Source organism: Bufo bufo, chromosome 3, assembly GCF_905171765.1.
Source record: "Bufo bufo chromosome 3, aBufBuf1.1, whole genome shotgun sequence".
NCBI lineage: Eukaryota > Metazoa > Chordata > Amphibia > Anura > Bufonidae > Bufo > Bufo bufo.
This window is the reverse complement of record NC_053391.1, coordinates 441,120,771-441,192,859: the sequence shown is the minus strand read 5'-3', so window position 1 is coordinate 441,192,859 and position 72,089 is coordinate 441,120,771. Positions and strand designations below refer to the sequence as shown.

General features: G+C 43.9%; 1 protein-coding gene and 1 long non-coding RNA gene across 2 annotated transcripts; one reads left to right on the top strand and one right to left on the bottom strand.

Moving 5' to 3' along the window:
- The first annotated feature begins 27,395 nt into the window (after window positions 1–27,395).
- On the top strand, window positions 27,396–38,979 carry LOC120995686. Its single transcript, XR_005777647.1, has 3 exons — window positions 27,396–27,408; window positions 37,190–37,193; window positions 38,862–38,979. It is a non-coding gene; the product is annotated as an uncharacterized LOC120995686 (long non-coding RNA).
- Window positions 36,265–58,560, bottom strand: CHST10 (carbohydrate sulfotransferase 10). Its single transcript, XM_040425051.1, has 6 exons — window positions 58,446–58,560; window positions 49,727–49,862; window positions 47,145–47,236; window positions 43,161–43,392; window positions 41,648–41,753; window positions 36,265–38,641 (listed from the first exon to the last, which is right to left on the bottom strand). The coding sequence occupies exons 2-6, from the start codon at window positions 49,824–49,826 to the stop codon at window positions 38,101–38,103; spliced, it is 1,071 nt and encodes a 356-aa protein (XP_040280985.1). The 5' UTR covers window positions 49,827–49,862; window positions 58,446–58,560; the 3' UTR covers window positions 36,265–38,100.
- Window positions 58,561–72,089: the final 13,529 nt, after the last annotated feature.

Genomic DNA, 72,089 nt, shown 5'->3' with positions numbered 1-72,089 from the left:
GTCTCTGCTACAAGTAGCAGATGCTGTAGCAGTCAGTTCAGTTTGCTACATGATGGAGCAGTTTTTTCCTCAGCCATAGCAACCTGATGAACATCAGAAAACAGACATGCACCGCCTGAAGAACTAGGTTCAGTCGTACCTGGACTGTTCTCTGGCACATACCCTGACTCCTGATCCCATGGACTTCTGGGGAGGCATATTGGAACAGTGGCAGGAACTAGCCTAATTCACTATCGCTATCCTTTTTGTCTAGCCTCCTGTCATCTCATAAAGAGTTTTTAGCATGGCAGGCGGCCTCTTAACACCTAAGCAGGCAAAATTGTTTTGCACAAGTGTACAAAACATTACTAATGTCAAAATAATCACCATTACTAATGTCAAAATTAATCAGACACATAGATCCATAATGATATCTAATGACAATGAATAGATGTGCCATTATTGATAGTGGTAATTTATCGCTAGCCAATCATGCAACTGCCTGTTCATTGTGTTCCGTACTGTACTGCAGCTGCTGCTACTCCCTCTGGTGCCACTACTACTACCCCTAAACAGCTGCACATCACTTGCCTTGTCTGTGAAGTTTTGCACTTCACTGTGCGGTTCCGAAAAAAGGGAGAATGTTTTGGCGCTTGCTCAGAACAAGCCATTGCTTTTTCCGATACTACTGTGTGTGTGTATAAAACCCCATTAAGAGACAATTTTTAGAACATTTTAAATTTTAAAAAGCATAACAAATGTGATGGTGCAGTGTATTTTTAAACACGCTTTTTGTTAACACTGTCAAGCATGTGTGCAATATATGTCAGTGTCACATTATTTACTATTGCTGCCATTGTGTTAAAGAGCTAAAGGGGGGTATGAGGCTGAAGTAGAGAAAAAAAACGGAAAAAAAGGAAGACAGACAAGACAGAACAATATGAGTCCTAGAAGACCTCAGTGTGATATAATTTTTATGCCAATTGGAGCACTTTAGAATTTTATTTTTGGAACAGTTTGGTTGAATCAGGTCTGATACATGTTTCAAGTAGTTCACTCATCTTTAGCTGGAATAGAAGGAGAAATAGAAAGCCGAGTGGCTCAGTGGTTAGCATTGGTGTCTATGCTCTGGGGTCCTATGTGAGACTCCAATCAAGGACAACATCTCTATAAAGTTTGTATATTCTCCCTGCGTTTGCAAAGGTTTCTTCCAGGTACTCCAGAACTGATATGATAGAGAACTTAGATTGTGAGCTTCAGTGGAGAAAGCAAGCAATGAAAATGTCTGTAAAGCCCTATGGAATATGTCAGCACTATATAGGGGAGTTATATAATGAAAGCCTTAGGCTGGGTTCACACTTGAGCGTTTTACAGCGCGTTCAAACGCGCTGTAAAACGCTCAACACATGAAAACCAATGCTTCCCTATGGCCCTGGTTCTCACTTGAGCGTTTTACAGCGCTGAAAAACGCGCTGTAAAACGCCCTACGCTCAAACAAGTACTTGAGCTTCTTTGGGGCGTTTTGACGCGCGTTTGTGGCCATAGGACATTGCAGTCAATCACACAAACGCGCGTTTACTATTGCAAAAAACGCTCGTCAAAAACGCGCATCAAAAACGCGCATATCAAAGACGCTCAGGTCTGAACCCAGCCTTAGGGCCCTCTCACACGAGCGAGTTTTCCGCGCGGGTGCAATGCATGACGTGAATGCATAGCACCCACACTGAATCCTGATCCATTCATTTCAATGGGTCCGTGTACATGAGCGTTTTTTTGTACGCATCAGTTCTGTGTTGCGTAAAAAACGCAGCATGTTCTATATTCTGCGTTTTTCACGCCCCTGCACTTCCTGAAGCTCCATTGTTCCACTGAAGGAAAAAGCACCCCTGGCCCTAAAGAACTGAATGGGGCTTCAGTGAAAAACGCATTGCATCCGGAAGCAAGTGAGGGTGAAATGCATTTTTCACTGATGGTTGCTAAGAGATGTTGTTTGCAAACCTTCCGTTTTTTTATCACGTGCGTAAAAAATGGGTCAAAACGCATTGCACCCGCGCGGAAACAACTAAATGCAATTGCAGACAAAACTGACTAAACTTGCTTGCAAAATGGTGCGAATTTCACTGAACGCACCCTGAACGCATCCGGACTTAATCCGTCACGCTCGTGTGAAAGAGGCCTCTTCTTCCTGTTGATCCAGAAAAAAAAAAAATAACTTGCATCAAAACTTGCTACAAAAAGCTTTGTGTCACCACCATTAGAATATTATTTCTACCCTAAATACTGTAAATCGATTTTATTCTGTTTTACAAATAGAGATTTAAAAATGAACAGACCAGTTCCCAATCTTATTTAATTTTTTCAGCTTCCTCTTATCTTGAAGGGTGAAAAATACTTCTCCTCAGCATTCTGGATAGCAATGAAGGGGCATGAGTCAGGGGTATGTCTTTGGGTCACTCAAGCGATATCTCCCTTTACACCCCTCAAAAAAGTATGGTATATTTGATGTAATGTTTTATATGAGACACCAGTTTACATCTAGGTCTGATCCACATACAGTGAGGAACAGAAGTATTTGAAGACTCTACGATTTTGCAAGTTCTCCCACTTATAAATCATGGAGGGGTCTGAAATTCCTGAAAAAATTCTGGAAATCACATTGTATGATTTTTAAAGAATTTATTTGTCTTGAACTGCTAAACATATTTGAACACCTGAGAAACAGCAAGAATTCTGGCTCTCAAAGACCTGTTACTGTGTCTTTCAAAAGTCCACCTCTACTCCACTCATTAATCTAACTTAGTAGCAACTGTCTGAGCTCTTTAAAGACACCTGTCCACTCCACAGTCAGTCTGACGCCAACTACTACCATGGGCAAGACCAAAGAGCTGTCAAAAGACACCAGAGACAAAATTGTGGACCTCCACAAGGCTGGAAAGGGCTACGGGGCAATTGCCAAGCAGCTTGGTGAAAATAGATCAACTGTTGGAGCAATAGTTAGAAAATGGAAGAGGATAAAGACAACTGTCGGTCTCCCTCGGACTGGGGCTCCATGCAAGATCTCACCTCGTGGGGAATCGCTGATGATAAGAAAGGTGAGGAATCAGCCCAGAACTACAAGGGAGGAGCTGGTCATTGACATGAAGAGAGCTGGGACTACAGTTTCAAAGGTCACTGTCGGTAGAACACTATGCCGTCATGGTTTCAAATCATGCATTGCACAGTAGATTCCCCTGCTCAAATCATCACATGTCCAGGCCAGTCTGAAGTTTGCCAATGACCATCTGGATGATCCAGAGGAGGCATGGGAGAAAGTCATGTGGTCAGATGAGACCAAAGTAGAACTTTTTGGTCTGAACTTCACTCGTCGTGTTTGGAGGAAAAAGAAGGATGAGTTGCATCCCAAGAACACCATCCCTACTGTGAAGCATGGGGGTGGTAACATCATGCTTTGGGGGTGCTTTTCTGCGAAGGGGACAGGATGACTGCACTGTATTAAGGAGAGGATGAATGGGGCCATTTATTGTAAGATTTTGAGCAACAACCTCAGTCAAAGCATTGGAGATGGGTCCTGGCTGGGTCTTCCAACATGACGACCTGAAGCACACAGCCAGGATAACCAAGGAGTGGCTCTGTAACAAGCATATCAAGGTTCTGGAGTGTCCTAGCCAGTCTCCAGACCTTAATCCAATAGAATATCTTTTGAGGGAGTTGAAACTCTGTGTTGCTCAGCGACAGCCCCGAAACCTGACAGATCTAGAGGAGATCTGTGTAGAGGAGTGGGCCAAAATCCCTGTTGCAGTGTGTGCAAACCTGGTCAAGAACTACAGGAAACGTTTGACCTCTGTAATTGCAAACAAAGGCTTCTGTACCAAATATTAACACTGATTTTATCAGGTGTTCAAATACTTATGTTCAGCAGTGCAAGAAAAATAAATTCTTTAAAAATCATACAATGTGATTTCCTTTTTTTTATTTTTTATTCTGTCTCTCAAAGTGGGAATGCACCTACAATGTGAATTTCAGACCCCTCCATGATTTATAAGTGGGAGAACTTGCAAAATCGCAGAGTGTTCAAATACTTCTGTTGCTCACTGTATATATAAAAACTAGCAGAATGGCCCAGCTTCGCACAGGTATATTTTATCTATTTCATTTAATGTTTGTGTGTATTGTTAAAAGATATCGACAGTATACCCCATAACAGTAACATTCACAGCGCCTGCCCATTTAACGGTGACCTCCACAGCGGCCGCCCCTTTATTAGTGACCTCCACAGTACTCCCTCTCCTTAATAGTGATTTCCACAATAACCTGCCCCCTTAACAGTGACCTTCACAGTCCTCCGTCCCCTTAACAGTAACCTCAACAGCGGCCGGCCCTTTATTTGTGACTTCCACAGTACCCAGTCTCATTAACAGTGATTTCCACAATAACCCGCCCTTTTAACAGTGATTTCCACAGAGCTCCTTTCGCTTAAAATGTGTCCTGCACAACACCCCTCCCCTTAACAGTGACTTCTACAGCACCATGCCCCTTAACACTGACCTCAATAGCAGACCGTCCCTTTAACTGTGACTTCCACCATTCCCTGCGCCCTTAACAGAGACCTCCACAGCGCCTGCCCCTTTAACAGTGACTGCCAGAGTACCCCGCACCCTTAACAGTGACCTCCACAGTACACGGCTACCTTAAAAGTGACCCCCCACAGCAGCTGCCCCTTTAATAGTGAACTCCCCAGCATCCCGCCCCTTTATCAGGGACCTCCACAGTACCCCATCTCCTTAAAAGTGATTTCCACAACACCCTGCCTTCTTAACAGTGACTTCCACAGAGCTCTGTTCGCTTAACAGTGTCATACACAGTGCCCTGCCCCTTTAAAGCTGACCTACAGCAGTGAAGAAAAATGGCTGGGTTGTTATGGAAACCTGGTGTAAAACTGTGTGCATGTCGAGACTAAGGGTCTGCGAGCTACTATTGGCCGATAAGGGTCCATTCACACGTCCGCATTTTTTCACCGCATCCGATCCGTTTTTTTTTTGCAGATTGGATGCGGAACCATTCATTTCAATGGATCCGCAAAAAAAGCGGACAGCACACCGTGTGCTGTCCGCATCCGTATGGCCGTTCCGCAGCTCCGCATAAAAATAGATCAGGTCCTATTCTAGTCTGCAAAATGCGCTCCATTGTCTCATTGATTTCTATGGTTCTGCAAAAAAAACTGATGGCACACGGATGCTATCCGTATGTCACCCGTTTTTGCGGATCCGTTGTTATAGTTCCGGTCACATGACATAATTCCCTGTGCAGTTCAGCTCCGGAGAGCCAGCTACATCAAGTCTTTAAAGACTAGAGTAATCACAATGCCTCTACACGATGTAGAAAAGTTGATTACTCTAGTGGAAGAGAGACCCGAATTATGGGACACGCGGTCAAGCCGTTATCATGACCGTCTGAAGAAGGATGCGGCCTGGGAGGAGGTGACCAAAGAGTTGTATGAAGGACAGTGGACATCAGCATCCACAAAGCAGCGTCAAAAATTCGGTTGGTACCTGCTTGTTTGTTGGTGTCAAAACGTAAAAAAAAAATAAAAATGAATAAAAATGTTTAATGTATTCTGATCTCCCTATTGCTTCCTTTGCTTTTTGGAATTAGTTAACCACCACAAAACCGTTAATTCCCTTGTTATGACCACCCTGTAAACCAGCAGTGGTGGTGTGCATAAGCTGCTGTTTTTTCCATTTATGTGCAATAAAAGCCACCGCTGGTGGATTGCAGACTGGTCGTAACCATGGGAACGAGCATTTAATAATTACAGTACATTAGTAAGTGTTGGTCCTTGTTTTTTTTAATGAGAAAAGCTTTTTAACCCCTTAAAAAAAACAGTATATACATGGCATTATGCATCTGCACGTGTATGGAGCAGGCCTTTGCAGCAGGGCCGCTCCATACACGGCAGGTGCTGGCTATTTCATAATAGCCTGTAAAAATAATAAAAATTATACCGGTATAAATATAGCCACCTTAATTCACAAAAAGTGTAATAACCAGCGAAAAAAAAAAAATCATACACATCCCAAAATAGTACCAATCCAACCGTCACCTCATCCCGCAAATAATATGACCCTGCCTAAGATAATAGGTAAAAAAATAAAAAAATATATAACTCTCAAGACAATGGAGACAATAAAATATGAGCATTTAGACTTCAAAAATGCTATCAATGTGTTCTAGTGAATTTTTTTTTTTTTAAGTGGACATATTAGGTATCGCTGCGTCCGTATCGACCGGCTCAATAAAATATCACATGACCTAACTCCTCACATGAATAGTGTAAAAAAAATTTGCAAAAAATGGTGTAAAAAATTTTTTTTTTTCTCACCTTACTTCACAAAAACTGTAATAACCAGCGAAAAAAAAAAAATAATCATACGCATCCCAAAATAGTACCAATCCAACAGTCACCTCATCCTGCAAATAATATGACCCTACTTAAGACAATCAGCCAACAAAAAAAAAAAAAAATTATGTCTTTCAAAATGTGGAGACACTAAAATCTAGCTGAATGGTGGGGGTGCCATGCACCATGCACACATGGCGTCTCCGGTCTCTCTTTCTGCTAGTTGTTGATATAGCAACAGCAAACTGCTAGAGACAGGAGATCTTCATACAACTGATTGTCAGGGATGCCGGGTGACAGATACACGCCAATCTGATAATGATGACCTTTGCAGAGGATAGGTCATCAATACAAAAAACTCAGAGAACCCCTTTAACCTCTTTGCTACCAGTGCCATACATGTACAGCGCTAGAGCAAAGTGCAAACATGGCGCCTGCTTATGCCAATTAAAATAAACTCCAACACATCTCTGTAGATCTAACTATACAAAGGTTATTGGTGTAAGAATATGGGAATTACATATTTTATATAAATTATTATTTTAAAAATATTAGTTTATTATATTTTACTAACAAATTTTAATTATACATATGTGGTATTATTATTTAAGTCCTCAAACAGATATGTGAACCGAAAATTAAATAAAGTTAAGGAAGATAGAGCAGAAAAAATTTCACCATCAAATAAAAATATGTATGGTATACTAATAGATTAATCTATTTTTATTTTTAGTAAAGATAATCAAGACCAGATGGCAAAGCTGCAGAGACCAATTTAGGCGTGAGCTGAATGAGAAATCAAGAAGTGGTGATGCACCTCTATCCAAAAAGCCATACCTTTATACTCAGCAGCTCCAATTCCTAAAAGTTATTATGGATATGCGTCCGTAAGTAACTATAGTAAATTTTTGTAAAATAACATTTATTGATCTAAATCTTACACCAACAATTGGAGAAGGTAACGGTAAGTCAGTGTGTCAGGCTTCTAGCTGCCAATCAATCACTGTGCCATAATTTATATTACAAGTGATTAATCAAGCTCCCAGTCCATGGGTTATCCAACCTCTGAAATGCCATCCCATATGTCAGGTTCCCTCACACAGATAGTACTTGTCTCGCTCCCAGGCACCCCCATCACTTCAGAATCCCGTGGCCTGCTATTGGTATATTCATTGCAAGGCAAGTAGTATCTGTCAGATTTGTTTCGGGCATATGGAGGGGCATATCAGGGTTTATATAAACACTTAATTATAAATGTTTTTCTATAGAAGAACAAAATTTGGCATAGCTGTGCACTCAATTATTTTCCAAACTTCAATAGAAATGAATTTGAAAATGCTCCGCAGAAGCACATCCACAACTCAATTTCTATGGTGCAGATAAAATTAGACGAGCCACCACTTAGACTTTTGTGGAACTATCATTAACGACTTGCATATTAGTTGCAAACTCATTGAGGGCTCATGCACACGAAATTCTGCAGCCCATGCTACGGCACGAATACGACGGGTACGCAATATACACAGGCACCGGCCGTGTGCAGCCCGCATCAAAGATCGCAGACCCATTCACTTGAATAGGTCCGCCATCACGAAAATGCGGTGCAGAATGGAGGTACGGAACCCCACTGAAGCACTACAGCACTGCAAAAATGTAGTGCATGCACAACTTTTTAGCATAACTGATTACGGACCAATTCAAGTAGAATGGTTCAAGGACGGAGGTTTTCTTTTACAGGCAATTGCCTGCTCACTAGCAGAGAATACCACTGCAATTACAAGCAGCAATATTCTCCGCAGTATGAGGAGGAGTGATCGCTAATGGTAATGCTTATCCCCATATAAATTTATTTTAATCCTGCTGCATATTGATTTTATTTTTATTCTTCTATCTATTTCAAGGACTGTTGACAATCTGATGGATGAGGAAGAGGCACAACCTGGGGCTTCTGACAATCCTGAAATACCTATTGAAACATCGATGTCACAGCCTCAAACTTCAAACAACGAAGAAGCAAGACCATCTACGCAGGTGGAAGTTTCTACATCACCGCATGTAAACCCACGCAGTGCTAGACCAAAGAAGAGCCAAAGTCAGCCTGCTTCTGTGTCAATTACACGGGAAATAATAGATGCTCAGGTCCTGGAGTACTTGAATAAAACCAGAGATGAAACTCCAGAAGACGGCATGATGAAGAGCCTTGGAAATTTTTTAACCCGGGTTCCACGAGAACGTCAACCCCGTTGTATGTGTTCAATGAACTTATTGTTGGAGTTATACATGGGTGAAAATGACCCCTCAGAAGTGCACGAATATCTGGAGCAGGCACGGTCTCGGCTTATCCAGAAAACAAATTTGAGCCAAGCAACCTCCATGTCTTCTAACTGTCCTCCTCCAACTAATTATCAATATCAAAATCCACCTCCAACTCGACATGGGCAAGAATATTTTGCTCATGATCCGAGGCCTAATTATTCTGCCCAACGGCCACATCAACATGAGCAAGTTGATGTTCGCCCACCATCTAATCCACCTACTGGATCCTTCTCTCGGGATCTTTAATTATAGTAAAATAAAGTTTAGGTTTAAAAGTTTACTTGTTGTAAATATGAAAAGCTCTTGATGGTATTTAAAAAAATAATTGCTGTAAAAATAAATATTTTGTTATTTAAAAATCTTGATTTTTTTATGGCGTATAGAGGAACTAGAGATATGAAAGGTATAGGAGAATCAGCTGATGTACAGAGTAATGAAAGTGCAACGCCTCAACCTTGGTTGAAAGAAAGACCAGGGAAGGGCGAGTACCGGAAGCACTCGTAGCGCTTCACTCCCAGCACCTAATGCATACTAGTGAGCGCTTCCATAATGTAAGCGCTCACTAGGATTCACTTTATAAAACTCCCGGCAATTTTTCCACCACTTTATTTGGAAAAAGTGTGTCTTATAAAATGAATAATGCTGTATATATATATATATATATATATATATATATATATATATATATATATATATATATATATATATATATATACACACAGTATATACACACTGTATATACACACTGTATATACACCTGTATACAGCATCAGCCCTCCTAGGCGCACACAAACCAGAAGTGGAGATCTAAGTATAAATCGTCTGGGGATGTAGGCTTGCTCTGATCCTCAGAAGTGTGTAATGTAAGAGAAAATATTACAGCCAGCAAGTTAATAAAAATGGCCGTCCCATTCATTTCAATGGTACGGATCGTTCCTATACACTTGTATAGGAGTGATCCGTCCCATTGAAATGAATGGGACGGTTAGGTGTAATTACACCTGCTTACCGCTGCGGATGCAAGGGCAGGAAGGTAAACAGTGAAGAGGAGGCAGCGCTGGCACGGCGCGCGCCTCCTCTTCAAACAGCTGATCGGTGGGGGTGCCGGGTGTCCGAACCCTCCGATCTGATATTGATGACCTATCCTGAGGATAGGTCATCAATAAATATATACTTCGGACAACCCCTTTAACCACCTCAGCCCCTATAGCTTAAACACCCTGAAAGACCAGGCCACTTTTTACACTTCTGACCTACACTACTTTCACCGTTTATTGCTCGGTCATGCAACTTACCACCCAAATGAATTTTACCTCCTTTTCTTCTCACTAATAGAGCTTTCATTTGGTGGTATTTCATTGCTGCTGACATTTTTACTTTTTTTGTTATTAATCGAAATTTAACGATTTTTTTGCAAAAAAATGACATTTTTCACTTTCAGTTGTAAAATTTTGCAAAAAAAAAACGACATCCATATATAAATTTTGCTCTAAATTTATTGTTCTACATGTCTTTGATAAAAAAAAAATGTTTGGGAAAAAAAAAAAAATGGTTTGGGTAAAAGTTATAGAGTTTACAAACTATGGTACAGAAATGTGAATTTCCGCTTTTTGAAGCAGCTCTGACTTTCTGAGCACCTGTCATGTTTCCTGAGGTTCTACAATGGCCAGACAGTACAAACACCCCACAAATGACCCCATTTCGGAAAGTAGACACCCTAAGGTATTCGCTGATGGGCATAGTGAGTTCATAGAACTTTTTATTTTTTGTCACAAGTTAGCGGAAAATGATGATTTTTTTTTTTCTTACAAAGTCTCATATTCCACTAACTTGTGACAAAAAATAAAAAGTTCTATGAACTCACTATGCCCATCAGCGAATACCTTGGGGTGTCTTCTTTTCAAAATGGGGTCACTTGTGGGGTAGTTATACTGCCCTGGCATTCTAGGGGCCCAAATGTGTGGTAAGGAGTTTGAAATCAAATTCTGTAATAAATGGCCGGTGAAATCCGAAAGGTGCTCTTTGGAATATGGGCCCCTTTGCCCACCTAGGCTGCAAAAAAGTGTCACACATCTGGTATCTCTGTATTCAGGAGAAGTTGAGGAATGTGTTTTGGGGTGTCATTTTACATATACCCATGCTGGGTGAGATAAATATCTTGGTCAAATGCCAACTTTGTATAAGAAAATGAGAAAAGTTGTCTTTTGCCAAGATATTTCTCTCACCCAGCATGGGTATATGTAAAATGACACCCCAAAACACATTCCCCAACTTCTCCTGAATACGGAGATACCACATGTGTGACACTTTTTTGCAGCCTAGGTGGGCAAAGGGGCCCAAATTCCTTTTAGGAGGGCATTTTTAGACATTTGGATACCAGACTTCTTCTCACGCTTTGGGGCCCCTAAAATGCCAGGGCAGTATAAATACCCCACATGTGACCCCATTTTGGAAAGAAGACACCCCAAGGTATTCAATGATTGGGCATGGCGAGTTCATAGAAACAAAAAATTTTTGGCACAAGTTAGCGGAAATTGATTTTTTGGATTTTTTTCTCACAAAGTCTCCCTTTCCGCTAACTTGGGACAAAAATTTCAATCTTTCATGGACTCAATATGCCCCTCAGCAAATACCTTGGGGTGTCTTCTTTCCAAAATGGGGTCATTTGTGGGGTGTTTGTACTGCCCTGGCATTTGAGGGTCTCCGCAATCATTACATGTATGCCCAGCATTAGGAGTTTCTGCTATTCTCCTTATATTGAGCATACGGGTAATGAGATTTTTTTTTTCCGTTCAGCCTCTGGGCTGAAAGAAAAAAATGAACGGCACAGATTTCTTCATTCGCATCGATCAATGTGGATGAAAAAATCTCTGCCAAAAAAAGAAAAAGGAGGAGAAAGGCGTCTGCCAGGACATAGGAGTTCCGCCCAACATCGATACCCACTTAGCTCGTATGCCCTGGCAAACCAGATTTCTCCATTCACATCAATCGATGTGGATGAATAAATCCTTGCCGGGATTTTTTTTTTTATATATACAAAGTGTTTGCCAAAGTATATGAACACCGCCACCTCCTCAGCTCATATGCCTCGGCAAACGTATCTTTTACTGCAGAGGAGAAATTTTGTCTTGCAGCGCCGCATACACCGACTTGCGTGTAATGCTTCTGTCAGAATGCACATCAGTGCTGCAGCTAGTCGATCGGTTGGTCCACCTGGAAGGTAAAAAAAACAAAACAAAAAAGAAAAAACCAGGCCGCAACGCAATAAATTTATTAACTGTTGAACAGAACATATTAACTTTTTTTAACTTTTTTACTTACCGGTAATTTTTTTTTTGTTTCGTTTTTTTTACCTTTATAGAACAAACCTCTCCTTCCCCATGGGACAATGTGCAAAGCGCAAATCGACCAAAGATGTGGCGAAGTACGTTATGCACTTTATCCCAGGTGAAAGGAGAGGTTTGCAGAAGCTGTGAGTAAAAGGGCCCTAATAGCCCTGTGTGCCTGTCCTGTGAGATGCAATCCCTATGCCAAGTGTACCTGTGTGTGGTACTTCCGGAAACACTCACCAAAGCATAGGGCAGGGTGGTCAGGACAGTCAGGACAGAAATAGCGGGTGTCACGCCTTATTCCACTCCTGCTACAGACACGACATTTTTTTCGGGGTGGCGGTTGGGTTGAGGTACCAGCAACGACACTAGACGGCTAACTACACTGGTGGATGGGGCCACGGAACCTCCTGGATACAGGAGGTTCTCGATGATCTCTTCCTGGAATTTGAGGAAGGATCCTGTTCTCCCAGCCTTACTGTAGAGAACAAAACTATTATATGCAGCCAATTGAATTAAATATACAGACACCTTCTTATACCAGCGTCTGGTGCGTCGGGAAACTAAATAGGGAGCCAACATCTGGTCATTGAAGTCCACCCCTCCCATGAGCGCATTATAGTCGTGGACTGAGAGGGGCTTTTCAATGACACGGTTTGCCCTTTCAATTTGGATTGTCGTGTCTGCGTGAATGGAGGAGAGCATGTAAATGTCACGCTTGTCTCTCCATTTCACCGCGAGCAGTTCTTCATTACACAAGGCAGCCCTCTCCCCCCTTGCAAGACGGGTGGTAACGAGCCGTTGGGGGAAGCCCACAGGCGCAAATCCGTTCTAGAAACAAATGCCTAAAGAGGGCCACACTTGTGTAAAAATTGTCCACATAAAGATGGTACCCCTTGCCAAATAAGGGTGACACCAAGTCCCAGACTGTCTTCCCACTGCTCCCCAGGTAGTCAGGGCAACCGACCGGCTCCAGGGTCTGATCTTTTCCCTCATAGATCCGAAATTTGTGGGTATAGCCTGTGGCCCTTTCACAGAGCTTATACAATTTGACCCCATACCGGGCACGCTTGCTTGGGATGTATTGTTTGAAGCCAAGGTGCCCGGTAAAATGTATTAGGGACTCGTCTACGCAGATGTTTTGCTCGGGGGTATACAAATCTGCAAATTTCTGGTTGAAATGGTCTATGAGGGGCCGAATTTTGTGGAGCCGGTCAAAAGCTGGGTGGCCTCTGGGACGGGAGGTGGTGTTGTCGCTAAAGTGCAGGAAGCGCAGGATGGTCTCAAATCGTGTCCTGGACATAGCAGCAGAGAACATGGGCATGTGATGAATTGGGTTCGTGGACCAATATGACCGCAATTCATGCTTTTTAGTTAGACCCATGTTGAGGAGAAGGCCCAGAAAAATTTTAAGTTCGGAAACTTGGACTGGTTTCCACCGGAAAGACTGGGCATAAGAGCTTCCTGGGTTGGCGGATATAAATTGTGTGTCATACCGATTTGTTTCTGCCACGACTAAGTCCAAGAGCTCTGCAGTCAAGAACAGCTCAAAAAATCCCAGGGCCGAACCGATATGAGCCGTCTCAACCCGAACTCCAGACTGGGCGGTGAAAGGGGGAACTAATGGTGCGGCTGAAGTTGGTGACTGCCAATCAGGGTTTGCCAGCACCTCAGGGATTCTAGTGGCTCTACAGGCCTGTCTGCGCGGTGGCTGCGACGGGGTAACTACTGCACGTGCCACCGTACCAGCTTCAACTGCCCTTCTGGTGCTCGCCACGTCACCATGTTGTACGGCAGTGCTGGTACTAGGTCCAGGAAGGGCTGCGCTGCTGGTGTATGCCTCACCACGTGATCCGGCAGCGACAGCCCCACTCTGCTGCTCTTGAAACGGATCCTGCACAACCTGTGGTCTAGCGACACGGGGCCGGGTACGCCTGGTTCTATCAGGGACCTCCACCTCCTCGTCCGAACTTTGGGTCAGAGAGCCACTGCTTTCTACAGGTTCATATTCTGACCCGCTAGATTCGTCAGATGAGGGTTCCCATTCCTCATCCGACTGGGTCAGAATCCTGTAGGCCTCTTCAGAAGAATACCCCGTTTGCCATTTGGACTACTAAATTTAGGGGTATTCCCTGAGACTACCCAAGAAAAAAAGCAAACCTGTCTTACAAAGGGGAGGCTAGCGAAGTACCGGAGGCCGCTGCGGTTGATAAAAAATATCAAAACTGATTTTTTTATCGCCGCAGTGCGTGTAAAGTGATTGTGCAGTGATCAAAAAACAAAATTTTTTTTGTCACTGCGGCGGGGCAGGTGTGGGTGAACGCACGTGTGGGCGACCGATCAGGCCTGATCGAGCAAACACTGCGTTTTGGGTGGAGGGCGAACTAAAGTGACACTAATACTATTATAGATCTGACCGTGATCAGTTTTGATCACTTACAGATACTATAAAAGTACAAATGCTGATTAGCGATACGCTATCAGCGAATCAGTGACTGCGGTGCGGTGGGCTGGGCGCTAACTGACGCTAAACTACCTAACCAAGGGGCCTAAACTATCCTAAAACCTAACAGCCAATACTAGTGAAAAAAAAAAGTGACAGTTTACACTGATCACTTTTTGTCTTTCACTAAGTGATTGACAGGGGGCGATCAAGGGGTTAATTTGGATGATGGGGGTGATGGAGGGTGATCTGGGGCTAAGGGTAGTGTTTGGTGGGTACTCTCAGTGAAGTCTGCTCCTCTGCTGGATCCAACCGACGAAAAGGACCAGCAGAGGAGCAGAGAAGCCATATAACAGATGATATTTACTAATATGATCTGTTATCTGGCTTCTAATTTGATTTTTTGAAAATCGCCAGCCTGCCAGCCAATGATCGTGGCTGGCAGGCTGGTGACGAAATACTTCTTTAACTTTTGCCGGCCCGCGATGCGCATGCGCGGGCCGGCAATGCCCGAAATCTCGCGTCTCGCGAGAGGACGCACCGGCGCGTCCACCCAGAACAACAGGACCGCCGCAAAGACGCAATCCTGCGTACGGCGGTCCTGAGGAGGTTAAAGGGGCAGGGCACTGTGGAGGTCATGGTTAAAGGGGTGGGTGCTGTGGAGGTCACGGTTAAAGGGGTGGGATGCTGTGGAGGTTAATGTTAGGGGGGCAAGGGACTGTAGAGGTCACTATTAAAAGGGGCAGCCGCTGTGGGGGTTACTGCTAAGGCAGCAGGGTACTGTGGTAGTGGTAAAGGGGCGGGAGCTCTGGAGGTCTCTGTTAAGGGGGTAGAGAACGGTGGAGGTCACAGTTAAGGGGACGGTCTGCTATGGAGGTCATAGATCAGTGTTAAGGGGGCAAGGTGTTGTGATGATCACATTTTTAAGGAAATGGAGCTCTGTGGAGGTCACTGTTAAGGGGACGAGTTATTGTGGAAATCACTATTAAGGAGACAGGGTACTGTGGGAGTTACTAATAAAGGGCGGCCGGTGTGGAGGTCACTGATAAAGGGGTGGACACTGTGGAGTCACTGTTAAGGGGGCAGACAGCTGTGGAAGCCACTATTAAAAGGGGCAGCTGCTGTGAAGGTCATTGTTAAGGCAACGGGGTACTATGGAGGTCACTGTTAAGGGAGCAGGGTACTGTGGAGGTCACTGTGATGGAGAACACTGTGGATATCTTTTAACCTCACACACAAACATTAAATGAAATACATGAAATATACCCGTGCGAAGCCAGGTCCTTCTGCTAGTACTGTATACAGTAGGGTAACTCTTTATGTACACACAAAATTTGATCACTATAGCAGGTGCACACACCTGAAAAGCAATAAAATGCTATCCAGATATATAGCTTACAGTGCTCATTGGCTGTTATGAAGTAGACACAGATTTTCTAGTTAATCAGATAAGCGCAAAAAAAGTACAGTAAACTCACATTTAAAAAAGCACAAAATATGGTACATTAAAGGGGTTGTCCAAGTAATTTTTTGGTTCTTTATAGGTTTCTAACTAAGTAAATGTCATGGGCTTTCAATTCACTGCCCTCATCTCCAGTGGCCCTGTTCTCCTATTTAGCTGAGCGTCACATGACCTGTGATGTCAGCTTCTTTCCCTGCAATGATGATGTTCTGTGCACAAGCCTGGGGCTGGCTGTGAAGAAATATCTGCAGAGCATTGCACAAGAATATGTAGGAAGAAGATCCTGTGTGTATTAGCAATGTCATTGTACTGTACAGCTGGGACTTGTAGTCCTACACATACAACAGGAGTATCCCAGTAGTCAGACTGCAGGCAGGGCAGCAATTTTATTCACTTCCTTTGCAGAGCAGGGAAGGGGGAAAGGCAATCTTTGTTGACACCCACAAATTTTTATGAGGAAAACCCAAGAGACTGTTGTTACACGCAACTCTACAACTACATCTCAACAAAGGGCGAGAACAGAACTAGGGAAATGAGGAAATAGATATTTTTTTGCTTAACCCCTTAAGGACCTAGGACGTACCGGTACGCCCTATTTCCCGAGTCCTTAAGGACCTAGGACGTACCGGTACGCCCTATTTCCCGAGTCCTTAAGGACCGAGGACGTACCGGTACGTCCTGACTTAAAATCGGAACTCCGGCGCCGCAGGGGTTAATCGGAACGGGATTTCGGCTGAAATCATTCAGCCGGCATCCCGTAACAATGCAGGGGGGGGTCATTTGACCCCCCCGTATCGGCGATCGCAGAAAACCGCAGGTCAATTCAGACCTGCGGTTTTCTGCGTTTCCGGTCCATTCGGGTGTCCTGTGACCCGATGAACCGGAAAAAGACTGCGATCGGTGGCGTAATTATACACCACCTATCGCAGTCCGAGGATTTGGAGAGGCGGTGCTGGCCCTGGTGCTGAATGCCGCTGTCCAGGGTGCTGATTGGTGCAGGGGAGAGAGGCGCGAGATTCAAACTTCCTGCGCTCCTCTCTCCCCTCCTCTTCCTGTCCAGCACCCTGACCGTGCAGCACCGTCCAGAACGAGCTCCTGTGTCCCCCTAATCGGCATCCATCACCCTCCTGCACCCATCGCCACCCAGGTAGGTTAGGGTCAGTGAGGGAGAGGCACCGTTAGGCAGGGAAAGAAGGGAAAAGTAAGTTAGAAAAAAAAAAAAAAAAGTACTTTTATTCCAAACTTCCAAACTTCCATCTAACCCTAACCCAGACCCCTCCTGCCACTTGCCCCCCCACCCCCCCCCCACCAGCCACTTCCCCCCCCCCCCCCCACCTGCCTCCCCCCCCCACCCACCCCCCACCAGCACCCCCCACCCCCCACTCACCACCACTTTTTTTTTTCTGCGTGCGCTGACTGGCCGGCACTTTTTAGCGTCCGTCCACTGTTAGCGCATCGCCCGCCCCACCACCCCACCGACCGCTGATCAGCGTTGTACCGCTGATCAGCAAGTTTTAACTTTTTTTTTTTCTAACACTTGCCCATTTTTTTGCCTGGTCTTTTTAGTACGCGAACACCCGTTGCCCCCACACACACGCACATATAATAAAGTTTGCCACACACGCACACCTACACGCACACACACCCATGGCCCACCGGATGTTCTCGGCCGAGGAGGCATACGCCCAGATTGCCTCCGACTCTGAGAGCCCCAGTGAGGATGAGGATGACCCCACATTCCTTTTGTCATCCGCATCCTCCTCATCATCATCTGATGACGATGAGCCACCAAGGCGGCGGAGACGCCGCCAGGCGGAGCCAGGGGCCCCACATGCTAGGGATCCTGTGGCCCACCCTAGTACGAGCCGCCCTGGGGTTCGTACTGGTTTCCCGGCCCACCAAATAAGTCCACCGGAGCCCCCTGCCGATGAACTTAGCTGGTGTCCCCCAGTGGACTTTGAGCCTGAGATTCCGGATTTTGCTGGCAATCCTGGAATCCAGATTCCCACAGTGGGGTTTACTGAAATAGACTATTTTAGTTTTTTTTTCAGTAACTCACTGGTGAATCTGATGGTGGAGCAGACGAATCTGTACGCCCAACAGTTCGTCGCTCAAAACCCAGGCTCAGTTTTGGCTAGACCCGGTGGCTGGACGCCGGTCAGTGCAGCCGAAATGAGGACATTTTGGGGCCTCGTGCTGCATATGGGTCTAGTCCAAAAACCCAGTGTCAGGCAATACTGGAGTGGGGACATACTCTACCAGACCCCACTGTACAGTATGGTCATGACACGTCACCGGTTTGAGGCCATCCGGAAATGTCTGCATTATTCCGATAATGCAGCATGTCCCCCCCGAAGTGATCCTGCCTATGACCGGCTGTATAAGATACGGCCGGTCATCGATCACTTTGGGGCCACATTTCAGCAGGCCTACGTACCTGGAAGGGAGGTCGCGGTTGATGAGTCTCTCGTTGCGTTCAAGGGGAGACTCAGTTTCCGCCAATACATTCCCACAAAGCGGGCGAGGTATGGCGTGAAGCTATACAAAATTTGTGAGAGTGCCTCAGGGTACACTTACAAATTTCGTGTGTACGAGGGGCGAGATTCCCGTATTGAACCCCCAGAATGTCCCCCCACTCTGGGTGTTAGCGGGAAACTCGTGTGGGACCTTATGTACCCACTGCTGGATAATGGTTACCACTTGTACGTGGATAACTTTTAGGCCTCTTTCACACTTGCGTTGTCCGGATCCGGCGTGTACTCCACTTGCCGGAATTACACTCCGGATCCGGAAAAACGCAAGTGTACTGAAAGCATTTGAAGACGGAACCGTCTTCCAAATGCTTTCAGTGTTACTATGGCACCCAGGACGCTATTAAAGTCCTGGTTGCCATAGTAGGAGCGGGGAGCGGGGGAGCGGTATACTTACAGTCCGTGCGGCTCCCGGGGCGCTCCAGAATGACGTCAGAGCGCCCCATGCGCATGGATGACGTGATCCATGCGATCACGTGATCCATGCGCTTGGGGCGCCCTGACGTCACTCTGGAGCGCCCGGGGAGCCGCACGGACGGTAAGTACACTGCTCCCCCGCTCCCCGCTACACTTACCATGGCTGTCAGGACTTTAGCGTCCCGGCAGCCATGGTAACCACTCTGAAAAAGCTAAATGTCGGCTCCGGCAATGCGCCGAAACGACGTTTAGCTTAAGGCCGGATCCGGATCAATGCCTTCCAATGGGCATTAATTCCGGATCCGGCCTTGCGGCAAGTGTTCCGGATTTTTGGCCGGAGCAAAAAGCGCAGCATGCTGCGGTATTTTCTCCGGCCAACAAACGTTCCGTACCGGAACTGAAGACATCCTGATGCATCCTGAACGGATTACTCTCCATTCAGAATGCATTAGGATAATCCTGATCAGGATTCTTCCGGCATAGAGCCCCGACGACGGAACTCTATGCCGGAAGACAATAACGCAGGTGTGAAAGAGCCCTTATACCAGCATTCCCTTGTTCAGGTCCCTTGCCGCCAGATCCACGTTCGCTTGTGGGACCGTGCGGAAAAATCAACGCGGCCTCCCTGCCTACCCCCTCCAGGTACCTATCCCCAGGGGTGAGACCCGTGCCCTTACCAGTGGAAACCTGTTGCTGGTCAGGTATAAGGACAAGAGGGATGTCCTTATGCTGTCCACAATCCACGGTAACGGCACCACCCCTGTCCCTGTGCGAGGTACCGCGGCAACGGTCCTCAAGCCCGATTGTATCGTCGACTACAATCGGTATATGGGAGGAGTTGATCTCTCTGATCAAGTCCTCACGCCATATAACGCCATGCGCAAAACCCGGGCATGGTACAAAAAAGTTGCGGTCTACTTGGTACAGGTTGCCATGTACAACTCTTTTGTACTATCCCGAAGCGCTGGCAGCACAGGGACATTCCTCCAGTTCTATGAGGCAGTCCTCAAAGACCTGATCTTTTCGGACCAGGAAAGAGCAGGCCGGAGTACCTCGGGAATTGGAGGCGCCCGGATCGTCCCTGGCCAACACTTTCCAGGTGTGGTCCCCCATACTGGAAAGAAGGGACGAACCCAAAAAAAGTGCAGAGTGTGTCACAAGAGGGGGATACGGAAGGACACCACTACTCAATGTGACACTTGCCCCGATCATCCGGGCCTCTGCATTATCAATTGCTTCAGGGAGTATCACACTTCCATGGAGTACTAAATTTTTATAATCCTCAACAGTCCACTAGAGAACATAAAACACTATGGCTCTCAGACTTTGGAGACACGGAAACAATTTTTCTTTCCCCAAAAAATATTAGTTTTAGAGCAGGCATCCTCAAACTGCGGCCCTCCAGATGTTGTAAAACTATAACTCCCAGCATGCCCAGACAACCTACAGCCATCAGCAGGGCATGGTGGGAATTGTAGTTTTACAATATCTGGAGGGCCGCAGTTTTAGGATGCCTGCTTAGTGTCTCCAAAGTCTGAGAGCCATACATATTGGGCATCGTCGCGTGCGTAAAAGTCGTCGCTATAAAAATAACTTTTGACCAAACGCCTCGGATGAACGGTGTTAAAAATATAAAATAAAAACTGTGCCAAAACACCAATTTTTGGGCAAAATTTCAATTTGAATCCATTTTGCCGGTAATAAAGCAAGGGTTAACAGCCAAACAAAACTAAATATTTATTGCCCCGATTCTGTAGTTTGCAGAAACACCCCATATGTGGTCGTAAATGGCTATATAGCCGCACGGCAGGGCATAGAACGAAGGGAACTCCATATGGTTTCTGGAAGGCAGATTTTGATGGACAGTTTTTTTTTTGACACCATGTCCCATTAGAAGCCCCCCCTGATGTAGCCTAGACTAGAAACTCCAAAAAAGTGACCCCATCTAAGAAACTACACCCCTCAAGGTATTCAAAAGTTACTTTACAAACTATGTTAACCCTTTAGGTGTTCCACAAAACCAAATAGTGAATGTAGAAACAATTTTAGAATTACATTTTTTTGTTACATTGCCTCAAAAAAGACTAATATAGAGCAACCAAAAATCAAATTTACCCCAAAAATAGTCCCAAAACAACAACCACCTTATCCCGTAGTTTCCTAGATGGGGTCACTTTTATGGAGTTTCTACTCTAGGGGTGCATCAGGGGGCTTGAAAGGGTACATGGTGTCAATAAACCAGTCCAGCAAAATCTGCCTTCCAAAAATGACGTTCCCCTTCTTCTATGTCCTGCCGTTTAGCCAAATAGTAGTTTACGACCACATATGGGGTGTTTTTGCAAACTACAGAATCAGGGCAACCCATTTTGAGTGTTGTTTGGCAGTTAACCCTTGTTTTACTCCTGGAAAAAATTGATTATATTGGAAAATTTTCCAAAAAATAGAAATTTCAAAATTGTTTCTCCATCTGCCATTAACTCTTGTGGAACACCTAAAGGGTTAACAAAGTTTGTAAACCCAGTTTTGAATACCTTGAGGGGTGTACTTTCTTAGATGGAGTCACTTTTTTGAAATTTCTATTCTAGGGGTGCAACAGGGGGCTTCAAATGGGACATGGTATAAACAAAACCAGTCCTGCCAAATCTGCCTTCCAAAACCCATATGGTGTTCCCCTCCTTCTATGTGCTACCGTTCGGCCAAACAGTAGTTTACGACCACATATGGGGTGTTTTTGCAAACTACAGAATCAGGGCAACCCATTTTGAGTGTTGTTTGGCAGTTAACCCTTGTTTTACTCCTGGAAAAAATTGATTATATTGGAAAATTTTCCAAAAAATAGAAATTTCAAAATTGTTTCTCCATCTGCCATTAACTCTTGTGGAACACCTAAAGGGTTAACAAAGTTTGTAAACCCAGTTTTGAATACCTTGAGGGGTGTACTTTCTTAGATGGAGTCACTTTTTTGAAATTTCTATTCTAGGGGTGCAACAGGGGGCTTCAAATGGGACATGGTATAAACAAAACCAGTCCTGCCAAATCTGCCTTCCAAAACCCATATGGTGTTCCCCTCCTTCTATGTGCTACCGTTCGGCCAAACAGTAGTTTACGACCACATATGGGGTGTTTTTGCAAACTACAGAATCAGGGCAACCCATTTTGAGTGTTGTTTGGCAGTTAACCCTTGTTTTACTCCTGGAAAAAATTGATTATATTGGAAAATTTTCCAAAAAATAGAAATTTCAAAATTGTTTCTCCATCTGCCATTAACTCTTGTGGAACACCTAAAGGGTTAACAAAGTTTGTAAACCCAGTTTTGAATACCTTGAGGGGTGTACTTTCTTAGATGGAGTCACTTTTTTGAAATTTCTATTCTAGGGGTGCAACAGGGGGCTTCAAATGGGACATGGTATAAACAAAACCAGTCCTGCCAAATCTGCCTTCCAAAACCCATATGGTGTTCCCCTCCTTCTATGTGCTACCGTTCGGCCAAACAGTAGTTTACGACCACATATGGGGTGTTTTTGCAAACTACAGAATCAGGGCAACCCATTTTGAGTGTTGTTTGGCAGTTAACCCTTGTTTTACTCCTGGAAAAAATTGATTATATTGGAAAATTTTCCAAAAAATAGAAATTTCAAAATTGTTTCTCCATCTGCCATTAACTCTTGTGGAACACCTAAAGGGTTAACAAAGTTTGTAAACCCAGTTTTGAATACCTTGAGGGGTGTACTTTCTTAGATGGAGTCACTTTTTTGAAATTTCTATTCTAGGGGTGCAACAGGGGGCTTCAAATGGGACATGGTATAAACAAAACCAGTCCTGCCAAATCTGCCTTCCAAAACCCATATGGTGTTCCCCTCCTTCTATGTGCTACCGTTCGGCCAAACAGTAGTTTACGACCACATATGGGGTGTTTTTGCAAACTACAGAATCAGGGCAACCCATTTTGAGTGTTGTTTGGCAGTTAACCCTTGTTTTACTCCTGGAAAAAATTGATTATATTGGAAAATTTTCCAAAAAATAGAAATTTCAAAATTGTTTCTCCATCTGCCATTAACTCTTGTGGAACACCTAAAGGGTTAACAAAGTTTGTAAACCCAGTTTTGAATACCTTGAGGGGTGTACTTTCTTAGATGGAGTCACTTTTTTGAAATTTCTATTCTAGGGGTGCAACAGGGGGCTTCAAATGGGACATGGTATAAACAAAACCAGTCCTGCCAAATCTGCCTTCCAAAACCCATATGGTGTTCCCCTCCTTCTATGTGCTACCGTTCGGCCAAACAGTAGTTTACGACCACATATGGGGTGTTTTTGCAAACTACAGAATCAGGGCAACCCATTTTGAGTGTTGTTTGGCAGTTAACCCTTGTTTTACTCCTGGAAAAAATTGATTATATTGGAAAATTTTCCAAAAAATAGAAATTTAAAAATTGTTTCTCCATCTGCCATTAACTCTTGTGGAACACCTAAAGGGTTAACAAAGTTTGTAAACCCAGTTTTGAATACCTTGAGGGGTGTACTTTCTTAGATGGAGTCACTTTTTTGAAATTTCTATTCTAGGGGTGCAACAGGGGGCTTCAAATGGGACATGGTATAAACAAAACCAGTCCTGCCAAATCTGCCTTCCAAAACCCATATGGTGTTCCCCTCCTTCTATGTGCTACCGTTCGGCCAAACAGTAGTTTACGACCACATATGGGGTGTTTTTGCAAACTACAGAATCAGGGCAACCCATTTTGAGTGTTGTTTGGCAGTTAACCCTTGTTTTACTCCTGGAAAAAATTGATTATATTGGAAAATTTTCCAAAAAATAGAAATTTCAAAATTGTTTCTCCATCTGCCATTAACTCTTGTGGAACACCTAAAGGGTTAACAAAGTTTGTAAACCCAGTTTTGAATACCTTGAGGGGTGTACTTTCTTAGATGGAGTCACTTTTTTGAAATTTCTATTCTAGGGGTGCAACAGGGGGCTTCAAATGGGACATGGTATAAACAAAACCAGTCCTGCCAAATCTGCCTTCCAAAACCCATATGGTGTTCCCCTCCTTCTATGTGCTACCGTTCGGCCAAACAGTAGTTTACGACCACATATGGGGTGTTTTTGCAAACTACAGAATCAGGGCAACCCATTTTGAGTGTTGTTTGGCAGTTAACCCTTGTTTTACTCCTGGAAAAAATTGATTATATTGGAAAATTTTCCAAAAAATAGAAATTTCAAAATTGTTTCTCCATCTGCCATTAACTCTTGTGGAACACCTAAAGGGTTAACAAAGTTTGTAAACCCAGTTTTGAATACCTTGAGGGGTGTACTTTCTTAGATGGAGTCACTTTTTTGAAATTTCTATTCTAGGGGTGCAACAGGGGGCTTCAAATGGGACATGGTATAAACAAAACCAGTCCTGCCAAATCTGCCTTCCAAAACCCATATGGTGTTCCCCTCCTTCTATGTGCTACCGTTCGGCCAAACAGTAGTTTACGACCACATATGGGGTGTTTTTGCAAACTACAGAATCAGGGCAACCCATTTTGAGTGTTGTTTGGCAGTTAACCCTTGTTTTACTCCTGGAAAAAATTGATTATATTGGAAAATTTTCCAAAAAATATAAATTTCAAAATTGTTTCTCCATCTGCCATTAACTCTTGTGGAACACCTAAAGGGTTAACAAAGTTTGAAAAAACAGTTTTGAATACCTTGAGGGGTGTAGTTTCTAGAATGGGGTCATTTTTGGGAGGTTTCTATTATCTAAGCCTCACAATATGACTTCAAACCTGAACTGGTCCATAAAAAGTGGGATTTTGAAGATTTCTGAAAATTTCAAAATTTGCTTCTAAACTTCTAAGCCTTGTAACATCCCCAAAAAATAAAATATCATTCCCAAAACAATTCAAGCATGAAGTAGACATATGGGGAATGTAAAGTCATCACAATTTTTGGGGGTATTACTATGTATTACAGAGGTAGAGAAACTGAAAATTTGAAATTTGCTAATTTTTCAAAATTTACGGTAAAAATTGTATTTTTTTATGCAAAAAAATTAACTTTTTTGACCCAATTTTAGCAGTGTCATGAAGTACAATATGTGACGAAAAAACAATCTCAGAACGGCCTGGGTAAGTCAAAGCGTTTTAAAGTTATGAGCACTTAAAGTGACACTGGTCAGATTTGCAAAAAATGGCCTGGTCCTTAAGGTGAAAATGAGCCTGGTCCTTAAGGTGAAAATGAGCCCGGTCCTTAAGGGGTTAAAACTTACTTGCTTAGCTTATGAATATATTGCTGACCATCAGATTTAGGGTCCATTCACACGTCCACAAAATGGGTCCGCATCAGTTCCTCAATTTTGCGTAACAGGTGCGGACCCATTCATTTTCAATGGGGCCGGAATGTGCTGTCCGCATCCGCATTTGCGGATCCGCACTTCTGTTCCTCAAAAAAATAAAACATGTCCTATTCTTGTCTGGACAAGAAAAGGCATTTTCTATGAGAGTGTCGGCAATGTGCCGTACGCACATTGCCCATGTCCGTGTTTTGCGGGTCCGCAAAACACATACGGACGTGTGAATGGACCCTTAGTGTTTTATTTTTATTTATTTTTTACATAACTCGGACAACCCCTTTAACACAACTTTATCAAAAGAGTTTTCTAACCACTTCAATACCACAAGATTAACCCCCTTTCATTACTAAGCCTACTTATTTTCCTTCAGTATATCCATTAGTGTTGAGTAAATCGAGGTTTGGATCATAGATCCAAAGTCGATTTGTTCTAACACTTTGTTTTAATGCTGTACGGGCACCTGTCTCCGTACAGCATTAAAATGTACTGCCTCTGTGGAGGCAAAATTTGCTTCACACGAAACTTCAGTGAATGAATTTGGTGAATGAAGACGGGTTTGGGACCAGCGGGTATGAATTTTGCCTCCATGGAGGCAATACACTTTAAAGTGGACCCTTCACCTCTCCTGACATGCCTGTTTTAATAGCTCCATGCATTCCCCATGTAATAACAATTCCTGACTATCTATTCTTATGGCTCTAAGTTGTGCCATTCCTGTATTACTTCTACTAGAAGTTACGAATGAATTGCAAGCAGTCTGCAGTAAGGGTACAGAGGGGAGGTAACCAGTTGCGAGTGTGTACCTGCACAGACTGGCAACGTCAGCATTGATTGGATAGAGCGAGTCTGTACAGGGACAGACCCCCAACTGGTTACCACCCCTCTGTACCCTTAGGCTGGGTTCACACGGGCATTGCGGGAAAATGTGCGGGTGCGTTGCAGGAACACCCGCGATTTTTCCACGCAAGTGCAAAACATTGTAATGCGTTTTGCACTCGCGTGAGAAAAATCGCGCATGTTTGGTACTCAAACCCGAACTTCTTCACAGAAGTTCGGGCTTGGGATCGGTGTTCTGTAGATAGTTATAAGGTAAAATAATAGCATTCTGAATACAGAATGCATAGTAAACTAGCGCTGGAGGGGTTAAAAAAATAAATAAAAATTATTTAACTCGCCTTAATCTACTTGATCGCGATGCCCGGCATGTCCTTCTGTCTCCTTTGCTGAACAGGACCTGTGGTGAGCATTAATTACAGGTAAAGGACCTTTGATGATGTCACTCTGGTCATCACATGATCCATCACCATGGTAAATGGATGGATCATGTGATGACCGGAGTGACGTTAAAGTCCTTTACCTATAATTAATGCTCACCACAGGTCCTGTTCAGCAAAGGAGACAGAAGGAGATGCCGGGCATCGCGATCAAGTGGATTAAGGAGAGTTAAATTATTTTTTTTTATTTTTTTTAACCCCTCCAGCGCTAGTTTACTATGCATTCTGTATTCAGAATGCTATTATTTTCCCTTATAACCATGTTATAAGGGAAAATAATAATGATCGGGTCCCCATCCCGATCGTCTCCTAGAAACCGTGCATGAAAATCGCACCGCATCCGCACTTGCTTGCGGATGCTTGCGATTTTCACGCAACCCCATTCACTTCTATGGGGCCTGTGTTGCGTGAAAAACGCAGAATATAGAGCATGCTGCGATTTTCACGCAACGCACAAGTGATGCGTGAAAATCACCGCTCATGTGAACAGCCCCATAGAAATGAATGGGTCTGTATTCAGTGCGGGTGCAATGCGTTCACCTCACGCATGGCATCCGCGCAGAATACTCGCCCGTGTGAAAAGGGGTCTTACTGCAGACTGCTAGCAATTCATTCATAAATTCTAGTTGAAATAATAAAGGAATAGCACAACATAGAGCCATAAGAATAGACGCTCAGGTATTGTTATTACATGGGGAGTGCATGAAGCTATTAAAACTGGTATGTGAGGAGAGGTGAAAGGTCCTCTTTAATGCTGTATGAAGACAGGTCTCCGTACAGCATTAAAGTGTTAGAACGAATCGACTTTGGATCTATGATCCGAAGCTCGATTTGCTCAAGCCTAATAGCCATAAAGGGGCTTGTTTTTTTCCAGGATGAGTTGGATGCACCTTTTTTGGGTACATATAACTTAATTATTTTTTTTGTAACTCTTTCTTGGGGAGAATGGGAAAAAAAATTCAAGCACACCATTATTATTTTTTTTTTTCATTTACGACATTACACAGCAGCATAAAAAATGTGTTACTGTACATTTATTCTGTGGGTTGGTACAATTAGAGCGATACCAAGTTTGTATACATTACTCCTTTTGCACAGTAATAACACATCTCATTCCAAGAGCCATAACTTGTTTTAATTTTTCCATCAATGTGGCTTTATGTGGCCTTGCTTTTTTTGGGGGGGAAAAAAAAAAAATCTATAGACTACCTCAATAGACTGTCTGATCAACTGGCTATAGAACTTTTGTCCGTCTTTCTACCTCTATTTGGACCAGAAAATTGAACAAAAAGATTTTTGTCCTTTCTCCATTCTTCTGTTCTCTGTAAATACATTAATACTGCTTTTCTTACATCAAGATTGTCAAATTCCAAAAGGATGGAATGATTATATCTTGAGATCTATGGAATGTGGACATGACTTTCAGTAGAAAGGAAGGGTCGAATATAAAAATGAGTCTGTCCTCAAAGGATTGAAAATATGGAAAAAAAACTGTGGACAGAGCTTGCAATTCGGAAACTCTTCCAGTGGAGATAATAGATACTAGAAAAACTATTTTTAGGAGTAAAAAATGAATGTCAACATCTTCTATGGGCTCAATAGGAGGTCCCGTAAGAACATTAAGTACTAGATTCAGATTCTAAGGAGGAACGAGATTGCATATACTTGGTCTTAAACATTCTACTGCTAAAAGAAACCTGGACACTAGTTTTTCTTCAGAAAATTTGTAATCATAAAAAACAGTTAAGGCTGCTGATTGAACTCTGAGTGTACTAGGTTTCAGGCATAGATAGAGTCCCTCCTGGAGAAAATGTAATACAACTGGAAAACTGAATTCTCTGATGTCTATTTGTTTTGTTGTACACCAAGTACAAAACTTTCTCCATACTTTACTGTAACTACTGTTGGTGAACCTCTTCCTGCTAAACATCAATGTATTGACAACCTTTTGAGACAGCCCCTTTGCTTCTAGGTGGGCTCATTCAACATCCATGTCCTTAAATCCAAGTTCTTGAGATTTAGATGGGGAACTGGACCTTGGGATACCAAGAGAAGGAATTGTGACAACTGTAGACGATCTGTAGAACTAATTCCCTTTAGTAGGGAGAACCATGCTCTATTGGGCCAGTCGGGGGCTATCTTGACCAGTGATGTCCAACCTGCGGCCCTCCAGCTGTTGGAAAACTACAACTCCCACCATGCCCTGCTGTAGGCTGATAGCTGTAGGCAGTCCAGGAATGCTGGGAGTTGTAGTTTTGCAACAGCTGGAGAGCAGCAGGTTGGGCATCCCTGATCTTGACCCTTTTTTTTATTTATTTTCTGCAATACCTTTGGTAGTATATCGAAGGGAGGAAACACATAAAAAATTAAGAATGTATCTACGAAATTTGGAAGATCTGCCGGGTGTAATGAGCAAAACTTTGCTAACTTTCTGTTTCTCCTTGTGGTAAAGAGATCGATTTCTGGAAGACCCCAGGTGTTCACTATCACCTTAAATGCTTGATCTGCTAGAAACCATTTTCCTGGGATAATTCGATTCCTGCTCAAGAAATCTGCCCACATGTTCTCCTTCGCCTTTAGATGTACTACTGATAACAGAAGGTGGTTCTCTACCTATTAAAATACTCTGTTTTTGGAGTTGCTCTCCTTTCGTACCGCCCTGATGTTGAATAAACGCGGCAGCTATAACATTGTCTGAATACATCTTCAGATCAGTACCTGTTATCACCTCGGACAAAGTTTTCAGAGTTTCCCATATTGTACTTAAATGGAACCTGTCACCAGTTTTATGGTGTTCTAACTAAGGGCAACATAAATAAGTGACTGATTCTCTTAGCAAAATGCTGGGTCACTTTCTTTAATTGACCCAGTCAATCTGCCAACATCTTGTATTGAAAAGCTCCAGCTGATAATGATGAGTCCTGAATATTCATGAGCTCCTGACTCTCCCCGCCCACCTGCTGCTGAATGACAGTTTTTTTCCATATGAATCAGCAGCAGGTGGGCAGGGGAGTGGCTATAGCTGTGAATTAAATTTTTATATATACGCTGGACTCAATGACCTCACGCTGGACTCAAATCAGCTCATTAGCATGCGGCATCTTTGTGTGTATATTATGAGGTAACCATCTGTCATACCAGTAAGTGAATACATCTAAGGTACTTTTTAGTAGTTAATGATTGTATATAATTAGTTAGATTATAATCAAATATCCACATGACGGGTTCCCTTTAATACAATATAAAGTCCTTGCTATTTGACTGCTCCAGACTCCTTTGAATTATAGGTGATCTACATGAACTCCCCAACCTTTGGCACTCACGTCTGTAGTCATTAGACGGATAGGCTTCTGAATCCAACTCACTCCCATTCGTAAATGAGTCTCCTTTAACCACTATAGAAGATCATTTTTTGACTTTGGGTGACAGACACAAGGACAGATCCAATGATAGCCTGCTTCGGTTCCAATTTTTGAGATTAAATTCTGCAGTGGCCTGGAGTGGTACTGGGCCCATGGTACCACTGGTATGCATGCTATCATGAGTCCCAAAACTTTCATAAGCTGTCTTATTGACACTTTCCTTCTGAATTGCCTGATCATGAGAATAAAATTCTCACTCTTGTCCCAAGGTAACAGTGCTCTTTGACCCAGAAACTACTACTCACTCCAGGCGATTTTTCCAGTTTATTATCCATCCCAGATCCTGGAGTATAGATAACACCAGTTGAACCTGTCTGGAATTCTTTTTTGTTTGGATTCTGTAATTAGAAGGTCGTCTAGATAAGGGACCAACTAATGTTTCCTGTAACCTCAGAAAAGCTACAACCTTTGCCAGTTTTTGTGAAAAGCCTGGGGGCAGAAGATATTCCAAAGGGTAGACATATAAATTGGTAATGGTTTATCTTTTTTCCCCCTCCTCTGTTGCAAACCTCAGATATTTATGATGTTCTCTGTAAGTTGAGATATGGAAGTAGGCGTCTTTCAGGTCTTTGGTCACCATTTTTGTTTCCTTTGAAATCAGTGGGACTGCCATGAGAGTCCATTTTGAATTTCCTGTACTTAAAGGGATTCCGTCATGACATTTTAGGCCTATAACCTAAACATATGGCCAGGTCCGTCAAAATAGCATGAATCCGAAACTGTACTTATTAAATCTGCCTGTGCCTCTATTAGCACATAAAACTGGTTTTATTAACCTGTCATTCACCTACCTAAGGTGATATAACAAAATAATAGCAAAGACAGGTGCACTCTGCGGTCTTACTAAATCCTCAAACTGATGTTAAAATTGAGAGATTAGCCAACATATCCTACGGTGTAGGACATGTCTGAGCCCGAGCACCGCGCCAAGGTTTCTCAAGTAGCTCGGGGACCTAACACTCACATACCTGCGCCGTATGGGCACTACCAGGAGCCAGTGGGCAAATTACAGGAGCATGAGGCCGACTCACAAACAACTCACCAGTTACCTCCAGCATGTAGCCATGCTTGCAATGGGAGGAGGGAGGAGTCTGCGAGGTGCACCTAAATGTAGCCTGTAGATGGAAAACAGGCACATTTAAATTGGAATTTATACACCTCCAGGCATTTCTATAAATACAAACTGAAAAGAATGGCGTGGCAGGATAACAGGCCGAACTGGATGGACAAATGTCTTTTTTCGGCCTTATGTACTATGTTACTATGTATTAACCAAGCAGGAAATACATGCAGTTGTGCATATATATAGGGGAGCAAATCCTGCACTTGTGGCCCGTTGCTAATGACTATCCCCAGCAAAAATGCACACAATGGAGGATGCCCGCAGCGAACCACAAGTACCACAATAGACATCCTAAACAAGATAGCAATTATGTGGATGTGGTAATCAATATAGCACTGTGAACATTTTTTTTTTTTTATAATAAACTTGTTTTTGTTTTATTTACATGTTCAGTCTGATCATTTCTATAATGCTTTGGAAAACCCAGTACACTATATCATTATTGTCTGTCTATCTGGCACAGCCCAATAGGCATATAGCCATGGCAGGCTTGAGGGCCTTTCTTAGCACCCTGTAATCACAACGCAAGGTGCTAAAGAAGTAACAGAGGGAGACCCCTCCTTCTGTCTAAGGCTCCATTCACACGTCCGCAATTCTGCGGAACGGAATTGCTGACCCTTTCATTTCTATGGGGCCGCACGATGTGCTGCGCGGATCCGCACTTCCAGGTCCGCAATTCCGTTCCTGAAAAAAATAGAACATGTCCTATTCTTGTCCGCAATTGCGGACAAGATTAGCCCTTTTCTATTATAGTGCCGGCGATGTGCGGTCGGCAAAATGCAAAACGCACATTGCTGGTGTCCGTATTTTGCGGATCCACAAAACACATACGGACGTGTGAATGGACCCTAACCACGTAGATGCCACAGTAACAGTTGATGATGTCCAGCTCAGTCTTCCCTGTCAACACTGCTGTATGTTACAGCAGCATTAACATCGCTCAGCAGCGTCATGTGGCGCTAGCACATGGAAGCTTCTGCCGCCTCTTATAAACAGCACTTAAAGGGGTTGTCCCACGAAAAGTATTCTACAGTTTTCAAACCAGCACCTGGATCTGAATACTTTTGTAATTGTATGTACAGTGATACCTCAAGATACAATGGCCCTAGGATAAATATTTTCAACATACAATGGTCTTTTCTGACCCATCGTAAGTTGAAACTAGACTCAACATACAATGTCTCTGACTCCGATCCAACCAATCAAGGACACTTCTCTGGTAAATAGCTGTATTAGTTGTTGGTTAGCAGCTATTCCTGACTGTCATATGTAAGGACTTGTTTTATCTGTCTCAGTTATCTGCTTATTTTTCTTAAATCTTCATTTTCTCTTATCTTGGATGACACTTTGGGGCTTTGGAACCAATTACTCAACTTAAAATGGTTTCAACATACAAAATTGGTTCCAGGACGACCATTGTATCTTGAGGGACCACTGTTATAAAAAAATTTGTATGGTCATGGAGTTCAATAAAATGTATATGTACAGCGCCACCTGCTTTTTTAAATTTCTTTGTTCGGCTCACTGAGAAGGTCGCACATGCTCAGTTTCAGCCTTCAACTGCTTCCAGAGCTGTGATAGGGAGAGCTTGGACACGCCCCCTTAGCTGCAACAGAAAATAAACTCCCCTTGAGCTGTCAGCTTGATATAAATCTAGCAGAGCAATGAATGGGGAGATCTCTGGATCCATGTGAGGTACAGGGCTGGTTCTAGATTTGTTATAAAGAGACTGTCATTTACTATATTATGTGTGATTTTCTTTTTTTACAATAATCATGGGATAACCCCTTTAAGATATAACAGGGGAACACACTAACATTTAAAGTTTTGAGCCATCTATAAGTGGCTAAATGGCTGTCTTTTCTGATCTGCCAGAATAAAGGAATTTCATTGTATTTAAAAATGCCTCAGTTTTGAGGCAGGCTAATTCCATAGGTAAACTATAAGTGATTCACACAGCATTTATTTTTTTTATTTTTTTTACAAGGAATTGATTGTTTTCCCTGCACTGAAATCCACAGCACAAAACTGTGCCACTTATTTCAAGGGAACCTGTCATCGGGATTTTGTGTATAGAGTTGAGGACATTGGTTGCTAGATAGCCGCTAGCACATCCGCAATACCCACTCCCCATAGCTCTCTGTGCTTTTATTGTGTAAAAAAAACGATTTGATACATATGTAAATTAACATAAAAGAGTCATACCTTACTTGTGTGACCAGAGAAGAGTCATATATTCATCCTCTGACTACTCTCAGGTTAATTTGCATATGTATCAAATCAGTTTTTATACACAATAAAAGCACACAGAGCTATGGGGACTGGGTATTGCGGATTGCTAGCGGCCATCTTGCAACCCATGTCCTCAGCTCTATACCCAAAATCCCGGTGACAGGTTCCCTTTAAGGCTGGGTTCACACGAGCGTGTCCGGATTAGGTCCGGATTAGGTCCGGATGCGTCCCGGTGTGTTGCAGCAAACCCGCGCGAGTAGGAATGCAATTGCAGTCAGTTTTGACTGCGATTGCGTTCCGATGTTCAGTTTTTATCGCGCGGGTGCAATGTGTTCTGCACGCACGTGATAAACAACCGACTGTGGTACCCAGACCCGAACTTCTTCACAGAAGTTCAGCTTTGGGTTAGTTGTAGTGTAGATTGTATTATTTCCCCTTATAACATGGTTATAAGGGAAAATAATAGCATTCTGAATACAGAATGCTTAGTAAAATAGCGCTGGAGGGGTTAAAAAAAAATAAACAAATTAACTCACCTTCTCCTCTTGTTCGCGAAGTTCCCGGTGATGGACCATGTGATTGGAGCATCTGATCTGACGTCACCAAAGGTCCTTTAGCCCACAACTCATCATTAAAGAAGTAAAGAAGAGACCGGGAACTTCGCGATCAAGAGGAGAAGGTGAGTTAATTTGTTTATTTTTTTTTAACCCCTCCAGCGCTATTTTACTAAGCATTCTGTATTCAGAATGCTATTATTTTCCCTTAAAACCATGTTATAAGGGAAAATAATACAGTGAATAGACTGTCACCTAGCAACCATGCGTGAAAAATCGCACCGCATCCGCACTTGCTTGCAGATGCTTGCGATTTTCACGCAACCCCATTCACTTCTATGGGGCCTGCGTTGCGTGAAAAACGCAGAATATAGAGCATGCTGCGATTTTCACGCAACGCACAAGTGATGCGTGAAAATCATCGCTCATCTGAACAGCCCCATTGAAATAAATGGGTCCGGATTCAGTGCGGGTGCAATGCGTTCACCTACCGCATTGCACCCGCGCGGAAATCTCGCCCGTGTGAACGCAGCCTAAATGGTACAAGATAAGCTAGGACTTAAAGAGAACCTGTAACCGGGATTTTGGGTATAGAGCCGAGGACATGGGTTGCTAGATAGCCACTAGCACATCCGCAATACCCAGTTCCCATAGCTCTCTGTGCTTCTATTGTGTAAAAAAAACAACGATTTGACACATATGTAAATTAACCCGAGATGAGTCCTGTACGTGAGATGAGTCAGGGACAGGACTCATCTCAGGTTAATTTGCATATGTATCAAATCGTTTTTTTTTTACACAATAAAAGCACACTGAGCTATGGGGACTAGGCATTACAGATGTGCTAGCAGCCATCTAGCAACCTATGTCCTCAGCTCTATACACAAAATCGCGGTGACAGGTTCCCTTTAATCCATCTTCCAGTGGATCCTCTTGAAGAGAAATGGGACAAGTCCCCAAGTTCCTTGAGTAACAGATGCTGGGCCAGAAATAATAATAACAATAATTCCAAAAGGTGCAAGCACTTTCTTCCCCTGCTGGCATAGACAGACGGAGCCTTTTGAGAGAACTTTAGATAACTCAGTCAAACCCGTTCAAGTGAAGCCAGTAACTGGTATTTTTTTCTTTTATGAAAACACCATGGTCGCCCACTAGATGGCACTGTAAAGCAAAACATGTTTTACTGAGCTGGAAAATAAAACAGGTGGCATTGGTAACAAGAATGAATATGGATACATTCATGAGGAGGAAAATATATTCAACACATCCTTAGCATACTTTCATACTAGCGTTATTCTTTTCCGGTATTGAAATCCGGTAAAGGGTCTCAATACCGGATTGTTTTGTCCTAATGCACTATAAATGGAAAGCAATCCGTTCAGTATGCATCAGGATGTCTTCTGTTCCGATTGCCTTGTACAGTATTTGACCGGACAAAATACAGCAGCTTGCAGCAGTATTTTTTATGGCCAAAATCCAGGAACACTACCGCACTTGCCCGATCAGGCATTAATTTCTATAGAGATGTATTAATGCTGGATCCGGTACTAAGTGTTCCGGAAATTGCCGTGTTGCTGGATCCGGTTTTAAGGTATGTGCATGCGCCAGGACATAGGAGGAGCTAGTTTCGCCTTTGATCTTCGAAAAAATTTAAATACCGGATCAGTTATGCCGGATGAGACAGATCCGGTATCCGTTTACATGATCTGGCAGGCAGTTCCGTCTCCGGAAATGCCTGCCGGATCATCACAATGCTAGTGTGAAAGTACCCTTGAACAGAAAAGTTTTTTATATGTCTTCCGTGCTGATCCATCTAGAAGCAATAAATTAGGGCTAGTCACAAAGTAGCAGGGAGTACTTTTATTTAACATATGCCTCACATCATATTCAACATAACACTAGTTATGTTCTAACCCAATCTATCATTATGCAAGGTTTTTAAAAATAAAATAAAAATAATTATAAGAATTATGGGTTTGAAGAGGTTCACCAGTCTATATGCGAATAAAGCTTGAGTGTTACATAATAATAAATTATGTAACTTCCTAATCTACTTTTACTGTTTTTATTCCTTTCCATTTTCACGATCTCTTGCTTTCTGACAATGAACAGAAATCTTGCTTACATTCGGAGGCTAAAGAATGCTCCTGATCCTGTACTACTCACAAGGGAGAGTGGTGTATCTCTCCTTTGGATATAACCGGGGAAGGTTTTCAATCTCTGACCGCACGAGGAATGGAAACACGAAATACAGTGAAATCTCTAAGAGATAACTACTTATAAATTGCAGTAAAAAGTCCCCTTCTAGAGGGGCGGTCTTCTCAAAGAAAATGGCCATTATGCCTAACATCAGATGTAACTGAATAAAAATGTTCACAGGATATCTGGTTTGGGTAATGAGGATGGTCTTTTAGAGAGGCTTCACTGTGTATTAAAATGTTTTTACATTGGGAGCATATACACAGTGAAGTCTCCACCCCCATTACCCAAACCAGATATCCTGTGAAGATTTTTATTCAGTTCCATCTGATGTTACACAATGGCTATTGGGAACATATTGCTAGGATAGGTCTGATAGGTGCGGATTCCACCTCTGGGACTTGCCCATGTACTAAGAATGGAGCCTGCAATGTGCTGGAGAGCGCACTGCACATGCATGGCTGCCCTCCATTCAATCCTTTGGGAGTGCCGAAAATAGCTGAGCTGCACGATTTGGTATTTTCAGAAGTCTCATTGAAATGAATGGGAAGTGCACCGTTCAAGTGCGGCGACCGCTCCATTCACTTGTATGGAGTTTATAGAAATTTTCACTGCTCCCATAAGAATGAAAGGCGGCCGTGCATGTGCCCTCCTGCACTTTGAGGCATATCCTAGCGATACGCCACCCACGTCCAAGATGAGAATGCGTATTATAATAAACTATTTTCTTGTTCCCCTAGCAGGCTTGAAGTAGTGGTCACCTGAAGGCTTCTATAATGCTCTGGAATACATAGCATTCCAGAGCATTATCACACAGGCAACTTTTTATGCCATACCATTGGCATAGACTAACATGCAGTTGCTTAAAACAGACCAGGAGGCCTTTGCTGGCTGCCAAAGAAACCCCTCTGTCAGCCCAAGATGCCACAGTCAATATTGACAGCAGCATGTAATGAGTTAAATGGCTGGGATCAGATATTTTTCTGATTCCAGCCATTACAGCAGGAGTCCAGCTTGGGCATGTATTTGCAGCATGTATCGATGTAATGGTCACTGGGCTCGCATTTGTTACTGAGTGGCTATCTGGAAAAGGTAGATGCCAGAGCAAATAAAAAAAAAATACTGTATATCACTCCTCTATTTCCTGACATATCATTGAGAAATATCAGAGAATAGCTGGGTTGCGTCTCTTCAGCTGTTAACATGTTCTGGAGCTTTATTTATGGTAGTATCTTCCAGTTCAGTGGAATTGTGACGTCCATTATAGCTGTATTTAAGTAAATGGAAGTGGAAGTACCATTAGCTATAAACCTAAAAGTCAGAGAGCTTTGTAAAATATTGGTCCCGCAGACCTACTGTATACTTATGAAACTTTTTGATCAGTCAATGACAGAAGTATGCTTTAGTACAGAATCATTTTCTCCATTTTGGCCACATCAAAAAGTGGAGAGAAAAAAAAAATCTAAAAATCTTTATCTTACCTAAATTCCAAGCGTTAGTCCTAGAATTAAACAATCCCCTTAATAAAAGCACCAGTGCTACAAAAATTGCTTTCTGTGAGAGAGATAAGATGCAAGTTGGAATCTCTCAGAATTATGCCAAAGGGCATGGGATCACTGCCTCACTAGGCTTTATGTAGTGCAGTCATTAGAAATAGTATAGGTGCATCCTAGTCCTTATATCCTTATACTAGTGGCTCTTTCAGAATGGCACTGTAATAATAAAAAATCATCAGGTAGAAATAAAAAGCAAATAACAGAGCTGGATATTGCAGCACTTCCTACCACTGCGGCAGCTCTGCTATACATTTAAGCTGTAAACAGAAAAACGTATTCACATAAGATTTCCAACCGCACCCACCATTAGTCCCAGAGCGGGTACTTACAGGCCAATACCCACCATACAAAATATAATACACTGTATCTAATGCACTGCTGTAAGTGGGTTAAAGTGCAAATACAGTACATTATTGTCAGAGAAAAAAAAACACCAACTGTATGTAGTCCATATAACAATGAATAAAAAGCTTCAGTAGTGCTCTTGCTGCAGACACAGTGGGTCATTACCCCACTGTAAACAGCGCCACATCAATGAAATAAAAATGTCGGCTCTTTATATCCAAAAAGCTTGAAGTCGCCTTCAAATCTGTCATAAAGACGTTTGATGTCTCTCTGGGATACTTTGGAAAAATAATGTTCCACTTTTGATAGGTTGTATTTTGTGATTCCTGGTGGTATGGCGGGGTAAGAGACCAGTTTATCTATTCCCGCTTCCCTCAAGATGTATGGTGCATCCTCCTCAAGAGTCTCATGATGCCCAATGACATTGTAATTTATTTCACAAGGGGCACACAGCTCCACATAAGTTACCCAGTGGATTATATGGTCCCCAAACTGGAGATCTAGAAACTTGTGGTTTGGGTCACCCAGGTACCGTACAAAGTCTTGAAACTGCAGACCCCCCTGGGTTTCTGTGCGATCTTTCCTGTACTTGCGAATAATGACTGGAGCAATGTTGTGCTTGTACCATGGCTCAAAACGGGGGTTCTGTACAAACTTATCTTTGTATGCAGAAATCAGTCTCTCAAAGGGATCTCTGACAATGAGAAACTTGAAATAGGAATTCAGCCTGAAAACAATTGGAATAAAAAAAAAAAAAAGTTAATGAGAGCATGAAATACAAGTGACAAGGTATATTCGATGTACATTGTACAAAAACACTACTTCTGGCTGTGCAATGCCAGAATACATTTGGGTGGCTGTTCAGCAACGTCCTAGCAGGAGGTGACTTTAGTTGGGTAAGTTCACATGTTGTGGGTTTGTAGTGGATAAAAATAAATAAAAAAAAGCCACACCCTCTTCCCACCCCTTAGTGTTTGATTGATAGAAGTTCTAATTCCTATCATGTCGGACGCAAGATCTAAATCTCACATACATGCAGCGTCCCCGTCTTTCCCGCGCCTGCACATGGTTATGTTGAATATTTAGTGGCGCACTCATGCATGTGAGCCTGTGCCTTCACATTGAGCCGCTGAAAACTAACTCACAGCCGCAGAGAATAATGCGCAGGTGCGGGAAAGACGGGGGAGCTGTGTACGAGATTTAGAACTTGCGTCCGACATGATAGGATTTAGAACTTCTATCAATCAAACAATAAAGGGGTGGGAAAGGGGGAGCAGCAAGCTTGATTTCAAGCGGGAAAGGCGCTGCTCCCCTTGACTTCAAGAACCTCATTTACATAACACAGGCAGGGGAATATAAGTCGTTTCTCTGGCATTATACATCCGACACCAAGTACAAAAACATCTTTGGAATCAATCTACAGACTGCTATCAGGTAATGCTGCAGGTATAATATGTGTTTTCTAGGTGACTGGCTCTCTTTCACAATCTTCACTTTCACAGCAGAACTGTGGCCCATCAAGTAACTTTTTTTAGAAGGGGCTCCTGGAGAGTCAGGAAGATCTCAGTGCTGCTTGTTTTACCAGAGACTAACAGCAGAGGGCAGTGTCATTCTCATGAATCAATGCAGGACAATCTAATGTGTATGGGACTGCCAACTCCCCAATGGCAAATATCAGGGATAGAAAGGACATGATGGATTTCAACATTCCTGATCTCTTTCCCCTCTCCCCATTGAAATTAAAAGGGTTTTCCAGGTCTTTAATATAGTAACTGATCGGAGGGGGTCTGACAACTGGGACCCCTACCGATCAGCTGTTTGAGAAGACACCGGCACTGCTATGGGTGCCACGGCCTTCTTGTATCTTACCAAGCACAGCGCCATACACTGTATAGCAGCTGTACTTCAGCTCAGCCCCATTCACTTCTATGGAGCCGAGCTGCTCCTAGACCATGTGACCGATTAACATGTCGTCACTGGTCTAGAAAGAGCTGTGAGAAGGCTGCGCCGCTGCCTGCTCAAACAGCTGATCAGCGGGGGTCCTGGGTGTCTGACCCCTACCCATCAGATACTGATGGCCTATGCAGAGAATCGGTCATCGGTTATTAAGTCTCGGAAAACCCCTTTAACACGCGTGCTAAGCCAAGCATATTGGTTTATAGAGGATTCAGGTGAAACAGCTGCAAATAGGCAAGTATCTAATGAGTACAGTCATGGTATAGTAAGAATGGACATGAAAAGAGGTTTACTAATGGCTGTTACTGGCACCAATATGTCTGGAACTGTTACTGTGAATACTGAAGGCATTATGGAATCACTGTACACATGTGTATGGACGGACAGATAGATTCATAAGTTTGTCCAATGTCTGAAAAATTTGCCAAACTGGCCATCGCTATCTCTGGAAAACTGTATACTTTAAGGCTGGGTTCACACTTGAGCGTTTTACAGCGCGTTCAAACGCGCTGTAAAACGCTCAACACATGAGAACCAATGCTTCCCTATGGCCCTGGTTCTCACTTGAGCGTTTTACAGCGCGTTTAAACGCGCTGTAAAACGCCCTACGCTCAAAAAAGTACTTGAGCTTCTTTGGGGCGTTTTGACGCGCGTTTGTGGCCATAGGACATTGCAGTCAATCACACAAACGCGCGTCAAACGCGCGTTTACTATTGCAAAAAACGCTCGTCAAAAACGCGCGTCAAAAACGTGCGTTAAACGCGCATATCAAAGACGCTCAGGTCTGAACCCAGCCTAAGGGAATCGGTCATCAAATCCATCCTGTCAAAACCAGCTTACATGTCCGCTAAGCCCTTTCCAGGTGCAATGCAAGCTTAATCCCTTGTTCTGCGTGTGCGCCGAACACAGTGGCGGTCGTGCTGTAGCGAGACTTCAGGGCCAGGCATGAATAAGTAATCACGCTTGGCACTGTCAAAGAGTTTGGGGTGTGACATGTAGAGAGTGAGAAGAAGTGCAATGGAAATGCCCTCATTGCACCTAGGACTAATTTATACATTATTAAAAAGTTGTTTCCTCTGCATTAAGCCCACAGTGTAACATGGGAGAAAGAACATTAGATTCAGCTGACAAGGGCTCTTCAGAAATGTAAGTGGATTTTAATAGGATTGATTTGATGACGGATTCCCATTAAAGGGTCACTCAAGTTTTAAAAACTTTTCATATGTCACCCAAAATATCAAAAGATTTTGATCGGTGGCGTCCGAGTGCTGATACCCCCACGATCTCTAGAATGAGGTGAGCGATGCGCCCACATAGCGCACATGGAACAGGGATGGGCTCATAGAATTTCTATCTGTCTGCGAGGAGCGAGCGATATGTGATCAGTTGGGGGTCTGAGCACTCAAATCCCACCAATCAAAACCTTTGACATGTGGCTATGACATATCAAAAGTTTTTATTCTTAACAGTTCTAAATATTCAAACATAATAAAATAAAAAAAGGCAGATACCGTCGTTGCCTCAGGCCATAAATATCAGCCGCTGGTTGCAGGTTAATTTACAGAGAAGAGACAATTAGTAAAGCGCTATAGCTGTGTATACACGTTTTAGGAAGGCTACAATAATAGGTATATTGAAGGAGTCGCTGTTTATACAATTCATTAAAATGAATGTTATTGTAGGTTCCCCAATGTAAAGTTTTTTTGGGGGGGTTTTACATACTTTGAAAAATTCTACATACTAGAAATGGATGCTGGTGCCTGTGCGGTAGCCATACCTCTCCTGCACATCTGCTATACTGTATGAGGATAGCCGCGGAAGACCATTCTTTTCATGATCGTGAACTACATTTTCTGGGATATCCTCAATCGATGAAAATGCCCCTAAAAAAAACAATGTCAAATTAATAACATATTGGCTCACAATTCTTACAAGAGTTTTTTGTAACTTCAGGCACTTGGCTGGGTTTAAAAAACAAATTCTATCATGGAAATATCAGAAAGGAATTTTTGCATTAAAAGTTAAATAAAAGGTCCCAATATATTTAATATACAGTATTTGAATAGCACACTAGTAATAGGACTTAAAAGGCTTGTCTCACTTTAGCAAATAGCTTTTATGTAGACAAAGTTATAATATTAATAATAATAATTTTATTAGTGCTCTTTTTTCTTCCGTGGTGTCCCTTTCGGCCCAGGTGATTTAATTACCAGGAGACTGCATAAGGGTTAATAAATTCCTAATTGGTTTTAGTTTGTAGTTCCTGAGACCACATGGACAGGTGAGCGTCAGACATCTGTTCACATGGTGCGGTACTACGTGGTTGCCGTTATGCTGTGTATCGGTGGGGCCCAGTGCCAAGGGGGCTTAGGCTACTTTCACACTTGCGGCAGAGTGATCCAGCAATCTGCATGCAAACGGACAGCATTTGTAGACTGATACGGACGCGGATCCGTCTTACAAATGCATTGCAGGAACGGATCAGTCTCTCCGGATGTCATCCAGAGAAACGAATCCGTTATATATTTTTTTCACATTTTTACCGAATCCGGCATCTGATCCGTAATTTTGCACGGAGATAATACCGCAGCATGCTGCGCTATTTCCTCCATCCAAAACGCCGTTCAGGGACTGAACGGAAGACATCCTAATGCATCCTGAACGGATTGCTCTCCATTCAGAATGCATGGGGATAAAACTGATCAGTTATTTTCCGGTATTAAGCCCCTATGACGGAACAGTGCCGGAAAAGAAAAACGCTAGTGTGAAAGTACCCTTAGTGTGACAGCAGGGAAGCTGTTGGACTGCTGAGTCACGCTGCATGTGGGCACTGTGTTGCAGCGGTGGCTGTCGCCATGTGCTGCTGCAAGTTAGAGTAGGTACCCAATTAAAATAGGCAACCTTGACGTGGCGAGTGCATTTTGATAAAAACGTATACAAATGCCTCGTGTACAATATATGAATTAGGCTACATGCACACGACCGTATGTATTTTGCAGTCCGCAAAATGTGGATCTTCAAAAAATACGGATGACATCCATGTTGCATCCATTTTTTTGTGGATGTATTGTAACAATGCCTATCCTTGTTTGCAAAATGGACAAGAATAGGACATGCTCTATGCTCTTTGCGGGGCTACAAAACAGACACACGGGTCCTCATCCAATCTGCAAAAAAAATAAAAATGGAACAAAATACGTTTGTGTTCATATAGCCTTATGCTAAGGAGCAATGTGAATTATACCCCGAGGCAGTAAATCGAGGTTTTCTTTTCATAGTAACTGAATTACCGTTTAAAACAATGAGAACTTTTTTCCATTGGGTATTTCCTACTTTAGGGGTCTGACAAAACAAGATCTTGTGCTTGTCAGAGACAAAGATTCGATCCAACACAAACTTGGAAATGCCGGAATGTGAGAGGTTTGAGAGTGATCCATTCCTGCACACACTTCTGAGCTCTTCCAGTCGCTCTTTGTGGATGAAATCGATGTGGGTCATATTTTTCAACGTGTCCACTGTTGGCTGAAATGAAATTATACATCTCAAAAAAGTTAAACGTTTTAAACCTACTCTCAACTAAGGCTACTTTCACACTGGCGTTTCTGGGTCCGCTTGTGAGATCCGTTTCAGGGCTCTCACAAGCGGCCCAAAACGGATCAGTACAGCCCCAATGCATTCTGAATGGATAAGGATCCGTTCAGAATACATCAATTTGGCTGTGTTTGGTCTCCGTTGCTTTTTTTAGACGGTCACTAAAACGCAGTTTGCAGCGTTTTGGTGACCGCCTGACGATGCGGAGCCAAACAGATCTGTCCTGACTTACAATGTAAGTCAATGGGGACGGATCCGTTTTCAATGACACAATATGGTGCAAATGAAAACAGATCCGTCCCCCATTGACTTTTAATGTAAGTCAAGACAGATCCATTTGACTTAGACTTTTTTTTTTATGAATAATGCAAACGGATCTGTTATGAACGGATACAAGCGTTTGCATTATCTGTGCGGATCCGTCTGTGCAGATACAAGACAGATCCGCACCGAATGCAGGTGTGAAAGTAACCCAAGATAAATTAGCATTTGCTGCATCTTTCCCTGCAGGAAGCCTATACCCAGGGCTCTGACTTTAACTGAAAATGCTAGAAATAGCTGATGAAAATAACATTGTGGGTATCACATGAACGAAAAGGAGAGATTGGCAAAGGTGATTATTAAGAGGAAGAAGGGGACGGGTTAAGTAATACAGGTTATAACTTCAGGAGGGGTTCTGATAACTTTTTCTTGAGGTAGGGCCACATGACATGGTTTCTTTTTTTACGCTGTAGAGCATGAGGGATAAACATGGAATAATTCACTAAACATATTTAGCGATTTCTTTCAAAAGAGATACAAAAACACAGAAGGGCCCATTCTTCTCATGTTGGTAAATGTTTACGGGCTTGTCTGAGCTGCAGAGGCGAACCATCTGCCAGGAGACAAGAGAAGATTAAAGTCTGATCTTATTGAGGGGAAAGAGCCACAGACACAACATATTGTTGAGCCTCTGAATATTTGCTGCAGCGCTGACCTCTTATTGCATCCACATGTTCTCAACACTGACTGTTCAAACAGTACCGGCCATATGTACTTCAGCACTGGATTGTCGGCCACAGACAGCTGGGTCGTCGCCATATAAAACATTCCACAGACAATCAGAACAGTTAAAAGTGACATGAACAGAAACCATCATGGATTGCATAGGTTTTTTCCCATCCTATTCTATCGTTTTCCCACATATAAGTATCTCAAGAGCTGCCAAAGTGAACATGCGGTGCTTAAACAAACCTAGAAATAAATGATAAAAGCAAGGGGTTATAAGAAATATAGTGGCTCCCACTGTTTATCAGTGTGCAAAATTGCTGCATCATCCTGGCAGAGTGACAGAGGGGGTTATTCTCCTGTTGGTTGTAGAGGGATGGGACTTTGCGGTTTTTGACCAACTGTCGATGAGGAGGCTTCTGCCCCAGTCACTTGTCCTACAGCTTGTGACAGGACGGGGGAGGGGAGTTGACCCCCGAGAACAAAGAGAGAAATTGTTATATATTGCTAAGTTTTAAACATAATATGGGACAAAAATAGGACCAAGGTAAAGAAAGAGGTTCTGTGCACTTCAGGGAGCTGAACTCGCCTGTCTCCAGCAGTCACTTGGAGACAGTTAAACAAAGCAGCAGTGAACATGCCAGACACGTGCCCTGCTGACCTAGCGAGGCAACTGTTGTAGCAGACACAGTATATATGTGGGTTCTGCTCTCCTGAATTTAGATGTCCATATGGCATAGTCCTAGGTAATAAACAGTTTCTCATTCAGATAAAGGTCACCTTGCCGTGGTGGATGGGCACAGATATTTTTGATCAAAATATATTTGCCAAGCACCTCATGTGCACTTGTACAGCATTAATAGATAGATGCCGCTGCATTCAAACAGGTAACATAAGGCCCCATTCTTGTAATCGGCAGGAGTCCCAGCATTCGGACCATCACTGATCAGACTTTTATTCCCTATCTTGAGGATAGGGGATACGTGTTTTATGCTGGACAACCACTTAATGGTTCCTTTCTGCAGAGACCTGTGATAATCCAGAAAATCTGATAGTCTAGTACTCATTTCAAACACAGAACTAAGGTATACTGCAAAGGTTCATAAGCCCAGAAGCAGAAGAGTGAGCAAGATAACCAATTGGGAAATTCTAATTCAAAAATGGTCCATATGTTGTGTAGTCCTTTCATTCTGTGCTTCTCTCTAAAGGTTATCCACTGATACACACTCTCCTATGCCTGGATGATTAAAGCTACTTGCCATGTACTGCACATCCGATAATGTCCTAGTCCGTGGAGTGAGGAGTAAATTCTCACTCATCAGCATGAATGTAGTAATTGGCTTTCATGCTCAGGCTCAGTTCACAATACATCTGAGCCCTACATTTAGTCTAAACTGTAGATGAGCTCCGGATGGATTCTAAGGAGTAATCTTTAGCCCTCTGTGGGTATACATTTTATTTTTATATCGAATAGCAGAGTAGGCTCTATACTATATGGAGGCATCCTGAAAAAAATGTTTTAGTTTTTCTGTATGGGAGTCTATAGGTGACATACACCACTGTATGCATATACAATGGCATACCTTGGAGCCTTTCTGTAGAAGGTATATGCTGGGAAACCTTTCTGAAAACGAAAAAACATGACATAGACAAAGCTTTCAGTCTAATATTCACTGGAAAGCTAACTCACTTCTGTCTGCCTTTCTCTCGACTAGAAAGAACAAAAACAGCCCAAAGTCACAGAAATAAAATGCAAAAAAATTTACCACCAAATGTTCTGCGTATCGCTTATAAAATGGGAAACTGCTGACAAGAACAGAAGCTTTAATCAACCAAGTTCACGTAAATGACTTGTGGCAGCTACTGTACATGCAAAGCCAAAGCTAATGTACTTACTGGAGGCAGCATTTGAAGCAATTATATACAAATAGAAAAAGGTCCAGATTATCACCGCTGCTTTTCTTAGCAGAGGTTGGAGAAAAGAACAAAAAGCAGTGTCCTGAGCCAGTGTGAACTGAGCCCACGCGGTTCATTTATTCCTTTTACTGTGGACAGCCAGCACATATTGTAGATCCTAACCAGCAGCTATATTGTCTCCACTGGGGAAACCATGCATGGTGATCTCTTTCTAGTCAATATCCCCCAACTCGCTACCAATTTACCATAAAAATGTCATTGGAAAATGAAAAAAAAAAAAAAAAAAAAAAAAAAAAAAACACAACACCTTTCTATACAAGTGAATTCCATTCTAGCTTAAAAATTTTTTATTGCCTTTTCCTTGTTCCAGCAATTCATCTAAGAGACCTTGCAAATCAGAAAATAACTGATTAAGGGCTCATTCACACGACCGTATCCGTTTTTGCAGTCCGCAAAACACGGATACCGGCTGTGTGCCTTCCGAATTTGCAGAACGGAACAGCCTTCTCCATGATAGAACATGTCTTATTCGTACGGACAATAATAACACCTGTTCTGTCTTTTTAGTGCGGCCACACGGTGCACTGTCCGCATCTTTTGCAATGAATGGGTCAGCAAAATTTCGGAACGGATGCAGACAGATAAATACGGTTGTGTGAATGGGCCCAATAAAAGAGGCAATAACATATCATGAAGCACATGGGAATGGGGCAGGGATTGCTCGCATAAAACAGTTTTTCACAATTACTGGAGTAGAAGAGTTTTTAAATTGCACATACCTGACTATCAATCTGGAACTTTCTTGCTTCAGTCACAGTCATTTTCTCCAGTTCAGGTAAAACGGTCAATGAGCCCGGTCTCATTCTATACTCTTGTTTTACAAGGGAAAAAAGTGCAAAGATTACCAAACGAACCAATGGCATTTTTTCTAAGATCACTCACTTCAAGGGGTTGTCCCGCAAAAAAATAAATAAATATTCTACATTTTTCAAACCAGCACCTGTATGTGAATTGTTTTGCAATTGCAGGTAATTAAAAATTGTGTATAGCCACAAAGTTATTCAATAAAATCTATCTGTACAGCGCAACCTGCTGCTTCTTTTTTTTCCCTTATTTGCTCTGCCCACCTCAGAACCATCGCTGATGTGGACACACATGACCAGTTCTTTCCTTACTGCCACCTGCTTCATGTTCTTTTAGAAGCTATGATAGTTTGGGCTCGTTCACACGAGTGTGTGCGCCCCATGTCTCAATGAACAGGTACCGGCCGAATGCACGCCCTATGTGGATGCACCCATTCACTTGAGAGGGTCCGCAATGCGCAAGGTATGTTTCACTGCAAAAAAAAATAAAAATGGAACTACAAAGCGCTTCCGCAGGCTTCTGATACGTGCCATTTGAGTCAAAGGGTCCGCATCCGGAATACGGCTTGCACACGGCTGGTGCCCATATATTGCGGACCTGCTGATAGGATAATCACACCCCTGAGCTGCTAGCTTAAGAAAATCTAGCAGATCAATTGGAAAAATTAATGTGGAGATTTCTGGATACATGCGAGGTACAGGGCAGGTTATCGCTTTGTTGGACAGAGACGGTCATGTACAGTCGTGGCCAAAAGTTTTGAGAATAACATAAATATTGGAAATTGGAAAAGTTGCTGCTTAAGTTTTTATAATAGCAATTTGCATATACTCCAGAATGTTATGAAGAGTGATCAGATGAATTGCATAGTCCTTTTTTGCCATGAAATTTAACTTAATCCCCAAAAAAAATTTCCACTGCATTTCATTGCTGTCATTAAAGGACCTGCTGAGATCATTTCAGTAATCGTCTTGTTAACTCAGGTGAGAATGTTGACGAGCACAAGGCTGGAGATCATTATGTCAGGCTGATTGGGTTAAAATGGCAGACTTGACATGTTAAAAGGAGGGTGATGCTTGAAATCATTGTTCTTCCATTGTTAACCATGGTGACCGGCAAAGAAACGCGTGCAGCCATCATTGCGTTGCATAAAAATGGCTTCACAGGCAAGGATATTGTGGCTACTAAGATTGCACCTCAATCAACAATTTATAGGGTCATCAAGAACTTCAAGGAAAGAGGTTCAATTCTTGTTAAGAAGGCTTCAGGGCGTCCAAGAAAGTCCAACAAGCGCCAGGATCGTCTCCTAAAGAGGATTCAGCTGCGGGATCGGAGTGCCACCAGTGCAGAGCTTGCTCAGGAATGGCAGCAGGCAGGTGTGAGTGCATCTGCACGCACAGTGAGGCGAAGACTTTTGGAAGATGGCCTGGTGTCAAGAAGGCCAGCAAAGAAGCCACTTCTCTCCAAAAAAAACATCAGGGACAGATTGATCTTCTGCAGAAAGTATGGTGAATGGACTGCTGAGGACTGGGGCAATGAAGCCTCTTTCCGATTGTTTGGGGCATCTGGAAAAAGGCTTGTCCGGAGAAGAAAAGGTGAGCGCTACCATCAGTCCTGTGTCATGCCAACAGTAAAGCATCCTGAGACCATTCATGTGTGGGGTTGCTTCTCATCCAAGGGAGTGGGCTCACTCACAATTTTGCCCAAAAACACAGCCATGAATAAAGAATGGTACCAAAACACCCTCCAACAATCCAACAGTTTGGTGAAGAACAATGCATTTTCCAGCACGATGGAGCACCATAAGGCAAAAGTGATAACTAAGTGGCTCGGGGACCAAAATGTTGACATTTTGGGTCCATGGCCTGAAAACTCCCCAGATCTTAATCCCATTGAGAACTTGTGGTCAATCCTCAAGAGGCGGGTGGACAAAAACCCACTAATTCTGACAAACTCCAAGAAGTGATTATGAAAGAATGGGTTGCTATCAGTCAGGAATTGGCCCAGAAGTTGATTGAGAGCATGCCCAGTCGAATTGCAGAGGTCCTGAAAAAGAAGGGCCAACACTGCAAATACTGACTCTTTGCATAAATGACATGTAATTGTCGATAAAAGCCTTTGAAATGTATGAAGTGCGTGTAATTATATTTCACTACATCACAGAAACAACTGAAACAAAGATCTAAAAGCAGTTTAGCAGCAAACTTTGTGAAAACTAATATTTGTGTCATTCGCAAAACTTTTGGTCACGACTGTACTATGCAATGCCTGATTTTCACATTTTTACATAAATCAAGGGAAACCCACCTAAGTAAGGAAAAAAACACTTCCAGAAATGCCATCACCGAAGTAAACTAGACTGCAAAGTGCAGATACATAGTTTAACCCCTTCCCATAACATGATAGATCTTCTCAAGCTGAAATAGGAAGCACAGCGTCTACTAAAAAAGTTTAAAATATATATATATATATATACTAAGTAATAAAACAGTCTACTTACTCTCAGGGCTTCTCATTGAGAGGGTGATAAACTTGCTTGCAACCATAAGCATAAACAGGACCCAGAAGCATGCAAGAAGCAGCAGCCAACGATGGTGCATGATGTCAAGTGACAGCCATAAATCCACTATAGTGTCCTACAAAACATAGATATGTCGGGCAATATGAATTATGAACAAGCTCATTTACAAAACAGATAGGAATAGCCATGTACAAGAAGTGGGATATTTGTACTCATTATTGGTATCTGATTCTTATCTGCTAATTGTGCAATTTAAAAAAATTATGTTACACAAAATACAGTGGCATGCAAAAAGTGTGGCCACCCCTGGCCAAAATTACTTACTGTGAACAGTTAAGCAAGTAGAAGATAAAATTATCTCTATAAGGCATAAAGTTAAAAAGGACACATACCTTTTGTATTTTAAGCAAAACAATTATTTTTTTTACTTTTCATCTTTTACATTTTCAAAATAAAATAAAAAAAAGGAACAGGGCCTGACTTTGGGTACCCGGCATGATTAGTACCTACCCTGTTTCCCCGAAAATAAGACAGTGTCTTATATTAATTTGTGCTCCCAAAAATGCGCTAGGTCTTATTTTCAGGGGATGTCTTATTTTCCATGACACAGGGGGATCAGAGGGGGGAATTAAAATGGCACAAGAGAATCAGAGGGGAGGGGGATTACTATTTTACGATATTTCTGATCCTCCTGTGTCATTTTGATTCCCACCTCTGATCCCCCTGTGTCATTTTAAGTGATCCCACGCCCCTGTGCCAGTGGACAGTGGATTATTTAGTCTCTCTCCCCCCTCCCACCTTCACCAGACATCCCCCACTACTTTATCAAACATTTCCCCCCCACCACCTCAGTCACCCCTGTGTGTCTGTGCCAGCCAGATTCCACACAATGTGCCCAGCTCCTGCCCCGTGCGACTCACTGTCTAATCGCGAGTCAGCCAGACTCCGTCAGGGCAGAGCGAGCAGCAGGCGGCAGCTTCTCCTGGCGGCAGCGCAGGCTCTCTGATTTAAAGAGACCTCGCACCGCCTGAACAGCTCTGAATGTGCTGCGGCCAATCAGTGAGCTGCGCGGCGGCAGCCGCCGCTACAGTCCAGAGGATTCAGACGCCCTACGGTAGCATCAGGGGCCTTATATTCTGGCGGGGCCTTATTATCGGGGAGGCCCTATTTTCGGGAGGATGCCTTATATTACAGGGATAGGCAAAACTAGAGGTAGGTCTTATTTTCGGGGGATGTCTTATTTTCGGGGAAAGACGGTAGTAGCATCCCCTTTGGCAAGTATCACAGCTTGTAAATGCTTTTTGTAGACAGCAAAGAGTCTTTCAATTCTTGTTTGAGGGATTTTCATCCATTCCTCCTTGCAAAAGTCTTCCAGTTCTGTGAGATTCCTGGGCTGTCTTGCATGCACTTTTCTTTTAAGTTTTCTCAACAGTTTTTCCATTATGTTAAAGTCAGGGGACTTGTGAGGGCAATAGTAAAACCTTCAGCCTGCTCCTTTCGAGGATTCTGAGGTGTGTTTAGGATCATTGTCCATTTGTAGAAGTCATCCTCTTTTCAACTTCAGCTTTTTTACAGTTGGTGTTTGTTTGGTTCCAGAATTTGCTGGGATTTCATCGAATCCATTCTTCCCTCTACCAGTCAAATGTTTCCCATGCCATTGGCTGCAACACAACCCCAATGCATGACTGATCCACCCCAATGCTTAAGGGTTGGAGAGGTGTTCTTTCCATGAAATTCTGTGCCCTTTTTTTCTCCAAGCATGCCTTTGCTCATTGGGCCCAGGGATCCATTTTAACTTCATTGGTCCACAGGACTTTTTTCCAAAATGCATCAGGCTTGTCTAGATGTTCTTTTGCAAACCTCCAACACTGAATTTTTGGGTAAAGGCGAAGGAGAAGTTTTTTTCTGATGACTCTTACATGAAAGCCATATTTGTGCAGCTGTCGCTAAATAGTAGAACAATGTACCACAACACCAACAGTGTGCTAAATCTTCCTGAAGGTCTTTTGCATTCCTTTCCTTGCCTTTCTAGCAATCATATGAGCAGCTGTCTCAGAAATTTTTCACACCTTCTCTTGGCCTCCACTGTTCCTGTTAACTGCCATTTCTTAATTAAATTTCGAACTAAGGAAATGGCAACTTGAAAAGACTTTCCTATCTTCTTCTAGCCTTCTCCTGCTTTGTGGACCTCATTCTCAGAGTGTTGGGCAGCTGCTTAAAAGAACCAATGGCTGCTGTTTTTTGAAACAAGGTTAGAGAAGTTTGGGTATTTATAAAGCTTTGAAATTTGCATCACATGGCCTTTCCTATTGATGATTGTGAACAAGCCTTAAAGAGGACCTTTCACCAGAGGAAAGCCTCTAAACTAACTATACAGAGGTGTAGAGCGGCGCCCAGGGATCCCCCTGCACTTACTGTTATCCCCGGGCGCCGCTCCGTTCGCCGGTACAGCCTCCGGTATGTAAGTAGTTAGGCTCCACCCATTTGATCCTGCCGGCGTCTTCTTCTCCTATGCTGAGCGCTGCCATTGGCCAGCGCTACAGCATAGGAGAAGACGACGCCGGCAGGATCAAATGGGTGGAGCCTAACTACTTACATACCGGAGGCTGTACCGGGCGAACGGAGCGGCGCCCGGGGATAACAGTAAGTGCAGGGGGATCCCTGGGCGCCGCTCTACACCTCTGTATAGTTAGTTTAGAGGCTTTCCTCTGGTGAAAGGTCCTCTTTAACCTTAAAAGGCTATTTAAAGGGAACCTGTCATCAACTTTATGCTGACCTCACTGAGGGCAGCATAAAATAGTGACAGAAATGCTGATTCCAGCGGTGTGTCACTCATGAGCTGAAGGTAAGTGGTTGCTGAGAACCTGCTTTATAATCATTGCAGCACAGGCCTTGAAAAAGAGTCAAATCTACCTGAGAAGAGTCATGGTTATTCATAATCTCCTGCTCTCCTCGCCCATCTGCTGCTGATTGGCAGTTCTCTCCTAGACAGAAGGGAGAAAACTAGGTAGAAGACTATCAATCATCAGCAGGTGGGCATGGAGAGCAGGAATTCATGAATAACCATGACTCTTCTCAGGTGGCCGGGACTCTTTTTCAGGCCCAGTCTGCAATGATTGTGATGTTGGTTCTCGGCAACCACTTACTTTTTACTTATAAATGACATACTTCTGAAATCAACTCACCTGTCTCTACTTTATTCATAGAGTCGTTAGTATGGGCAGCATAAAGTTGATGACAGGTTTTCTTTAAGGTCTGAGACCTCGGGCAAAGTTATCTGAGTGGTCAATTATCCTTGGGTTCCTATACTTTTGCAAGGTGCTCCTTTCCTTTTTTCACTCTAAAATTGTCCAAAAACATAATAATACACTGATATTGCTTAAAATTTCAAAAAAAGTGTGTGTTTCATCTTTAACATTATGCCTTTTGGAGATTATTTCATTTTCAACTTGCTTAACTGTTCACAGTAACAGTAATTTTGACCAGGGGTGCCCAAACTTTTGCATTCCACTGTAGTGAGTCCTAAGGGCTCATGCACATGACTGTGTGGTGGTCTGGTCCGCAATGCACCCATTCACTCCGGTGCATGCACTACTTTTTTAGCGGTGCGGAGGCATGGACAGAAAACCCACGGAAGCACTCCATAGTGCTTCCATGGGCTTCCAATCCGTGCCTCTGTTCCGCACTGCACCGCATCTCCCGGGCATCCGTGATGTGGGGTGCACACAGCCGATGCCCGTGTATTGCGGACAAGCTGTATGCGGGTCGCAATACGGCCACAGCCGGGCAACAGCCGTGTGCATGATCCCTAAGGCTGAGCTTCCACATAGCAGCCAAAACTCTGTCCACAATCGGTGGCCAATAGCTGCACAGTTTTAAAGGTAATACCTCAGTTAACACAAAAATTCATGCAGCCAGTGCCCACCATGGGCAGGGTTTCATCCGTTTCATGGACGCTATGTGGAAACCCAGCTTAACAGAGCATGTGAATGTAATCTCTGTGTAATAAAAAGACATTCCGTACACCTGATCAGTATAAATTTCACGTTAGATTTGAAAATGGAAAAGAAGAAGCTAGGTTCAACAAATGCCTAAACATTGACAAGAGAACTAAGTGCATTAAAAAAAGGTCATCAACCTACAGAATCTGCAAACGCTTCACGCCCATGATCCGTTTCTCGCCAGCATCCCTTAGGCTACTTTCACACTAGCGTTCGGGTGTCCGCTCGTGCGCACCGTTTGAAGGGGCTCACGAGCGGCCCCGAACGCATCCGTACGGTTTCTTTCCTGTGTTAATACTATAATACTTTCATTTCCCTTCTCAGTAATTACTCATTTATTTCTTTTGGTGCCAATAAAGTTACAGTTGTTTGTGTGTATTCTGTATAGAAACAGACTTTGTACATAGCTATCAACCTATGGAATTTCCATCTAAGTATTTGCTGTTCGCGTCTACAATTTACTGCACATTGACCCATAGAATTTAATGGTGCTATCCATGCCTCAGCTATTCCACATGATCAAAGGTCCGTGCTGAGAAACTCAGGGATGCACTGCTTTGGTCTCAAGGAACAAGGAGGCCACTGGAGATCATGGTCCTCTTGGTTGTCAGGTGCGTCCTACACAAACATAAGGATCTACAGCAGTATTAAAAATCGCCCTTCTGTTGCACCTGCAACACACACTAGTTTTAACAGATATCTGAATCAGGCCTTAGAGTGGCTTCACATATTTTTGGAAAAAAAATATGCTTCTCTGTGGCATTTTTCAAGCGCCCAAAAGTGAAGATTCTGCTCTTGTACCAACACAGGTAGAAAGTATCCTCTTCTCTCTCTGACATCCTTGGAGGGGATGTTCAATAGTTAAAGTGTGGCGTCCTTTTTGTGTACCAAACATTGCCTCCAAAGGTGTACATAGCCTTTAAACCAGTCCCCACCTCTGTCCCTGCATCATCTTTGATTGAGAAGGGAGCTGGTTTAGCTAATGAGCCGAGCCAGAGAGCCAAACCCCTCCAAGCGCATCGCTGACCCAGAGAGTGTGGGGGGCAGGCTCCCTGTTGTGTCACAACAAACAGGGAACAAAAACTAGGACATCCATAAGTATGTCAGTCATCGGCAGACAACCCTTTCATCCTCTTCGGATTTGCACCTTGGTAATTCTATTTCCTAATTAAAACAGTTGTTCGGGATACTGTAGGTACTAAACATTGGTGGCCCTACTAATCACTAGAATAGGAGCTTCCCCCCCCCCCCCCCAGTTAGCCTCTCTGCATGACCGCAGTGAGGAGGAGTGTGAATGGAGCGATGCTCACTGCTGGGGTTGGGCGATTTACTAGTTCTCACAATATACCGCTGTATTAAGAAACAGCTTCTAAAACAGTATTATGCCGCGCTCTTACATAGACTTGGTTTTCAGTGTCAGGAGGCTGCACCCTCGCTATATCTGTCCCTTCACAGCTTTCTCGACAACCACAGAATACTGGGGGGCAGGGCAGAGCAGAGGCAATCGCAGGCTCCAACAAGCATGAGCCTTCCTAGCATCACCCGCTCGTCCCCAACACCCCCGTCGCCGGATATTTTGATCCGCGCAACAGGGAGATGCAGCGCCAGCCGTGCGTGCATCATAACCAACGCGGGTGCTGGGGAACAAGGTAATTACAACCTGTGTGAAGGGAAGGGCCCGGGCACTAAAGGGGGCATTATAGGGTTTGGATAACCCCTTTAATAATAATCCTCCTAAGGCTACACTCACACGAGTGGAAAAAAAAAATGGCCATGAAAAACTGACACTGTCAATTTTTCAACCATTTTTGCATTTGTTTTCCGGCCATCTTAATGGCCATTTTGCACCTGTTTTTAACGCCCGCAAAATACAAGGCACTTACTAATGTATTATTATCCATATTGCTTCCTTTGCTGGCTGGATTCATTTTTCCATCACATTATACACTGCTGGTTTCCATGGATACAACCACCCTGCAATCCATCAGCAGTGGCCGTGCTTGCACACTACAGAAAGAAGTGCACTCCCGTGGTCCCAGACACCAGAGAGGTTGGAGCTTTTTCCTATATTGTGCAAGCACGGCCACCACTGATGAATTTGCAGGGTGCTTGTAACCATGGAAACGAGCATCATATACTGCAATGGAAAAATGAATCAAGCCAGCAAAGGAGGCAATATGGAGAATAACAATACATTAGTAAGTGCCTTGTATTAACTTTGTCTATATGACAAATGGTATTTGCTGAAGTCAGACCATCCCTTTAAATCCCAGCCCCGCAGTATACATAATGTCCCTCATAGTGGCCCCCAGCATTCATAGTGGCCCCTAGAATTAATAATGTCTCCCAGAGTGGTCATCAATGTGCAGGGTTTTTTTATGCTGAAAAAAAACAACTCACCTCGTCCTCTTGCACGTGCTGATGCAGTCACTCCTCTCTTGATTCAGAAGGACATGCATGTGATGACATCACCATGTGCTCCCAGTGATCATGCTGGGAGTTAATGGTGATGTCATCAGGCTGGGAGCGCAGGTCTTTCAGCCTCTGCCCTAAAAGGCCACAGGTTTTCAGTGTTTTCCACTGTTGTGTAAATGTAGCCTTACTTGCAGCCAATGGTAGTCAGGGCGCCGGCAGAGGTTAGACAGAGGGAAGGGGTTCCCTCTATAACCCATTCGGACCCCCATGATGAAATTGGTTGTTATAGCAGTCTGAGATCCAGGCATTATACTATTAAAGTATATTAGCATTGAATACTATTGCAGTCTAAGTGAATAAAGGGTTGCATGTTCATGTTCTTTAAGGGGACTATAATTAAAGTAAAAAATAAAAAAAGTATTGAAAACTATTGGTATTGCCGTGTCTGAAAACATCCAAACTAATTAAATCTACAAATATTTATCATGCTGTAACAGAAAAAAAATAAAAGTACACCTCATCCACTTGTTCGCACTGCCCGGCTCGTCGTCTTTCTTCTTCTTTGATGACCTGGGAAGAAAAGGACCTTTGGTGACGTCACTGTGCTCATCACATGGTCCATCACCATGGTGATGGACCCTGTGATGAGCGCGGTGACATCAAAGGTCCATTTCCTCCCAGGTCCTAAAAGAAGAAGAAAGACGACGAGCCGGGCAGTGCGAACAAGTGGATGAGGAGAGTTTAATTAATTATTTTTTTAACCCCTCCATCCCTATTTTACTAAGCATTCTGTATTAAGAATGCTATTATTTTCCCTTATAACCATGTTATAAGAGAAAATAATCAAATTTACACAACACCTAATCATAAATCAATATAATCCTATTCGACCCAGCAGTGCTGGGAGGTCAGGACAGGTGCTGTGCTGCAAGTCTGTAGCAAGACACTAGCTCAGGGATGGCCAACCTGCGGCTCTCCAGCTGCTGCAAAACTACAACTTCCAGCATGCCCAGTCTGCCTACAGCAGGGCATGGTGGGAGTTGTAGTTTTACAACAGCTGGAGAGCCGCAGGTTGGCCATGCCTGCACTAGCTCGTCTGAAAGGGGCCCCAGGCTCGGTTTACATCACATTTTTGCTTCATGGTTAACATATACGTATAAGATATATGCTAAACGGATGCCATAGAGTTTGTTTTTTAACGTATACTTTTTTTTATGCTGGAAACTCTGCAGGATGGAGACGTGTAGTGTACTAGCCTTTCTTTCTCAATATAGATGTTAAACTTGGGACAAAAAGTGATGTGAACAGCCCCTAAACGTTACTTACGCCTTTGTATTATTTATTTGAATTAGGGCTCATGCACGCGAACGTATTTTCTTCCCGTGTCCGTTATTTGCGGAACCATTCATTTCAATGGTTCTGCAAAAAGCAAAAAAAAAACAAAAAACGGAAGTTACTCCGTGTGCATTCCGTATGTCCGTATTTCCGTTCCACCAAAAAATAAAACATGTCCTATTATTGTCCACATCACGGACAAGGATAAAACTGTTCTATCAGGGGCGGATGTTCCGTTCCACAAAATACGGAATGCACACGGACGTCATCCGTATTTTTTGCGGACCACAAAATACATATGGTCGTGTGCATGAGCCCTTACTGATGATTTCCTCCTTGGCCAAAAACAGTTCTGAAAATGCTAAAAGAAATATCTTTACTCTGTTGGAAACAATGTAGTGCGCCCTCTGCATCTCTATTTCCGTGATCGCGGGGGGACCCCCCAATGATCAGACATCCTGTGCAAACGGGGAAGGCGTTGTTAGTTAAATTGGCGCAGCCTTTTACTTCCTCGCGAGAATAACTTCCATATGGGTTTCGACCTCATTTGATGGCAGGAATAGCACCGCACTTCAGTGCGGCCATTACTTTTTGCGGATGCGCTGGCGCCACGACCACCTCAGCAGGATAACGAATGGCTCCAACCTGTGATTTATCAACATTTAGCCATTTTTCCATTTTTCATATACATAGTGTAGCCATATGGCTTATAAACTACGCTGCCATAACACCTCACACAGCCCACCCATAAAGGACCACGTCCAGGTGTATGTGTCCACTTCACACAGATGAAACTCATCTATAGTAAACGAAGGTGACAAGCCATGAGCTGGGGGCCAGCAGCCATTTTACTCGTTAGGAAGGTGTAACACCCGATGTAGCAGGGCTCTGCTACCAGACACTGGAGACGTGCACTACTACACCACCACAGCAGTGCCCTCGCTTACCTTCCAGCTGTGCCCACACCTAGCACCATGCTGAGACTGCAGGCTCCTTCACTGACAGAACACCCTGCCAGCGGAGGCAAGGATTCGCTGTGGTCCAGGCTGTTTGATGAGGTCACGGTCATGTGATCGGGCTCAGGGGGGCGGCATCACCGTACCACGTGACAGACCCTCATACCAGCCAATGGAATGTGGCGGGAGAATCAAGTGAAGTGAACAGTGTGGCCTCATTGTATGTACCTGAAGGCTCAGCATGCAGCACGAGGAGCCTTCACGTCACCAGCGTGTTTAGTCAGGGTCTTTCTCTGTCCCCCTCCCAATTAAGTCTTTTGCAGAGTTTAACCCCTTCCAGCACTGCTCCTCTCAGCAGTCACCACAGACTGAAAGCTCTTCCCTGCAAGCACAAAGGAGTGCTCCCATCTGTTCTCTTCTCTGTGTGTAGAAATGGCTTCCCAGCCGCATAAGGGACAGCTACACGGTGACAAGTCGCGTGACACAAAAATAAGTGCGACTTGTCTGCAAATTGCTGTCGAACGACTACTTTAGAACTGTGTTTTCGCTGTGAAATCGCAGCTAAGTCGGAGGCATGTCAACTTCCATTAAGCCCTTCCTGATGCGATTTTTCGCTCCCTGCCTTCACAGAGCCATAACTTTTTTAATTTTCCGTATGAGGACTTGCTTTTTGCGGACCAAATTGTACTTTCTAATGCCACCATATAATGCATAGAATGAAGTGGGAAGCTGGGGGAAAAAAACAATCCCCTATGTCAGGGGTACTCAACTAGTTTTATTAAAGGTCCACATACCTGGGTCTGCAGTCAGGTAAAGGTCTGAGCTGAACGCCAACAGTAAAGATGCCATGCGATCATGTGATCCATGCGCGTGGGGCGCTCTGACGTTATAGTGGAGCGCCCCGGGTAAGTCCCAGAATTAGTAATGGCCACATTAGTGCCCCCAGTAAGAGTATTGCCCCCATTAGTGCCCCCCTTCTCTGCTTTTGCAAAAAAAAATATAATAATTTGCATTCACCTGGCTGCGGTGAACATTCGCTGCCGACTGCAAGCTCAGGACCGGTGCTCCAACGTGATGACGTCTTGTAGGTCCCGTCCTGAGCTTCTAGTCAGCAGGGAGTGTTCTCCACAGCGTCAGCAAATGGAGGTGGAGGTACCGTATTTTTATTTATTTTTTTACTAGCACAAGTAGCGGTGGAGGTAAAGGCTGTACTAATGGGCGTTCCATGATGGAAGCGCTCATTAGTAAGGGTACTTTCACACTTGCAGCAGGACGGATCAGACAGGCTGCTCACCCTGTCAGATCCATCTTGCCACTACTTCGCCGTGCCGCTGCTCTGTGCCCATCGACTATAATGGGGATGGGGGCAAATCTACGGCGCAGCACGGTGAGAGGCCGCCAGACTAAAAGTACTACATGTCCGACTTTTTCGTCTGGCGGCCTCACGCCGTGTACTGCCATGCTGCGCCGTAGCTCCACTCCCGCTATAGTCAATGGGGAGTGGCAGTCCGGCGAAATAGCGGCAGGACGGATCTGACAGGGTGAACAGCCTGTCGGATCCTTCCTGCCGCAAGTGTGAAAGTACCCTAACAGTCCTTACAGGAAAATTCTGGCACCGGCAAGGGAACTAAAATACCAGCCTTGCTGGTGAACTACTGTCCGGGTGGTAACCCAAGCCACAGAACAGACATATAGTTTTGTTCCGCATCCAATTCCCATTATTGGGGGATTGGATGCGGACCCCTTAATTACAATGGGGCCACAAGAGATGCAGACAGCACACTGTGTGCTGTCTGCATCTTTTTCCGCTCCATTGAAAATAAGGGGTCCGCATCCAATGCCCCAATAATGGGAATTGGATGCGGAACAAAACTATCATGGTTTGATGGGGCTTAATCACTTTATTTAATCAGGTTACCTTTAATTTTAAAGAAGATGGCCCAGGAGAGATGGGAACACGACACTGACTGGAGTCCTTTCCTGCAGTCAGTGACGTGTTCCCGCCTCTCTGTAGCCCTCTCCACGCCCCCCTTCCTTCCCAAATGTGACATTTATATCATTGGTGGCAGTGGTGATGTCCCTCCCCTCTCCAGCAGCCCGTAAGTGTCCTTTGGAGCTTGAAGCTCCCTTATGTGCTGCCGCTGCTGCAGGGGAGGAGGGACCTCTGAGCGCACTGATGGAGAAAGCTCCCTCCACGGGCAGGTGCCGGATGAAAGCCCTGGTGCCTGCATGTGGAGGGAGCTGTCTCTCACTGCGCCCCTGGGGCAGGAAGAAGTGCGCCGGGAAGCTCCTCCTCCTGCACGTACCAGAGTGTGCAGGAGAGGAGGAGCGCTACATGTGGAGGGAGCCCTGTCTCACTGCGCTGTGGGACAGGCGGAAGTGCGCCGGTAAGCTCCTCCTCCTGCACGGCACAGTGTGCAGGAGAGGAGGAGCGCTACATGTGGAGGGAGCCCTGTCTCACTGCGCTGTGGGACAGGCGGAAGTGCGCCGGTAAGCTCCTCCTCCTGCACGGCACAGTGTGCAGGAGAGGAGGAGCGCTACATGTGGAGGGAGCCCTGTCTCACTGCGCTGTGGGACAGGCGGAAGTGCGCCGGTAAGCTCCTCCTCCTGCACGGCACAGTGTGCAGGAGAGGAGGAGCGCTCTGCAGGATGGCCGGGGTCCGGACAACTGGTGGCCGCGGTCCGTATTTGGACCGCGGTCCGCCAGTTGAGTATCCCTGGTCTATGCAGTAAAACTGACTTGTGCTCTTCATTCTCCAGGTCAGTATGATTACGGCCATACCACATGGGTTACGTTTTTCTTGAGTTTTAACCCCTTCTACCCCGGGCCAGTTTTTGCAAATCTGACGTGTCACTTTGTGTGGTAATAACTTTGGAATGCTTTTATTTATCCAAGCCATTCTGAGATTGTTTTCTTGTGACACATTGTACTTCATGATAGTCATAAATTTGAGTCAATATATTTATGAAAAATCCCAAATTTACAAAAAATTATGAAAAATGTGCAATTCTCAAAATTTCTATTTCTCTGCTTTTATTCCTAATATGTCTACTTTATGTTGGCATCATTTTGTAAATGTCATTTTATTTTTTGAGGACGTTAGAAGGCTTAGAATTTTAGAAGCAATTCTTAAAATTTTTAAGAAAATTTCCAAAACCCACTTTTTAAGGACCAGTTCAGGTCTGAAGTCACTTTGCGGGGCTTACATAGTGAAACCCCCTTCATAAATGACCCCATTGCAGAAACTACACCCCTGAAGTTACTCAAAACTGATTTTATAAACCTTGTTAACCCTTTAGGTGTTCCAAAAGAATTAAAGGAAGATGGAGATGACATTAATGATATTAACACATTAAGTGTTAACAGCCAAACTAAACTCAATATTTATAACCCTGATTCTGCGGTTTACAGAAACACCCCACATTTGGTCGTAAATTGATGTTAGGGCACACGGCAGGGTGCAGAAGAAAAGGAGCGCTGCATGGTTTTTGGAAGGCAGATTTTGCTGGACTGGTTTTCAGATGCCATGTCCCATTTGAAGACCTTCTGATGCACCCTTAGGCCTCTTTCACGGATAAGGTCCGGATGCGTTGCGGCAAACCCGCGCGAGTAGGTACCGAATTGCAGTCAGTTTTGACTACGATTGCGTTCCGTTGTTCAGTTTTTATCGCGCGGGTGCAATGCGTTTTGCACGCGCGTGATAAAAAACTGACTGTGGTACCCAGACCCGAACTTCTTCACAGAAGTTCATGTTTGGGTTCAAGGTTGTGTAGATTGTATTATTTTCCCTTATAACATGGTTGACGTCATCAAAGGTCCTATTCCTCACAGGTGAAGACAGAAGAGATGCCGGCTGCGCGAACAAGTGGATTAAGGTGAGTTAAATTTTATTTATTTATTTTTTTAACCCCTCCAGCCCTATTTTACTTAGCATTCTGTATTCAGAATGCTATTATTTTCCCTTATAACCATGTTATAAGGGAAAATAATAATGATCGGGTCCCCATCCCGATCGTCTCCTAGCAACCGTGCGTGAAAATCGGGGAGTGAAGCGCTGTTAGTGCTTCTGGTACTTACTCTCCCTGGTCTTCTTTCCGGTATGACCTGACGCTGAACGCAGTCAGATGACAGTGCAGTGTGGGCCATAGAAGACAAGGGAGCGCGACTACAGGGGGCAACACCAGAAATGGAGAGGAGTGGCAGAGCAGGAGAGGTAAGTGAAGTTATTTATTTTATCTCAGATGGGGTCTGGCATGGAAGTCTGATGTGAGGTCTGATCTGGGGATCTGATATTGGGGTCTGATCTAAAGATCTGATATGGGGGTCTGATCTGAGAATTTGATATGGGGTCCAATCTGAGGATCTGATATGAGGTCTGATGAAAAATATTTTTTCTTATTTCCCCGTCTATAAAACCTGGGGTGCATCTTATCATCAGGTGTGTCATAAAAATACGGTATTTTTTATTTCCCTTTCGAAAATAAATCAGTGCAAAGGTCTTGAGCTCTTATGGAGAAGCAAATGACCACAAAGTCAGGAAAATTACATCCCCTATACATTTCAGTACAACCGCGCAGCCATATGCAAGAGTCCAGTTTGCCCTCATTTTCATATCATAAATGTTTATGGCCACAGTCAAGGAGAGAAAATATCCTTTCGGACTGACAGGAACCTTCTCTGTGAGAAATATTAGATATTCCTCTCTAGTGATGGTTGTTATCGCTTTTACTGCAGTGTGTAAGAGCATACCTCACAACCATCCCAGATCCAGCTATTGCCACGCGGTCCCAGGAGGGGTGTGCATGTCCCAATTTCAATACACACCTAAATTCTCAGTTTCCTTTGGGGTCCCCAAGGTCGGAATGATGGAAATAACCTTTTAGGCCTCACAGAACAAAGTGCGCATGCGCCAGCTTTGCTCGACCCGGAAATGCGCGTCATTTCGGGCGCAACAAACAAAAATGACGTCGGCGATGAGCAGTGAATAAATTAGCAGTGGGGCGGTGCTGGGCTCCAAGATAATGGGCGTGGCTGGGCTCCAACGGCCGGAGGGACAGCCCCTTGGGCTCCTTATTGAGATAATTAGCATATTAATAAAAGCAATTTTTTTTTTGCAGCAGAACAATGTACAGAAAAAACACTAAGAAGATTAATGAGCAGGGCAAGTGGAAGGGTTTTATTTGCAATGTATTAGAGTCAGCAGAGATCAAAATACTTATGGAGCCTTTGAAACAAACTTCCTGGTATATGCTAGAGCAGATGAAGGGAACATTAGGAAAACTGGAACAGTAGGGTCTGGTATAATTTAATAATAAAATGATGATCAGGGCGGTCCAATGGTTAGAGGGTATACTGGAGTAAGGTTAGGTTCGGTCTTTGTTAGGCTAGGGGGGATGGGAAGGGAAATAGGAGGGTATGTTAAACATGAGAAATGAAAATTTTGGTTTGTCCCAATGATGTGATCCCAAATGCATTTCTGTAACATCTGTATGTGTACTTATGTTATTGAGAAACAATGGATGTATGTAACAATTTGTATTGTTTCAGATGAAGGACAAACTAAATAAATAAAATTTGGTTTTAAAAGCGATTTTATAGACACAGGGCAGTAATACTAGTATATTTTAATGTAAATCGTGGAGACTGATGTGGTGATGTGAATAGCTCAGTAAGTGAAATCCAGGTGACAGTGTCCCTTTAAAAAAATTTTTTTAAAAAGCATGTAAAAAATGTTTGATTTAGGCCTCTTGCACACGACCGTATGTAATTTGCTGTATTTTGCGGTCTGCAAAAAACGGATCCACAATAAATACGGATGATGTCCGTGTGCATTCCGTATTTTGCAGAACGGAACAGCTGGCCCCTAATAGAACATTCCTATCCTTGTCCGTAAGGCAGACAATAATAGGACAAGTCCTATCCTTTAGCGGAACGTATATATGGAAACTGAATGCACACATGTACATTCAGTTTTTTTTGCGGAACCATTGAAATGAATGGTTCTGCATACGGACCGCAATCGGAAACCGCAAAAATGGAACGGAAACGGAAATAAAATACGTTTGTGTGCAAGAGGCCTTAGGCTACTTTCACATCTACGATTTTGCTATCCAGTTTTTAAATCCGGCATGGGATCTCAAAACCACAGCAAAACACTTGTCTTATAATAATACAAAAGGCTGCATGCGTTCAGATTGGATCAGGTTGTATTATGTTGAAAATGAACAAACTGTAAAAAAAAAAAACTGATCCGGCACCATTGACTTACATGGTTTTTGGTGCCAGATCTAGCTTCTTCAGTTTTCCATGCCTAACACCAAAAACGCTGCTTGCAGTGGTTTTGTGTCTGGCATCGGAACGCAACTGTCATGGCTGAGGATGGGGAAAACCCTCAGCCGTGTGGTGCCGCGAGATGTTAATCGCTGCTTGGCCAGGACAGTAGAATTAGGGAGCCGGTCACCTAATCGCATCCCTAATCTGACCCTGACTCCTAGCTACATGAGCCGACCTTGATGGTAGGAGGGCTCATGCTCCGGAACCTTGAAGTCCCTGCTAGGGTGGCCCTAAACTAAGAGCAGGGTAAGACGACCTGTTCCTTTTGGATATGGAGGAACAGGAGTCTCACTGGCCAAGCTGCATGGAGAGGGGGTCAGAAACAGACATATGGCAATGGCAGGTAAGTGCAACTAGTACCACACCTACCTGACACAGAGCCTGGAACCCAAGTATAGTACTGCTGTCCATAACAACACTAGAGACAGAGCACACACCACACAGGAACCCAGGAAACCATACGCTGCAATAAATAACAGACACCACATAACAACATTTTCATAACATCAGGTAACACATTCTATGACCACAAGGGTGGCCCTCACTGGCAGCTGGTATAAGGGACCAGGAGGGTGCCTCCAGCTTGCAACCAAGGCTGGAGTACCCTTCTGACTACTGCTCACAGCAGAGGCTATATAGGCCCAAGTAGCCAGACACACACAGTGTTCACACACACAGAAGGGAATTAACCCTTCCAACACCAGGGAAGGGAAGACAGCAACTTAAAGGGGAATACACATACTCACCTGTTACCGCCGGCAACGGCATGTGTGGCAACCATGTCCTGAGGAACAGCCAACAGGCCGAGACACTGCCACCACATGCACACAACACCAGACGTTGCCGCGGACAACCGCAAGTGAAGGGAGGAGTCACACTGCATACAAACATAACCTCGTGCACAACAGAATGTGAAGGGACACACAACTTAAAGGGGAAGTGTCAAAACATGCAAAACAACATGTTGCCAACGGCAACAAGCATGCACGGCAAAAGTGTCATGGTCCACAATAACAGACCATGACACAGCCGTGACAGCAACAAACCGGAATGGAATGCATTCCGGCGCACTCCATTCCAGTTTGTTCAGTTTTGTTCCCAAAACAATGAATGGGGACAAAACTGAAACGTTGTGCTGCGGTTTTGAGACCCTGTGCCGGATCACAAAACCAGGAAGGAAAACGCAGATGATAGGGGCAAGGCCGAAATTGGCGCTTGCCCCTCATGGTGTCATTGAGTCACGTTGTTATGGTATGGCCATGTTTTCTCTCCCCCCCCCCCCCTTTCTCTTTTCTCTCCCTGGTTTTCTCCTCAGGTTAAGCTGGCAACTGGACAGCAGGTTATTGGCTCAGGAGGGTTGCTGTCCGGTTGCTGGGCTTAGGCTATTTTTAGCCTGAATCAAGGATTGGCCTGGAGGTTCTTTGGCGGGAACTGGACCACTATTTAAGGTCGGTCACTCACCTGGGTCTTGGCTGTCGGAATCTTCAAGCAAGAAGCAAGCATCCCCCGCCCGCCCTCCCAGTTTTTTGTCGCGGTCTTGTTGAATTTGGGGGGGGTTAGTCGCCCAGTCTTTTGGGTGGACGGATATTAACTTAAGGGATTGTTTGGTATTTATTTAATTTAAACTCAGTATGATTAATTTTTTGTGGTAATATTTATTGGTTAACCCCCAGATTTAATAAAGACCGCGGCCTTATTTATCCACAATTGGTTGTCAGTCGTTATTATTATAGGTATTAGTTATAAGGGGTTTGTTAGTTGTCGATTGTGACACCATGTGAAAGTAGCCTAATTAAAGCTGGAAAAATAGAAAGTGAGAAGGAAATACCAATGCCCTTGGGGAAACCACATTTATGTTTATTTTTTCTGTATGTTGAATTTTATTAAATAAAAATGATAAAAAAAAGGTTCATTTAAATTTTCTTTTTGTAATCTAAATCTTTATTTAATTTTTGTCATTTTGTTATTTTTTTTAGATTCATTAAGGTCTCTTGCACACGAACGTATATTCTTTCCGTGTCCGTTCCGTTTTTTTTTTGCAGACCATATATGGAACCACTCATTTCAATGGGTCCACAAAAAAAAACGGAAGTTACTCCATGTGCATTCTGTTTCCGTATTTCCGTTCCGCAAAAAAACAGAACGTGTCCTATTATTGGAAAATGCAAATGTGATCGCACACTACATCCAGCACTCTGCCCTCCATGCTGGATGAGACATTGGTTTATATTTTGGCCAAAGCATAGTAAGCCACTCACCGCGTCAAGGCTGTCTCATGAGTGGTCCCTAACTCTTGTTCCTACCTGTTCATGGGCCATGACAGCCACATAAAATCCAGGGAATGCAGGTCAGCATGCAAGCCAAGTACACTTTGCTTGTAACCCCGTCCGGTGCCATTACAGCTTTCATCGGATCCAGGGATGCAAGTACCAACATGCATGCTGAACCCACCATATACTTCTCCTGGAGCCAAATGGCTAATGGTAGGTTCTATACAAGCAGACTCAGTTTTATACTGACTTTAAAACCAGCCTCAAGGACAGATTAACTGGTCAGGTGTGCAATGACTCCAAGGAGATCGCCACGCCTCCAATATATGCTACAAAGAAAAAAAATAGGAAGTTTGAGTCAGCACAACCTGCCTGCAGGTGCACATCACTATGGCGAAATACATACACAAACGGAAAATGCAAATGTGATCGCACACTACATCCAGCACTCTGCCCTCCATGCTGGATGAGACATTGGTTTATATTTTGGCCAAAGCATAGTAAGCCACTCACCGCGTCAAGGCTGTCTCATGAGTGGTCCCTAACTCTTGTTCCTACCTGTTCATGGGCCATGACAGCCACATAAAATTCAGGGAATGCAGGTCAGCATGCAAGCCAAGTACACTTTGCTTGTAACCCCGTCCGGTGCCATTACAGCTTTCATCGGATCCAGGGATGCAAGTACCAACATGCATGCTGAACCCACCATATACTTCTCCTGGAGCCAAATGGCTAATGGTAGGTTCTATACAAGCAGACTCAGTTTTATACTGACTTTAAAACCAGCCTCAAGGACAGATTAACTGGTCAGGTGTGCAATGACTCCAAGGAGATCGCCACGCCTCCAATATATGCTACAAAGAAAAAAAATAGGAAGTTTGAGTCAGCACAACCTGCCTGCAGGTGCACATCACTATGGCGAAATACATACACAAACGGAAAATGCAAATGTGATCGCACACTACATCCAGCACTCTGACCTGCATTCCCTGGATTTTATGTGGCTGTCATGGCCCATGAACAGGTAGGAACAAGAGTTAGGGACCACTCATGAGACAGCCTTGACGCGGTGAGTGGCTTACTATGCTTTGGCCAAAATATAAACCAATGTCTCATCCAGCATGGAGGGCAGAGTGCTGGATGTAGTGTGCGATCACATTTGCATTTTCCGTTTGTGTATGTATTTCGCCATAGTGATGTGCACCTGCAGGCAGGTTGTGCTGACTCAAACTTCCTATTTTTTTTCTTTGTAGCATATATTGGAGGCGTGGCGATCTCCTTGGAGTCATTGCACACCTGACCAGTTAATCTGTCCTTGAGGCTGGTTTTAAAGTCAGTATAAAACTGAGTCTGCTTGTATAGAACCTACCATTAGCCATTTGGCTCCAGGAGAAGTATATGGTGGGTTCAGCATGCATGTTGGTACTTGCATCCCTGGATCCGATGAAAGCTGTAATGGCACCGGACGGGGTTACAAGCAAAGTGTACTTGGCTTGCATGCTGACCTGCATTCCCTGGATTTTATGTGGCTGTCATGGCCCATGAACAGGTAGGAACAAGAGTTAGGGACCACTCATGAGACAGCCTTGACGCGGTGAGTGGCTTACTATGCTTTGGCCAAAATATAAACCAATGTCTCATCCAGCATGGAGGGCAGAGTGCTGGATGTAGTGTGCGATCACATTTGCATTTTCCGTTTGTGTATGTATTTCGCCATAGTGATGTGCACCTGCAGGCAGGTTGTGCTGACTCAAACTTCCTATTTTTTTTCTTTGTAGCATATATTGGAGGCGTGGCGATCTCCTTGGAGTCATTGCACACCTGACCAGTTAATCTGTCCTTGAGGCTGGTTTTAAAGTCAGTATAAAACTGAGTCTGCTTGTATAGAACCTACCATTAGCCATTTGGCTCCAGGAGAAGTATATGGTGGGTTCAGCATGCATGTTGGTACTTGCATCCCTGGATCCGATGAAAGCTGTAATGGCACCGGACGGGGTTACAAGCAAAGTGTACTTGGCTTTCATGCTGACCTGCATTCCCTGGATTTTATGTGGCTGTCATGGCCCATGAACAGGTAGGAACAAGAGTTAGGGACCACTCATGAGACAGCCTTGACGCGGTGAGTGGCTTACTATGCTTTGGCCAAAATATAAACCAATGTCTCATCCAGCATGGAGGGCAGAGTGCTGGATGTAGTGTGCGATCACATTTGCATTTTCCGTTTGTGTATGTATTTCGCCATAGTGATGTGCACCTGCAGGCAGGTTGTGCTGACTCAAACTTCCTATTTTTTTTCTTTGTAGCATATATTGGAGGCGTGGCGATCTCCTTGGAGTCATTGCACACCTGACCAGTTAATCTGTCCTTGAGGCTGGTTTTAAAGTCAGTATAAAACTGAGTCTGCTTGTATAGAACCTACCATTAGCCATTTGGCTCCAGGAGAAGTATATGGTGGGTTCAGCATGCATGTTGGTACTTGCATCCCTGGATCCGATGAAAGCTGTAATGGCACCGGACGGGGTTACAAGCAAAGTGTACTTGGCTTGCATGCTGACCTGCATTCCCTGGATTTTATGTGGCTGTCATGGCCCATGAACAGGTAGGAACAAGAGTTAGGGACCACTCATGAGACAGCCTTGACGCGGTGAGTGGCTTACTATGCTTTGGCCAAAATATAAACCAATGTCTCATCCAGCATGGAGGGCAGAGTGCTGGATGTAGTGTGCGATCACATTTGCATTTTCCGTTTGTGTATGTATTTCGCCATAGTGATGTGCACCTGCAGGCAGGTTGTGCTGACTCAAACTTCCTATTTTTTTTTTCTTTGTAGCATATATTGGAGGCGTGGCGATCTCCTTGGAGTCATTGCACACCTGACCAGTTAATCTGTCCTTGAGGCTGGTTTTAAAGTCAGTATAAAACTGAGTCTGCTTGTATAGAACCTACCATTAGCCATTTGGCTCCAGGAGAAGTATATGGTGGGTTCAGCATGCATGTTGGTACTTGCATCCCTGGATCCGATGAAAGCTGTAATGGCACCGGACGGGGTTACAAGCAAAGTGTACTTGGCTTGCATGCTGACCTGCATTCCCTGGATTTTATGTGGCTGTCATGGCCCATGAACAGGTAGGAACAAGAGTTAGGGACCACTCATGAGACAGCCTTGACGCGGTGAGTGGCTTACTATGCTTTGGCCAAAATATAAACCAATGTCTCATCCAGCATGGAGGGCAGAGTGCTGGATGTAGTGTGCGATCACATTTGCATTTTCCGTTTGTGTATGTATTTCGCCATAGTGATGTGCACCTGCAGGCAGGTTGTGCTGACTCAAACTTCCTATTTTTTTTCTTTGTAGCATATATTGGAGGCGTGGCGATCTCCTTGGAGTCATTGCACACCTGACCAGTTAATCTGTCCTTGAGGCTGGTTTTAAAGTCAGTATAAAACTGAGTCTGCTTGTATAGAACCTACCATTAGCCATTTGGCTCCAGGAGAAGTATATGGTGGGTTCAGCATGCATGTTGGTACTTGCATCCCTGGATCCGATGAAAGCTGTAATGGCACCGGACGGGGTTACAAGCAAAGTGTACTTGGCTTGCATGCTGACCTGCATTCCCTGGATTTTATGTGGCTGTCATGGCCCATGAACAGGTAGGAACAAGAGTTAGGGACCACTCATGAGACAGCCTTGACGCGGTGAGTGGCTTACTATGCTTTGGCCAAAATATAAACCAATGTCTCATCCAGCATGGAGGGCAGAGTGCTGGATGTAGTGTGCGATCACATTTGCATTTTCCGTTTGTGTATGTATTTCGCCATAGTGATGTGCACCTGCAGGCAGGTTGTGCTGACTCAAACTTCCTATTTTTTTTCTTTGTAGCATATATTGGAGGCGTGGCGATCTCCTTGGAGTCATTGCACACCTGACCAGTTAATCTGTCCTTGAGGCTGGTTTTAAAGTCAGTATAAAACTGAGTCTGCTTGTATAGAACCTACCATTAGCCATTTGGCTCCAGGAGAAGTATATGGTGGGTTCAGCATGCATGTTGGTACTTGCATCCCTGGATCCGATGAAAGCTGTAATGGCACCGGACGGGGTTACAAGCAAAGTGTACTTGGCTTGCATGCTGACCTGCATTCCCTGGATTTTATGTGGCTGTCATGGCCCATGAACAGGTAGGAACAAGAGTTAGGGACCACTCATGAGACAGCCTTGACGCGGTGAGTGGCTTACTATGCTTTGGCCAAAATATAAACCAATGTCTCATCCAGCATGGAGGGCAGAGTGCTGGATGTAGTGTGCGATCACATTTGCATTTTCCGTTTGTGTATGTATTTCGCCATAGTGATGTGCACCTGCAGGCAGGTTGTGCTGACTCAAACTTCCTATTTTTTTTCTTTGTAGCATATATTGGAGGCGTGGCGATCTCCTTGGAGTCATTGCACACCTGACCAGTTAATCTGTCCTTGAGGCTGGTTTTAAAGTCAGTATAAAACTGAGTCTGCTTGTATAGAACCTACCATTAGCCATTTGGCTCCAGGAGAAGTATATGGTGGGTTCAGCATGCATGTTGGTACTTGCATCCCTGGATCCGATGAAAGCTGTAATGGCACCGGACGGGGTTACAAGCAAAGTGTACTTGGCTTGCATGCTGACCTGCATTCCCTGGATTTTATGTGGCTGTCATGGCCCATGAACAGGTAGGAACAAGAGTTAGGGACCACTCATGAGACAGCCTTGACGCGGTGAGTGGCTTACTATGCTTTGGCCAAAATATAAACCAATGTCTCATCCAGCATGGAGGGCAGAGTGCTGGATGTAGTGTGCGATCACATTTGCATTTTCCGTTTGTGTATGTATTTCGCCATAGTGATGTGCACCTGCAGGCAGGTTGTGCTGACTCAAACTTCCTATTTTTTTTCTTTGTGTCCTATTATTGTCCGCATAACGGACAAGGATAGTACTGTTCTATTAGGTGCCAGCTGTTTCGTTCCGCAAAATACGGAATGCACACGGACGTCATCTGTATT

Coding starts and splice junctions, on each gene's coding strand:
- CHST10 (XM_040425051.1), bottom strand. CDS start 49,826: ATGCACCATCGTTGGCTGCTGCTTCTTGCATGCTTCTGGGTCCTGTTT. Junction 47,237..49,726: donor CTCAATGAGAAGCCCTGAGA/GTAAGTAGACTG, acceptor TTGTAAAACAAG/AGTATAGAATGAGACCGGGC. Junction 38,642..41,647: donor ATAGCAGATGTGCAGGAGAG/GTATGGCTACCG, acceptor AATTGTTTTCAG/GCTGAATTCCTATTTCAAGT.